The following is a 72089-nucleotide window of genomic DNA, read 5'->3' on the forward strand; positions in this document are numbered from 1 at the left end:
GTAAGATAATAGAAAGAACTTAGGCCAGCGAAAAACTCTTTCTAGATTTTATAGATCTAAGAGCAGCTTTTGAAATTGTAAATAGGACAGACATATAGAGTTACTTAGAGAAGATACAAGTAGCAGGAAAACTAATATCATCAAAAGATAATATGAGAAAAGGAAGCCAATCTTGATATAATTATAAAGTATAGGAACCTACATCCGGTCAAAAGTTGCGATCTTCTCAATGCAGACGATGTGGCTCTTATGGCAAATTCAATAAATAATATGCAAAAATTGATTAACATATGGATGGAGGAAATAGAAAAGGTAAAAATGGAAATATAGAAAAAGGTAATATTAGTTAATTAGAAACAAATAAGTGTTAACAAATGACGGAAAATGGATGCCCTCATGGCAAACAGGGAAAACAAAGCAACTAAAATATATTATAACAAATAAATTGGTTCGCCCACGTGGTACGAATGATGCCGAGGATGAACTCATCTACAATGTGAGCTATTAGGACCACTACTTCTATCTCGACGTGTCCCAGTTCAATTTTTACACATCTCTTCCCACAAACAGTTATATTTTCGCCTGTCGCCGTCTCTAGTATGGGATGTTTCGATGTTGTGCTTATAAATGACTGGTCGAGAAAACGTTTACTCATCACTAATAGGTACTAGTAGGCCTAGTATCGATGGTAAAACTGCATCTGTGGCTATTGAGAAGTCTAGCCACAACTTAACTGTCGCTACTTCGTTTTATTGTGAATATTGTGAATCTGGGGGCTTGGGACAGGGCAGCCATGGTATGCCTCTTCACGTTGGCTTCTTTTAGTTTTCCGAATAGCGTTGTTGTTGTGAAGATTGCCTGCCGGTCGATTTTCTGTTCTCTGATCTTGTATGTTATCTGCAATCACGTAGAAGGTAGCCTACCGATCCACAATTATAACACTTTGGGCGCCCTTGACATTTTTGTTTCAAAGAATCAGCTATTGGGCCATATTGGGATATTTCTCGAATTGGGCGGCCAATACCTGGGGCAGTGTATTTAGATCGCCTTCTTCCAATTCGGCAACATCTCTTACTTGATGGACTTTGCGTTGATGACGAGACACATTCTTCACGGCTTCATACTCCAATGCTGCGACAACAGCGTCCTTCAATATTTGGTAGCGTCCTCTTCCTAGTCGTAATGTCTGCTGAATATCAACATCGAGCAAGCCATTAAGGAAACATTGGATGGCGAATTGGTGTAGGAAATCTTCCGAAGTTTCGGCACAAGCGAGTCGTGCCACCTTTTCTACTTTCGCTCCTATTCTTGCACAGATTCGTTGGAGTCTTGGATACGCACTTTAAGTTGACTCTGGTATACTTGCTTCAAATATTAGCTACCGTATTTTAGTTCTAGAGCCAATGCGATGGTCTCATAGTTCTTTTGCGCGTCCTTTGAGATGTTTTGGAGGATTTCGAGAGCCTTACCTCGAAGTGCTCATATGAAAGCTGTTGCCTTCTGTTCATATGTCCATCCATTATGCTATGTAGCGGTTTCGAATTGTCTTCTATACACTGGTCAGGAGGTCTCGCCGTCAAATGTAGGAGGCTTAATTATTCCGTTGACACGAGAACACATCGTTTCTGCTTTATCCTTAACTATGAGCTGCTTGGTCTTTTCAATTTCTAGGAGGATATTTTCAAGGGTTCTCATTATCTCATCATGTCTTTTACTACTAGACCTCTTGTTACTTGAACTTCTTTAATCATGTTTTCTCTTGTCTCTTCGATTTCTTTCTTCATATCTTCTTTTATCTCTTTAATTTCTCTTTTCATACCTTCTTTAGTCACTTTTGCGGCCCCTATTTTTGATACAAAAATTCATGAGCAACTCTCTGACTTCCTGACGACATTTCTCTTGAGCTTCTTGTCGACGTTTTTCTTTTTCTTCTTGCCGTTTTTCGTCAGTCTTTTTTTCTTCTTGGGGACGTCTCTCTTCAGCCTTTTTTTCTTTCTGACGACGTTTCTCTTCAGTTTCTCTTTCTTCCTGGTGACGTTTCTCTTCAGCCTCTTTTTCTTTCTGACGACCTTTCTCTTCAGCTTCTTTTTCTTCTTGAGGATGTTTCTCTTCAGCTTCCTCTTCTTCCTGATAACGTTTCTCTTCAGCTTCTTTTTCTTCTGACGCTGTTTCTCTTCAGCCTCTTTTTCTTCCTGACGACATCTCTCTTAACGATACGTGCGATATTAAATTGCTGATTATATCAAGAGCTTCTAATTTTGCTGATTATATAGTTAGCGTGGCGATCAAAATAACGAGACAGGGTTTCCCTATTGCCTACATGGCCAGTCCAAACCTGATTTCATTTTCCTAACCAACCTTAATACATATATAATTTTGTACAGTATATTACATTTTTATTTTTTCACGCTTGTGGTGTTTATTCATTTTAATACATATCAGGGGCACTGTAGATTCAGTTACCGAAACCTATGTTAAAACAAACTTACTTTTCAGAACATCCAAAAAGATAAAACATACAAAAAAAGGTAAAAACAAATAAATATATTTTAGGATTTGTAATTGAAAATTAAAATTGGGTGTAACAGATGGAATGATTTTGGTGTGTCTTTGACATTTAGGCGAAAAGTTCACACCGATATGGTAATATTATGTAAGATATTTAATCAACAATTACATCAGAAATATTTTCGTTGTCCTATAAAAATTCTACCTGAATATTAAAACGAAATATTCTAAAAATATTTCATCGTTACTAAGAAAAGAGAATATAAAGCCACTAAAAATGGAAATCAAATTTAAAATAAATCGGTCAAGAATACAGTCAAGATGAATTCACCTTATGTATCTTAAATGTGTCATATTTTATTATATTTTGCTATGTAACACTGTAAATTCCTAACATTTTACCTATTTAACAATTAACCACATGGAGTATATAAACGATTAAAAAAAATATTATAAGGTGTTTAACACGTTGAATAGTGAAAAATGCTAATCAACTAGTAAACCATAAGTATATAAAATGCACAGTTTACGAAAGGAATTTATTTCTGTTTATGTATCTACTCCACCACGAAAATACCTAGGCTGACTTTGCAAACAGCAATAAATTATCTTTATACATGCATCTCCACCATTGTTACAATAGTTTTTTCTTTTAGCATAATTCACGGAGTATGCCAGAGAATCTCATCCAAGAGATCTCGTGTTTTTTATACCCTAACTTACCTCCTCAACCTTATAAAACCATTATGATACTATAAATAATTTGCAAAATAATCATTTAAAGCACATAATATTAGAAATAAGCCAATTATGAAAAACGAAGATAATGACGTTAACGTTTTGGCATGTTTAACTGCATATCCCAATTCCTCTATAAGATATTTAATTCATCATTTGCGAGTGCCATTGTCAACAATTTAAAGAATTTTGTGCTTTATATATTTGACTGAAGCCTTCGATTACGTTAGTTTAGAAGCTGTGTTAACGATTATTAAGGGAGAAAAATCAGTCCAATAAGAAAACAACTCGGGAATCCATTAGGGTGATAGCTTGAGCCCATTATAATTTAATAATGGAAAAAAAATTATAGAAAAGATTAAAAGTACTGGAGAAGGATATTAAATGCGAGAAAAACAAATAAAAATTCTCAGCTATGCACCATGTTGTGATTGATATATTAAGCCTTTACATAACCAAGAGTTGCTTTGCTATAAGACAGTCGAAGAGCTTAGGGATTGCAGATTGTATACAAATGCTACGATAATTTTCAATATTGTCTTTCTGACCATTTTTAAATAAAGAAACAACATAACTTTTTTTCCATAAAAAAGGAAAAATAGAGGTTTCCAGAGATCAATTTAACAATATAACAAATGGCATTACACGGGTACACACACACACACACACTTTTTTAATTAAAAATTAGGCACACCATCTAGACCAGCAGTAAGCTTATTGGGCAGCTTATATGCATGTCATTAAAAATATCAGTCATAGTCATCTAAGAAGGACAAATATTTGTACTAAAGTTGCTATTTAATGAATGGATAGATAAGGTTTTTGTTATTTGGTGAATACACAGTTTGGAAGAAGTTCATAAATAAATTAGCTATATCTTGACCATTCATTGCAGATTAGACATGATAAAATAAGGAGTTAAGTAGGTTATGACTAGATCGCTTATCATTGATGTACTTCCAAAATGATTTTGGATCATTTCTTATGCCAGTATCTATACCTTTAATATAGTTGCTGAAGCAAATTTCAGAAAGTTGTTTACATTCAGATTTTAGATGGGAAAATCTAATATAGTCATCATCAGAAGGATTATTAACATAAATATAGTGAGCATATTTTTTCTCCAGAGTCAGTCTTCTAAGATCAGCAGAGAACCACTTGGGAAAAGTTGAAGTTCTATATTTCTTCAATGGCACAAAGTAAGCAATTCCTATAGAAAAAATTTCATAGAATAATTTTGTAGCATCAATATCATTAACCATACATATTTGCCAGTCTATTTAAGCAAGGAAGTTGTTAAGCGCAATGTAATCGTCTTTCCGAAAATCATAAAACCACTCATCATAAACCAACTTATTTTGTATTTGTTTCTTTCACATCGAGGTTTAAGCAACATTCATAACCCACATGATGGATGCTAGGATCTACAAGGGGATCACTTGCTTTTAAGACATTTAGCCCCTAACATTAAAAAAAACTAAATCCAAAAATACATTAGGATTATTGGAAATATTATTATGTTAATACAGTTTTAAAAAACCAATGGCTTGAGCAATATTCACAGCTGGATCATCTGCAGGACAATGCACCATTACACCAAACTCATCATTCTCCCATGACGCATTGGGAAGATTGTAATCGCCAAAAACATAGATCTCCTGTGCTGAATATTGCAGCATTTTTCACAGTTTGACAATGCCAGTTGTATACTTCGCGAGGTGATTGTGGAGGTATGTTAACACCACCGACTTCATTATATACGTTGAAATAAGATATATATTTGCTTAACCCGATCTTCACGAATAGTAATGGTGTGTGATTTTAGCTTGCTGTTAACAAACACTAGTCCACCACCACCACTCAACTTTGCACTGGTTCTCTGGGATCTATCACATCAGTAGATACTAAAACCATCACATTTAATTTTATAATCAGTTATGTTATCATTCAAGTTACTCTCCACTAAAATAATTATATTGTACAAGCAGCAGAAGATACTTTTCAGAATCTCGAAAATCTTTGTACGACTGCCTCCAACATTTTGATAAAAAGCTGTTAATGGAAAGGATACTAGTTTTTTTGTAGTTTAACTTCACAAATTGTAGTGTGTGAAATCATATCTAATGCATAAATTTTCATTGCCAGCAGATTTTCTTTCCTCTAGTTCCTTTTTAGCTGCCTTGTAAGAGTCTTATTCCATCTTAGTTTAATCCTTTGAGATTCTATAAACCAAGAATTATCTGAAAATCTATAGAGATTGAAAACGTCCAAATTGTCTCAATAAAAGAGATAACAGCACCCGGTTGCCTTGGACATAGACACCCTTCTTAAATAAAACATCGTCCGCTCCACTTATCAATCCTAATCCAGAATACTACAGTAGTGCAGTAGTTAGTAAACAGTACAGTGTCTGAGGGCTTCGATTGCGTTATGATTATTAGTTGAAGATAAAACAAAATGTGAAGATAAAAATATTATTTACTTTGATAAAACTGTCACATACATGAATTTTTAAGAAATGTAAGAGATACAACATCCTGAAAATAACTAGAGAGTTCTATAAAGATGTATAGACCAGTCAAAGACCACAAGACAATTTCCCAAAACGAGTAAGTACTCTCATAAATCAGGAATCTGAAGTACTTTTACTAATCACAGTGTCAAAAAAAAGAGCAGCTTTAAAGGAAATAAAGAACCATCAGTTACCGGAGGCGTAAATCTTCGATATAAATTGACAATCAAAAAGTTAATAGAATATGAGGAGGAATTCAATGCTGTATCACAAATACCCAATAGTAGAAGTAAAATAGAAACAATAAAAAAGCAATCATACACGTGCCAAAAAGTTATTAATGTAATCATATAAACTGAAAATAGAAGAAATTTTTAATTATCTTTAAAAGCAACTAATAATTACCAAATCGTATCAAAAACAAAGACTACTTCTTGACAGAAAAAATGTCCGACAGGTTCTTCGGTATTATTGATCAGAGAAAAGTTTATGACATCAGAAGATGAATGGAGGAGAATATGAAGGATACAGAAAAACAGAGCCGTTATTCGGCAGAGTACGTTAGAGTTGTTATTCGGTATTAATCATCAGAGAAAACGTATCATATAACATATGAAGTGGAAGAGCAGTGAAGGATGAATGTAACGACGTGGCAAAAATAGAAATGATATCTTGTCAAAAAGAAGCTACAGAGGAGGTTTGGTATTACAACGAAAGCGGGGGACCAGAAAACATAAAATATCTTTATCGAAAAATAAAAGATGTATGGACGTATATTTGGAAAAGCTATATTAGAAAGTTAGACGGGATGACTAAATAACACAAAAAAAGCATTCCTCACGAGTGGACCGTAAGAATAAAAAAAGCCCTCTTCTAATTAAAAACTCCGTCAAGATGAAATATGCTCCACAATTCGAGGTACCGCCGTTTACAACAGTCACCATCCTCCAGGTCACAGCCTGGACAATTTCAGTACTGACATTCAAAACACTGACACAACATACAATACACAAATTACTAACTACACATTACAAAGACACTCCACACATCAAAATACACACCAAAACTCATCATTTATAGCCACCCCACAAATCACAGAGCATTACCAAAAATGCAAATTTTACACACACATCTTAAACACCAGAAGCAATTCAAAATACAACATCGAACACATGACACTACATAATGTATAAACAACTTTATGTTACAAAACCCTCATCTCAACTTAGAGCCCATACAAATATTTACAGTCGTTGAACAGGAAGTTGATAATCAGTCGGTATGCATACGCTCATCCCGTTCGTCCCGAGTGTCCATTACTATAGAGGGATGCCCGATTCAAACAACTGAGATTCAAACACTCACACGACACAAAATACATGATAAACCACATTTCAACCAAATTCTGCAGCCAAACCCCACTCATCCTAATCATTCCGGTGACAAAAACTATTTCTTTGTAGTCTACGTGAACAAATCGGAAGAAATAGCCTACCTTTATACAAAAAATCCCATCAATGCCAAATCTCTGAATAAAAAATTCAAAGTTCTTACCGGAGCCAAATACCTTACCAACACAAACAGATCCAACCAAAAAACACCCACCTCATCCCCCACTTCAGTCCCAGGAAACATCACATAAACATACCTAAACAAACGCATTCCTTCACAATTCTGCAATCAACGCAGATTCAATCCATTTAAAACTCAAAATCTACCCGGTTCAAAATTCATGTCCCTTATAGTCAACTCTTCTGGCAAATCTGCCAAACTTACAACCAGATCTAAAATCAATATATCATCCCCACAAAAACACCTGACATCCCATACCGAAGACGATAACATTGCAGTTACACATAATACACAACATGAAACTGCAACAGAAAAAATACCTACTGAACCTTTACCCCCAATCTTACAACCAACACACTCAAAATGAAACACATACGACTTAATCTACAGAACGATCAATTCAAACAATCGAAACGAACCATAACCTACAGCCATTACACACAAGCAACACAAACACACAAAATAACTTAACAGGACAACACTACGCATATAAATATCTTATAGAACACATCTCACCAAACATTTGCCAACACAATCATCTCAACAATATTTTAAAATCAAATGAACCTCTTCTCAACAACATAGCCCAATTCAAAGTCTATTCATCAGACAACACATTCCAACCCCTAAATATCCACGAACACCCCACAAAAGTTAACAAAAATCTTTCACAAGAAAACATTGAATTAAGAATTCTATCATAAGAATACTTCCCTCACACTAAAATCATCAAAATAATCGCCCTCTAGAATTATATCCCTACGCACTTTGTTCGAGTCTTCGCAAATTCAAAACAAAAGTTTGCGGAAGCACTGAAGTACCGTATTAAGCTGGGAGGGCTTTATTAAAAAATAGTTCATTCATCACATAAAATCAACTTCAACTTCAGAATACCCATCAGAAATATCATAGCATGTAATTTGTCTTTAAAAAGACAACCACATAAAATTATGACAGTAAAATTCTCCTGTTCCATTAAATTATTTATAATATTATCAATGGTATTATGAATTGGAGGTGCTCAGCCAGAGTATTGTTTTGCAGACACGGCATGTTCTGGGCTATATAATATGGGCAATATTAAATTAATAAAATATTTATTGGTATCTCCTTAAATATAAAATTTTTAACCTTCTACCATATTTATAGAAAGAACTAAAAGTAAAAACTAGTAGCTGTCAACTTTTCCAGATTCCTCAAAGCGTTTTACAATTTTTTCTCCGTCGCCTTATGGATAGGAGGAAGATTTGGAAAAGTATCGTTAAACAAGTTGGCTACTTCACTATGAGATCTTTTCTTATAGCAGTAGTCCCTCATCATTCAAATTGTAATTAGCTCATTTTCATTAAAAACCGTCTTTATTGTAGAGTTTTTAAGAACACATAAAACAATTGTCAGCTTTAGACATCAATAAAATTTATTTTACGAAACAATTCAACAAACGTCAAGTTATTTACTGAATTACTTTAAAACTATTTGGCACTGAAAAGTTTTGTTTATTTAACACCTTCGTGACTTGATAAAATACCAAGTGTTACATATTATGGTTGAGCTCCTATTGAAGTGAGGATTCATGTTAATCGGGCCCTAAGCAACATTGTAATTTCGGGCCTATTTTTCAGTTATGACACATATTTTGCGCTTGGTAGTTTGGTTTTAAAGCATATAGTATTTAGTTCTATTTAATTATCGAATCCCAAGAAAAAATTGGAATGATTAAATAGAGTCTCAGAATTTTGTTTAAATTTGGGAGTGCAACAATATTTTTTTTCTTAATAAATGATCACATGGATACAGGCGAAATAATATTTTCTTTACTTATAATAGTCTTAGATTGTATTACTTCATTACAACATCACTGTAATGAAAATTGTTTTAAATTTAATGTTAATTACAGCAGATAATATGGTCAGTGGAGTTTCCATGTTCTGACAATTTTTTATGTATTTTTCCAATCATTCGTCCTTTTTGTCATTAGCGTTGTTTGCTTGGAAAATAATTTACAGACCTAATAGTACAGTACGCTGTTGATTTCAGTATAATCCAACCAATCTCATTTAACTTTTTCCCCGCTATTCATTGTTCTGAAGAAGGAGGCAATAGTTCATTTTCTTGTGATTTATTTTGACCCTACGTTACATCAGATAGAAGATGATTCCAAAGATTAATTTATTGATTTTAGTGTATTTTTTATATAATATTCTCGCATGGCATCTGTTAAGTATCTGACCATAATGGAATGTCGTTTACAAAACTCTTAGTTTCATTATTACTTTGAGATGATTTTAAATTTATATTTTCCTTTTTTATTTCATCTTCACAATCGTAATTGCTTGGTTTTTCCTGCTGATCTTTTTGCAGAGTAGTTTCGGACACAAAAGATGTTTCTGTAATTTAAACAGGTGAAATTACTAAAAATGATGAGAATTGTTGTAATTGTTATTCATCTTCAGTTTAAAAATTTTCCAACCTTCTTTTTATTTGTTTTGCCACTTTATCTCGATCTACTTTTGGTTTTATTTTTTAACTTAAATTTTTAAAGGAACTCATTTTAAAGACTACGTAATAAAAAGAAAGAAGAAAATAATCTTCAATTAAATTTATTTTACTCAATATCACAGTCACAATTTGGGATATATTTTATTTTAATTATATAATATAATGCTTTTATAAAAACTTAATTTTTTTAATAATTCCAAGATATTAATTAGTCCAATTACTTTTTCTCAGGAGCAGCAGCTTTTCTAGTCTTTTGGTGAACTTGCGGTAGCCTTGGCGGTCTTTGGCTTAGGTGCCTTTGGTTTTTTCGTAGGAATGCCTTTATGTTATTTCTTCGCTTTATTTGGTGCTTTTACTTTGGCCTCTGCGGAAGTCGGAACTGGGGATGAATATGGCGCAGCTTTAGGAGCTGACTTCCTTTTAACTTTCTTCGCCTTGGCCGGCTTTTTCTCTGTCTTTGGTGATGCTTCTTTAGCCTTAGTTAGTTTCTTTACATATTTTGCCTTTTCGTTGATAACAGAACGTTTGACGGCGTTGACAGTTTTTTTCAATTTAGTTGTTTCTCCAGCTTTCATTTTTCTCCTGAACTAGGCTTTGTAGATCCAGAACACAATGAGATAGACGCTAAATTGAAGATCCTGGCGCTCCTTTTCCATTTGTTTACACCAACGATCCAGTAGCAACTGCAGCTATAAAATATTTTTGACGAACTGTGTAACTTTTTCCGCATCTACTTTGTAATTTGCAGCGATATATTTCTCGAAAGCTTGAAGATCAGAACCACCTCTTTATGGATTTTTTGCCTTCTTTTTATTTTTGTATGGTAAAGGTGCTTGTGGCGTTTCAGATTCTGACTTAGCCGAAGTGGCTGACTATTGATTTCTTTTCTATATTTAGGAATTTTACAAAGTATTAACTATGAATCCAAAACAATCTATTTGCAATCAATTCTAGGACTTAAGTATTAATTGCACAATTTTTAATCGAAACTGACATACGATACAATACGTAACGTTCAGGAAACCAATTTAAATATCTACGTTTGACTTTTTAAACTCGATAAGCGCAAGATTCTATCACATCGACATCGACACTTTGCGGGTGTGGATGCATAAGCACGGGAACGCTCGTCCACACTTGTCGACTTTATCAAACAACGATTCGGCATAATTAATTATAAAAAATAGAAACCTAATTTTTGGGCCACAAAAATTACGGGCCCTAGGCACGTGCCTATGTTGCCTAGGCCTTAATCCGCCCCTGAATAGATATAATAATACAAAAATATTTGTCTGTTGTACGCATATTTTATTTTTACAATATTTACTGTTCGATAGATAAAACATGTTAAAATTCACTACAGACTAGTTATTTAATTAGTTTAAAATAAAGTTAGTTAGTAAATAAATAAGAAATTGCATTAGGTATGTCGAGCAATTCATCCGAAAAGGTATAAATTGACAATTAAGTTCTTGTTAAATTGGTAGTTGTAAAATTAACAACTGTTTAGAGACCGTTAGCAGAAAGGTGTCGGTTTTCATTCGTAATTAAATTTCGTTATTTGCACCGAACAAGATCATTTAGCATTTACAAGAAAATTTGGCAATACCACAGTAAAGAAACACACTGTCTAATTGTATAATACTTGTTTAAAATATGTAGAAAGGGGATTACTTCAGACTTTTTGTGATTTATAAAGTACTGCTTAGTTTCAGTATATTATTTATACTTTCGCACAATTTGTGCACACCTTTCTCGTGCCCTATTTTTGAAATTTTCTGCAATTTCTCCTGCCATATTTTCTGCAACGGCCAAAGTTTTCACCATTATCATCACGCACCTCATATTTTGCCATCCCCGAAATTAAAATCTGAAGCCTAGTAATGTTCTTAATCAATTCTAAAATTCCACATCTACACTCTTCATGAGATATTTGAATTACTTTATATATACAGGGTGGTCCTTATGTAATTGTACAAACAAAAATCGTAGATTCTGCACTTTAAAATATTAAGATTTAAGCCAACTTGCTTTAATAAAATGTTGATATTAAGAAAGATACAGGGTGTTAAAGTGGAAAATTAAAATTTTGTTTTTCGCTATAACTTTTATTTTTGTAAATATTTTTAAACAAAATTTTATAATTGGATGCCTTTAAGTAGGATAAATTATAATTTTACACATACTTTAATGTAACCGATAGAGGGCGCCACATATGCCACATGTGTGGCATAGAATTGCGCTTAACTTTTTTGTTCTTTAAGTCAGCTCTATTTGTGTTAAAAAATATTAAAGATACATTATTTTTACAAAGAAAAGGTATACTTGTTAGTAACCTCAAAATTTAACCGTTTTCGAGATAATCGCATTTTATATGTCAGCTGCATAACAATTCTTAGTTGTGATATTTGTGCGGTGAAGCACCGAATACCTGTAGATAAACATAATTCATACTTTATTCTTATTCTTAACTCAAAGATAATAATGTAACAAAATTTTTGTTATGGCTGCTAAATGTCTTATTGGAGAAAATATTCTTCATCTTCTTCTTTAGGTGCCGTGTCCGTATTCAGACGTTGGCCGTCATCATGTTTACAATTTCCCTTTTCTATCGTTTCTTAAGTTTCTATACCTACTGGCGTTGTATTACTTTTTCTCTATTGTAAAATGCTGAAAAACCAAAATATGTGGTTTATATAAGATGGTACCCTACCATATTCTAGAGAGAAGGCAGTGAGAACATAGTTAAATATACCTTTTCTAAACGTTGGATTGGTCGTGGCAGTCATATTCCTTGACAATGTTGTGAGATATTGATATAATTATTTAATTTATAAAAAATCCCAAAAGAATACTTATTATTCATTACGTAAATTGTTTACCCATTTTTATTAGGATAATTAGAAACTAAAGCACAGGTATTGAATAACACATGTGTCTTGTTTCATAATACTTTTGCTACAAATCTAACCTTAAAGACTCGGCATTTTTACAAAAACGTCCTCGTTGGACTAATAACCGATATCGGTATAATTATAGTAAACACACAGGCAATTTAGTTTAGCATATTATTAGTTCGTTAGTTAATCATAATAGTCCATTTGTTCAAGATGTAATTATAGTTACTCGTAAGCTGTAACGTAATCATATAAATAAGTAATGTCATCTATAGATTATTCCGTGTGTATATAAGTAACCAATGAATGAGATACATCATCGTTTGATACATTATTTAACCTCTGCGACAAATAAGATATAGTTCCATAATATACTATAGATTTGGATAAGTATACAAAAGAATATATTCATCCATTATACATTATAGCCACCACGTAGCCCAGAATTTAATCCGCTTGATTTTGGTGTATGGGGCGTATTAAAACAACGTGTCTATAAGAATCTCATAAGCCTTCGCAACCAACTATTGGAAGAAATAAATACTGCAGCAGTTTCTTTAGAACCAATAATGCTATTTAATATGAGACGATCTTTTATGGAATATATTGACAAAAAATTCAAGAAAATAGTGGATATATCGAACAATTACTTTGACAAAAAGTTATGTTATTTAGTTTAACTATTTTAGTTATTAGTACAATTACTGGTACTTAATGCTTGTAACCTAAGAAAGCGAGCTTCAACTTGACTTGTGGTTCTACGTCTACCTTGACCTGGCCTCCTGGTGTATTGTCCTGTTTCCCAAAATCTTTGTATTGCATCAATCACTGTACTTCGAGAAATTCCTTAAGCATTTGCGATATAATGAATACTCCTCCCATCTACTCTAAAGCACAGCTTGTGCTACTTCTTCTGGTGTCATTTTTTTAATACAAGTTTTAAACAGGATACAATACAAAAACCTACAGATATATATATATATATATATATATATATATATATATATATATATATATATATATATATATATATATATATATATATTGTTATGATGTGTTTTTTGTTTGAATGATGAGCAATGAGTATTTTTAATAATATAATATATAGGGTTTTTATCGCGGTTCTCAAAGAATTAGCTTGTAAGTACTTTTTTAAATTATCTTTATTATAACTATTATGAAACACACATATATATCTAACCTAGCCAATGTAAATTTAAAATAAACTATCTTTAAATTGATGTTCTTATAAAACTAATTAAATTCTATAGACAATGTTAAATTTAAACAAACTATCTTCAAAATTGAAATTGTTATAACACTAACTAAATTATATTAACAAAATTTTGTACCTTTCTTTCACTGAATGCCTAAATGAACTGTTTTCCACTATATATATTCTAATCACCACTGAATGTCTTCGTACTTCAGTTATCCTTGTTTTTGTGAAATTTCTTTTTCCAATTATCAGCTTCTACCAATTTAAGATATATTTTTCTTCACCATCATTTATACACCACCAAGCAAACCAGTAAACACCATTTATATTTATTCTTCTTTTCAATATACCAATATCCAATTATTATAAGTTGATTTATACTAATCTCCAACCATAATATAATTTAATTTCTTCCAATGTCCATCCAATATTCTTCTAATATACTTTTATAATCTTCAATAATTATTTGTGTATAATTATGAATGTGCATTAAATATATGCATAATTTTTAATCTTCATTTAACTCACTATATTAAACAATTGGACTATCTCCAACTAACTTTCATATTTCTTATTAAACTGCTTGACTGACTTACTAAAACTGTGAACAATTGACTTCACTAACTAATCTACTAACTTTCATAATAAACTGCTTGACTTCTGACTAAAAACTCTATCTTGAATCCAAATCACGGGTATTTATATCTTTTTGGATATTCTAGAACCATCTGGTAAGAGATCATATTCCATTCGTTCTATTAACTTCTATATAGATGTTCTCGAAAAAATATCTGTTCGATCCACCGCCATAATCATTATTCCAGAATGTCCGACCGTAAACAATGGTCACACTCTGCACTCTGGAGAATTCGTTAATGTTCCATTGATAATTTTGTTGACATTTAGGCTTTTCAGATCAGAATAAACATTCAAATTAGTAACTAACACTCTAATTTAATAAAATACACATTTCAAACAATATAACCCCACTTATATTCGTAAAAATTCTTAAACGTCACTTCAGAGTAAGTATATCTGTCACTCACATATGTATAGTTGGTTGCCTAGTCACGTGGCTCACTTAAATGTATCTACCACATTATAATTACTAAAATACAACTTTTTACAATTATTATATGCTAATTTCTTAAAATGCCCTCACATAAATATATTTTTATAAATTTCTCTAGTATATAACTTATTTAAAATAATCAAATACTTTTTTATATCTAATATTATGTAGTATATAACTTATAAATTATTTTCTATAAACCCCAATTGTCACAATACCCCAAAATAATATTTAAAATAAATAATTTACTTATTATTTTTTTAAATATTAATTTTCTCATACCTTATTAAATTTAATAAATCAATTTTTTTTTTATTTAAAATGTGTTAAATACATCCCTGTTCGCTGTCTATATCAAAGCACAGAACAACGGATCACAGTTCGGCTATTCTATGGTCAAACTGTCATGTCAAATGGAGAGAATAAAATATAACCTTAATTAAAAATATAATGGATATTGTGTTCTGTTTATTTATAGACAAAATCTAGGAATTATTTCCATTCAAAATAACTTTCATCAATATAAATTGGTAGGTTTTTTCACTTTATTATATTAGAAAGACATTTTTATAGAAATTATAGTATCAATTTTGTGTCTAACCCCAAATTATGATTTTTAGGGTACAAATTAATTTCCATATATACAAAATTCAACAAATATGATGTCAAATTGATTCAAAATAATGAAATCTACCATCTATTTAACAAATCAAGTCTATTGAATAAAATGGATATATCAGTAAGCTGTTAGTATTAAGTTTATAACCTAGATATATCACTACTTTTTGAAAAAATGTACATTTTTCTTGATTTATTTTAAGTCCAACTTTATCTAATCTGTTTATTATAATTTTTAGGTGTTTCTCATGATCTTCAGCCGTTTTAGAAACAATTAATATATCACCAATGTAGTGAATTACAAAATGTTCATATTGATCCAAAATATCATGAAGACATCTACATAGAACACTGCAAGATGATTGAAGTCCAAATGGTAGTACTTTGAATTGATATACTACTCCATCTATCTGAAATCCTGTATACTGTCTACTTTTTCTTTCTAGAGGTATTAACCAAAAACTATGCTGTAAATCGATTTTAGTGAAAAATGACATTTCTGTAATTCTTCCTAGTATTCCATCTTCTAACATATTATTAATCATTCTGTTTACTTCTTCTTTGTATTTATATGGTATTGTGTATGATTTTGTTTTAAAATCTTTTTCTTCTTTAACTTTTATACTATGGATATAATTTTGTGCAATTCTATTTTCTTTATTGACAAGTCCCTTGTGTTGCTGCAATATGGAAATGACTATTGATTTATATTCTTCAGGGCAATTTAAAACTTTTATCATATCTTCTTCTTTACAAATAAAATTATTCTTCATTATGTACTCATTATTCCTTGCTTCCAATTTTACGCACTCCGCCTCGTAGGCATCCATCTGCTTAAAATTTCCATTCCTTAAATATTCACTACAATAATTATTCTTTACATTCTTTTGGGACATATCCCTATCATCAAAATACATTTCTTCTTCATAAACATCATTATTTTCTTTTAATAATATCCTATCAACTCTTATTCCTTCTTCTACCTCATCTTTCTGCATAAATTTAATTATTTGCCCTTCCAAAGTTACCATTTTTTCTTCAAAATCTATCTTTACTTTCTTCTTTTCCAATTCATCATTTTCCATTAATATATCAACACATAAATCCTTGACAATAAATCCTTGCATATTAATTTCTTTATTAAGAATATTAATTTTAAAATTGGCTAGTTTATCAATTTCACCCAACTTCTTATTATTTGCACCAACAATTTTAATTTTTGGAATCTTTATTATATCTGATAGTTTTAATGTATTAAAAATAAAATTCTCCGAGACTAAAGTACTTTCTGAACCAGTATCTATCATAATTTTAATCATTTTATTTTTGGCCAAAGCATTTATATAAATTAAATTAATAGATTCAATAATTTTCTCTTCATCTAAAGAAATAAATTCAGAAGGTTTTTCATAATAGCAATGGCCTAACTTGTAATTCAGAAAGTTTACTGCACAAAATTTTGATTATTAGAATTGTCAGATTGTATCTGACCACTTGGATCTGATGTCCTATGTCTTTCCCTACTATGACTTCTACTCACATTTTCCTGCCTTGTACTACTTCGTTCTCTGTCTTCGCAGCTTCTATTCCTTCGAACACAATTTACCTGTCTGTTATAGTTAGGTCGCTCTGTATTTCTTCCATTGTTAAAATCTTGTCTATTATTATTAGTACTGTTATTAAAATGTTGTCTATTATAATTAGTATTATTATTAAAATTTTGTCAATTATAACTAGTATTATTATTAAAGTTCTGTCTATTTGGATTACTGTTAGTATTATTAAAATTTTGTAAACTATCACCATACCTAGTATTATTGTTATATGATTGTCTATATTGTTGATTATCATTTTTATTATATTGAAAGTTATTTTGTTTTTTCTGTTGTTATTATTACTTGTCATATTGCCTCTTTGTATTCTTTGAATAAAATTAATAAAACTATCTATTGTTTGAATATTTTGTACAGTTACGGTTTGCACAACATCAGCATCAAAATGTCTAGATACATTTAAGACTGTTTCATCCTCTCTAAGTGGTGGTTCTAAATATTTTGCAACTGTTATCAGTTTTAATGCATAATCTACCATATTTGATTTTAAATTGTGATTATACTTTCCAAAATATAGAATTTCTCTAAACTTGGCTTGCTCTAATTCACCCCAATAATAATTTAAAAATTTATTTTCAAATGTTTGAAAATTATCTAAATCATTCTCAATACTAGCAAACCAAGTTGCTGCATTGTCATTTAATGTCATTCTAATATAATCTTTAATATCATTAATATTATTCACAAATCTTAATTTATGTTTTAAACTATTTATGTATACTCTAGGATGCAAATTTTTTATATTACCAGAGAATTTAATCCCAGTCTCATTTGTTAAATTTAAGTAAGGTCTTCCTATGTCTCTCATTTGTGAAATATCATCTATTCTCTGTTCCACATTTCTTATTTGATTATTATTTATTTGGATATTTTGTTGTATATCATCTAATTTTTCTTCTGTGTTTCTCCTGTCTTCGTTAATTTTTACTTCTAAGTTACATTTCTGTAACTCTATTTTCTGTTCTATATCTATCTTATTATCTTGAATAATCCTCTTTACTTCTTTCCTCTCATTTTCTATCCTTTTCTTGTAGTCCTTCCGTATAATTTTTATTTCATTTCCTACTTTTTTCTCTGCAGCTTCAAGTTTTTTATCCATTTGTTTTTCTATTTGCTTTACAATTTTATTATTATTATCTTCTATTTTCTTTTCTAATTTTCTATAATTCTCTTCCATTTTTTTCGTGTTCTCTTCCATTTTTTTCGTATTCTCTTCCAGTTTCTTCGTATTCTCTTCCATTTTCTGTTCCATTTTTTTCATGTCTTCTTTGACTTCTTTTGAATTCTCTTCTATTGTCTTGTTCATCTGCATCATTAATGACATCAAAGCTGCCATATTGACATTTTCCTCTCTTTCTGGATTCATTTCTGCAGTATCTTGTGGAACTTGAACTAAACTCTCCTCTTGTATAGGTTGTGTTTCTACTTCCACATCTTCTTCATTCTTTTTGCTTCTTGTACCTTTCTTTCCTTGAGACATTTTGAGACTTTACTTGTTCAAATATAATTAAAATTAAAATCTATACTTTTTCTTTCTACTGATAATTAATTTAATTATATGAGAGCACTTATCTTCCCAAACTAATTCTTTTAAATAGAGAGCCCCACGTTGGGCGCCAAATTGTTATGATGTGTTTTTTGTTTGAATGATGAGCAATGAGTATTTTTAATAATATAATATATAGGGTTTTTATCGCGGTTCTCAAAGAATTAGCTTGTAAGTACTTTTTTAAATTATCTTTATTATAACTATTATGAAACACACATATATATCTAACCTAGCCAATGTAAATTTAAAATAAACTATCTTTAAATTGATGTTCTTATAAAACTAATTAAATTCTATAGACAATGTTAAATTTAAACAAACTATCTTCAAAATTGAAATTGTTATAACACTAACTAAATTATATTAACAAAATTTTGTACCTTTCTTTCACTGAATGCCTAAATGAACTGTTTTCCACTATATATATTCTAATCACCACTGAATGTCTTCGTACTTCAGTTATCCTTGTTTTTGTGAAATTTCTTTTTCCAATTATCAGCTTCTACCAATTTAAGATATATTTTTCTTCACCATCATTTATACACCACCAAGCAAACCAGTAAACACCATTTATATTTATTCTTCTTTTCAATATACCAATATCCAATTATTATAAGTTGATTTATACTAATCTCCAACCATAATATAATTTAATTTCTTCCAATGTCCATCCAATATTCTTCTAATATACTTTTATAATCTTCAATAATTATTTGTGTATAATTATGAATGTGCATTAAATATATGCATAATTTTTAATCTTCATTTAACTCACTATATTAAACAATTGGACTATCTCCAACTAACTTTCATATTTCTTATTAAACTGCTTGACTGACTTACTAAAACTGTGAACAATTGACTTCACTAACTAATCTACTAACTTTCATAATAAACTGCTTGACTTCTGACTAAAAACTCTATCTTGAATCCAAATCACGGGTATTTATATCTTTTTGGATATTCTAGAACCATCTGGTAAGAGATCATGTTCCATTCGTTCTATTAACTTCTATATAGATGTTCTCGAAAAAATATCTGTTCGATCCACCGCCATAATCATTATTCCAGAATGTTCGACCGTAAACAATGGTCACACTCTGCACTCTGGAGAATTCGTTAATGTTCCATTGATAATTTTGTTGACATTTAGGCTTTTCAGATCAGAATAAACATTCAAATTAGTAACTAACACTCTAATTTAATAAAATACACATTTCAAACAATATAACCCCACTTATATTCGTAAAAATTCTTAAACGTCACTTCAGAGTAAGTATATCTGTCACTCACATATGTATAGTTGGTTGCCTAGTCACATGGCTCACTTAAATGTATCTACCACATTATAATTACTAAAATACAACTTTTTACAATTATTATATGCTAATTTCTTAAAATGCACAAAATTCACATAAATATATTTTTATAAATTTCTCTAGTATATAACTTATTTAAAATAATCAAATACTTTTTTATATCTAATATTATGTAGTATATAACTTATAAATTATTTTCTATAAACCCCAATTGTCACAATATATATATATATATATATATATATATATATATATATATATATATATATATATATTCTCCAGGACATCTGAGAAAACAATCGTTGTATTAGTAAGTAAATACTTACTATGAATACAATTTATGCATCACTTTGGTTGTATTTAAGCTCCTAAGTACACATATTTTAGTAGTAATTTATTAAGTTATCATTGTTTACCTCTGTATGTGAATAGACATTTAGGTTACGTTATGATGTCGATGAACACGACAAGGAACGGGAGCAGAGATCAGGTGCTGGAGCTGATGGTGGAATAGAAGTATATGGGCTGGATGTGATGTAAGGTTTGGTGAAAGGAAGTGTGTTAGTATAAAGAGGTATGCGGTATGAGAGTGTATTTGATACATCTTATCGAGCTCCTGTCACCTATTGGGACTATTGGGACAGGAGCCCAGGAGACACGTAGAGCAACAAGAGAGACCTAGAGTCTTATGAGCACTTGTTATTTAGAACCATCTACTATATATGACGCTTGATGTGATAGTTTTGACAAAGGGTACTATAATATTTAACCCTATTTTACCTTATTATAATAACATTATTATATCCCTAAAAAACCCTTATTAAATTATTTAAACATAAACCTGCATCAATTTATTCGTATTGTTCCTAAATTTTAGTGAACCAGCATGGATTTATTCAAAATTAACCTTTAAGCCTTTAAGCTCTATTGGACATGATCCATTTTATTAAATTTTATTAGTTGAAGATGATCTATTTTCTTCGGAACCTTCTCGAAATTATCCTTGATTTTTCTCACTCATATTTTAAATATTTTAAGTTTGAATTTGTTCTTTTCTGTATTATTCGGAAACCAAATACAACTGTTTTGTGTATTTTGGTAATAAAGTGATAATATCCAACGCCGTTAAACAATTACAACGTTTATTTTTAGAAATAAATAGCGGACCAACACTTTTGAAGATGTGTGGATAATAAATGTGACTGTCTATTTCATATAATATGCTTTACGCATTAATCTATCAAAATATATTGTAACATACAATTTTTTATCTGTCTCACATATATTTACAAAATTATATAACACGGTCAAAGATGATTACACGGCAAATCTTTCGCTAAGTAGTCCAATTATTTTATTAGCCGCATTTGTTAATTTTAGTTGAAATCATCCTAATGAGTTTCATATTAAAAACGAGATAATTTTAGAAATTCAGCACCTAAGATTGAATAAATAATCATTTTATTTTGTAGCAATTAATCACTATGTAAGTTTTCTTCTGCAGTAAAATACCAATTTAATAATTTACTACAAACGCCATAGCATTAATTGTAGATTGTAAATTTTATAACATGTAATCAAATTTTACGGCCTTTCTTACAAAACTGTTTTATATATTACCACAGGATTATAATTTGTCTCCTCAAATAAGTATTTTTATTCTATGTCATTATATCTACAAAATTTTATAATCAAGTAAATTTTAAAAAGGAGCCAAGTTTAAGCAATAAATCTTCATACAAATATATTTTACACCACGATAGTTGGACATTATACCTTTGCTACTAAATATTTAATATTCAAAATTTAATATAAAATATTTTTTTTTATTTTTATATACCTTCATGATAAATTTATACAGTGGTGGAAACCACTTATGGAATAAAATTGTTTGTGTCCTTATTATAGAAAATAATAAAACAACTCTGGGACACGTTAACTTTTAAATTTATGTGCGCTTTTTAAACATAAATTTAAATGTACAGGGTGATCCACGCAAGTCCAGCATAGTCCATAATCCTTATTTTTAATGAAACACCCTGTATATTTTTATGTTTTTAAAAGATTCTTAACAACTTGATTTCAACGAACTATATCATGTACGGTATAGGTATAATGAATAATACAAGGTGAAATTTTGAAATTAATAATTTATCACGTGTTATGGTATTATTTTAAATTAGCTAAATACAGACAATACACTTCTACTTTAAGTGTCAGTATATTGGGGAAAATTTCTGTTTAGTAACCGTGTTAACATTTTTTGTCATGAATTGGTAAAAACTGTCTAGATAGTCTGCTAATTAAACTAAATAGGTAAATAATGCGGATTGTCATCAATCAGTTGTTGGTGTGTTGACATTTTACATTAAAATAATAAATTCCTAATTAAAAGCCAATTTCTTGCAGAAATAAAAATTAAATATTTAACTGAGACCCACCGAATTGAGATTTTAATGATGATCGGTTACGGGGAGAATCGTAGAAGTTAAGTTGAAATAGCAAACTTATTTAATCAGAGGTATCTTCAGTTGCCTAATATTTCACAAGGTACTGTGTCTAAAATTTATGTACAATTCAGAGAACTTGGACAAGTCAAACCATTAAAAAGAAAACCGAACTTCATTGAAGATGAGGTGAAAGTGGATATTTTGTTAAGTGTCACAGAGAATCCATCGTCAAGTTCACGTCAAATTGCACGTTAAAATAATGTGAGTCACACAACTGTCCTAAGGTGTCTTCATGAAGAAAAACTTCATCCATATAAATTGACTTTTGTGCAGGAGCTAACACAAGACGATCCAGATCGTAGAATATATTTCTGCGAAATAATGATGAATAAAATTAACACAAATGAAATAGCTCTTGACACAATTCTTTATTCTGATGAATCAACATTTACATTGAACGGAGAGGTAAACCGACAATACTGTAGATATTGGTCAGCGGAGAGTCCTCATTGGATGCGTGAGACACACACTCAGTATGCTCAAAAGTTGAATGTTTGGGCATGTATTATAGGAGATCATTTTATTGGTCCTATATTGGTAGATGGTAATTTGATGAAAAATATTTAAGCATGCTAAGAAACGATGTTCTTCCTCAGTTGGCTAAATTATATCCCAATCCAATAGATCCGACCCTACCGCATGAAACTGTCTGGTTCCAGCAGGACGGTACAACACCCCATTATGCTTTAATGATGAGAAATTACTTGAATGAAATCTTCTTCAATAAATGGAATGGACAAAGGGGTACTATTGAGTGGCCAGCTAGGTCACCAGATCTTACGCCTTTGGAATTTTTTCTGTGGGGTTATCTCAAGAAAAAAGTATATGCAACACAACCAACTATCATTGAAGACCTCAAAGAAAGGATAACTACAGAAATACGAAATATTTCACCTCAAACTTTAAACAAAGTTCGGGACGAGTTTTATAGGAGACTGTGTTATTGTCAACAACAAAGTGGAGAACATTTTGAGCATTTATTTTAATGTAATCCAATTAATTACCTCGGATATTCTATGAATTAATTGTCTTGAAGAAAATTGTCCTTAATTTCAAAATTTCACCTTGTATTATTCATAATAGACCCCACATGATATAGTTCGTTGAGATCAGGTTGTTATGGAGCTTTTAAAAACATAAAAATATACAGGGTGTTTCATTTAAAATACAGATTATGGACTATGCTAGACTTGCGTGGATCACCCTGTACATTCAAATTTATGTTTAAAAAGCGCACATTTAAATTAACAAGTTAAGATATCTTAACGTTTTTTATTATTTTCTAAAATAAGGACACAAAAAATTTTGTGTGGTTTCCACACTGTATATTTATATTCCAGTTGTCAGAGACGAAAATGCCACTGAAGTTCTAAAAATTATACGAACAAGCTAAATTTTACTGAAAATGTGAAGTTTGGAACTCCAAAAAAATATGCAAAAATGTTTACTACTCGTCTTCTCCGGCTTCCTACTAAAACCAACCCCCTTGTAGGGGAAGAAGATGGAAACAATCGATTTACCAAAAATCTGTACGTTATATAATAAAAAATATTTCAAATAAAAAATGTAACTGACATAATTTTGAATAAAAATGTGTATTAGCACTTTTTGTGTAAAATTAACCGTTCTCTCAAAAATAACGCTTGCAGCAACCGACGATTTTGAATGTCAGCTACGCGCGCGAAATCAATTTTAAATAAAATTTGTATCAATTCGACGGTAAAAATTAGATATCTTTTGATCAGTGTCCTATTGGCAAAAATCAAAAAGCATTTTTAAGGTGACGGGTGCAAATTTTGTACGCAAATTTTTGTATTTTGTCGCAATTAATGTCAGTTTATATAAAAGCGTTAAATAAATAAACTTTATATGCGCGATTTTTGGCAATTTTTGGAATAGATCACATGCATGTAGGTGGCGTTGGCGTCAGGGTTTGGTATTAAAACACAACATTATTTTATTCTGCCATTTATTTATATTTTGTGATACTCGTTTCCTAGTTGGTACGCAATTTTTTGAGTAATTTCAGTTTTAATAAGTTATTTAGGACATTTTAAGTGTTTGGACACTTTACTAAAACTTTACAGTATGCCTTACAATTGTTGTGTGCCACAATGCAATTCAGTTGTCAATAAAACTGACAATGTTAAGTTTCATAAATTCCCCTTGAATAAAGCTTTACAAAAACGATGGTTGATCGCTATCAGGTCTGAAAAAATTATCAGCAAGTACACAAAAATGTATCTGTATACATCTGTATACATACAGTATATATATATATATATATATATATATATATATATATATATATATATATATACTAGCGGGCCCGACAGACTTCGGTCTGTCAAATAGATTTGGAATGTGGCAGTTTATTTCTTTAATTCTCCTGAACAGAACCGTCACCATGATGATAGGGCGGTGTGTGAGGGTCATCTCGGGTGAATCATAATTATTTACAAAAATATGTTTAATTTTTATTGTAGTGCTTTATGATATACAATGTTTTTTGTTTGATTACCTGGTGAATATACAAACAAATCTGATGGTTCTTCAACACGGGAACAGGCAAAATACAATCGACCATGTGAGAAACATGGGTTTTCTAGATTAATACCACAAACACCTAATGATTGCCCCTGGGACTTATTTATGGCCATAGCAAAAGCAAGCCGCACTGGAAACTGTAGCCGTTTAAATTCAAATGGTACATTAGTCGGAATCATTGAAATGCGTCGTATCAAAACGCCTTCTCCTTTTTACTTTCCTTTCAGTATAGTTGCTTCTATCACGTTGTTTTTACATTTTTTTTTAATGCTAACCGTGTGCCGTTACAAAGACGCGATTGGTTGATATTTCTCAGCATTATAACTACCGATCCAACCTTTAATTGAAGATTGTGAGGTGGCAATCCTGGTAAATTCAGCGAGTTTAAAAAATCAGGCAGATAGTTGACGACATCATCTTGGTTAGTAGCCGAATCAACTGATTTATATATCCTCAATTCGCCTGTAATTTGTTCTTGAATTTTGAAATTTAATTCATTTACATCTATGTTTTTTGCAGCCAATATAACCCGTTCGCTAAACCAATTATGGTTTCTGTAATTTTGACAACATGTGCAAACACCTCTTGAATAAGTTCATCTTTTGATCGAGTTAACTGACAAAAACTTTGAGGAAAGTTAATGCAACCACTCAAGGTGTCTATAGGAAATTTGCCATTACCAATGTCAATGAGTTGTTTAGAGAACATGTCTCCAGATTGGTCATTTTGCAACTCGACACGCATATTCTTGCTTAAGTCTAATACGTTGACATATTTCCACAAATTGAAGAACTTTAAACATGCATTGAGTTCATCAGCTGGCGTTGATAGTGGAATCACTGACAATGTTTGACGAAAATCTCCTGCTAATAAAATCATTGCACCACCAATTGGGTTATGATTGCTCGGTAGATTTTGTAAGAAACTGTGAACTATCTAAAGCATCCAAATATTATTTATGTGCCATCGTGCATTCATCCCAAACAATCAATTCACATTGCTGCAAAACCTTTGCCATTCCAGAGTTCTTCGAAATGTTGCAGGTTGGAGTGTCGTTGCTTTGCATGTTTAGTGGCAATTTTAGTGCTGAGTGGGCTGTTCGGCCACCTTCAAGCAAAGTTGCTGCGATTCTCGACGAAGCTAGTGCAAGTGCAATTTTATTTTGTGAACGAATTGTTGCTAATATCAATGAAATCAAAAAAGTTTTTCCTGTACCACCAGGTGCATCTAAGAAGTAAATCCCTCCTGTTTTATCATTTGTTACTTTCATAAGTGTATCAAATACATACTTCTGTTTGATATATTGTTGGATATTTGACAAAAAGTGTATGGAATCTGGTCCTATTCCTGAAATGAATGAGTACAATAGGTCTGGTGGTGTCAATTTCACTTTCCTATTTGCGCAACACAATCCATTGGTTTTATATTTGTATTTCAATGCCTTAAAATGAGAGCAAACCAAGTTCATAGATCCAATAGTACCACATTGGTAATTGCTGTAGTCAATTGACGAATCGTAATTGAAAGCAGATCGATTTAAAGTTGCGCGATTATTAGTTGAGTCTCTCGCTCTCGCTTCCCGCGTTCGTCATATATGAATTCTTTCACGTTCATTTCGGTCGTCACGTTCTTGTGAAGTATGATTAGATCGGTAATTAGTTTCTACCTAAATTACTTCGTCTTATAGAAGAATATACTTAATAATTATTAATTATAGGTATTAAAACACTTTGCATATAACACGATATAAAACAATCAATCAAAAATAAATCGAAGAAAACTGGAGAATTTGTTTCGTTTATCAAGTTGACAAAAAAAACTGAGTAGATAAGGTAACAGAAAATCCAAGAAAAACAACACGTATGTGTACACCAATGTACACCGACCATGTGACAGGATGTTGTTGTCTGTGAAATCTCTACTTTGTCTGTGAAAGAAAATATAATCAAAGAGGATATAAGACTATGTTGGTTTTTTTTTTATTTTTTTTTAATTTGATATTACTTGGACTCAAGTCCTTTAAGCCAAAACAATGTTGTATGTGTATAGAATATATTAAATTAATAATAAATTAGTTATTAAAGATAATAAACGCTTTTTAATGCGGTTTGTTTGACAGATGCAACGACGTGAAAACTGATGCAATTTATGTCGCGTTCCGAAACTAAAACAAAAGAAAGAATATCAAATCAAATCTATAGCTCTTACATTTTTTGACTTTTCAATTTGGTCGGGTTCACGATATTATCACTTTTGTGTGAACGCATTAGATTCTCCAACGCGAACACGCACACACGAACGCGCGCACACATACATTTGATTGAATTTGAACTTTGTGCAGCGACAATAAAGCGCAAAATAACCCTTCGACGTTAGAAACACACCTACATTTATTAGACAACAGTGAGTGCTTGTAATTTAATATAAACTTTATTGAATAACAATAAAGTTCAAATTGACTCGAAATTATTTGAATTTTTCTCGCAGTAAAAACCATGTTTAGACTTCATATATGATGTTTGTGGAGGCAGTATTTCAGATAGAAAAATAACAGTAGAATATGGAATTTTAGGACTTATTAAAGAAGGAGAATTTATTTAAGAAATAAGGATAAATAAAATAAAAAGATCAATATTTTTGGTATGAAATTTTACAATTTAATAAAAAATTAATGAACAGAATAATACAGTTTCGTAGTTCCTATTTTTTACTTCTGGATTGACATATTGCTTGCTCTCTGCCTTTTTTTCACTGACCTAAAATATAAAGTAATTAATTGGTTTGTATTATGTAAAGCTTTTTCAATAAGGCTTGTAAGAACATTGATGCCAGAAATCTAGTAAGAATATTGAATAACAGCAAGACCTTACTGTTTTTTTATATTCTATTGCTTTACTTTTTAATCACGACTTATCTAAGCTTCACGTTTTTGCAATGTTAAAAAGAGAAAGGCTCTTTTGGAATAGCTAAAGAAAGTTCGATTAAAAGTTTTGAACTAAATTATAGAAATTGTGGAAACTAAGTTCACCTTGAATATGCCGTTTGAAGTGAATTAATAATCATCGGACGGCTGATGGACTTGAAAAGAACTGTAGGTGGTACACGGATGAATCCAACATAGATAAAAAGATTGGAGTAGAAATATTGGGGTTAAATTTCAGGCTTACAAAATATTTTAAAAACATCTTAACTATCTGACAGGTAAAAATACACGCCATATATATCATGACCCAGGAGTCGAGTGCTGCTTTGTGAGTGATAGGGATAAAGTGGGTCATAGGTCAAAAACGCATCAAGTAAAAATAAAGATAACAAACTCGTTAAGTAAGTTGCAAAGGATTTTGCTAGGTCCAGCACCCTCTTGTAAAGTAACCAAGAGTCATGAAAACTGGAAGTTTCCGGAAGGTATGGAGAGTAATATCACAATCAAATAGAATCGCACTGGATTAATATGACAGTACGGAAACATAAAAAACGGTTAGTAAAATCATCTCAAGAAACCTCAAACTGTAATAATAAGTCTTCTTCTTCTTCTTCTTCTTCTTCTTCTTCTTCCTCTTTATAAGCAATTCTGCAATCAAGCAATTCTGCTTGTTCATTGGCGGATCAATATCTCTATGGAAGGTTGTCACTCCATATTCTGCGCGGTCGTCCGATACTTCTTCTGCCGATTGATGACTTATCTTTTGCTATTTTGACACTCCGTCCGGCTCGCGGAGATAAGAATACGGCCGGGGTCAGAAAGCCCTGCCTGTCGTAAGAGGCGACTAATGGGTAGAAATAGGGAGGTGGAGAGCCGTCGCTTGAAGTGTCGGGTTGGTAGAAACGCACACGGTCGCTTCGGCGACACGGTCACCGGTCTACATTCCTAGTATCCGAGACGAGACTCTCGTGGGACCACTCTACTCCCATTCCAAAAGAGCCTGGTGAGGTTGAACGAGCTGGGCCCGTACATACCTCTCCTGACCTTGTGTCAGGCGTGGTGTGGGTGTCCCGGCACGTACCCACCGGGAGATCCAAGAGTGGTAGAGGAGAGATCCTCGGCGGCGACCTGTCTACGTGCGAGGTGGAAATTCCTCCGCCTGCCGAGTCTATCCGCCCGTGGTGTGTGAATAAGGGGTAGGTGAGGTACTCGCAACACAGGTACTACGGGGAGGGTGAAGCCCCCACGCGGTGTGACTTGCACACGCTGCGTGGCACTTTCACTTTGGTGTCGGACTCGTAGGGGCAGAGGTTTCACTATGGGCGTATGTCGAAAGATTGGTAGCCCAGGGTCCTGCCAGGTCTTTATACTTGGAGGGCACGCATCTCAGCAATGCTATTTTGACACCACGGGCCTCCTCTATTCTGTTTTTGTGGTTATTCCATTCTTTTTTCTATTTTGTGTCCATTCATTTATACATTGTACGTTACATTTTCTTCTGTCTCCACTTCTCTTTCGATCTCTCAGCGTATTTCCTGTAATTCTTCTTAGTACTCTCATCTCTGCCGTTTCCAGTAGCCTTTGCGTTGTGGCTGTGTCGGATCTTGTTTCTGAGGCATATGTCATTATTGGTCTTACACTGGCTTTATAAATTCTTGACTTCATCTCAGTGTTAATGTGTCTGTTTTGCCATATAGTGTTATTAAGGCATCCTGCCAGTCTATTTGCTTTTTGTACTTGATCTCTCACTTCTTTGTCCACAATAAGACACAAAAATGCTGGTCTATTATACTCTAGTGATTTCTCAGTAATTTGCTTTATAACGAATATTGCATCTGTACACGATATTCCACTACGAAAACCCTGTTGTTCATCTACTAAACTATCCTCTGATTTATTAGCACTTGTAAAATTTTAGTTGTAAGTTTTAGCATATTTAACAAGTTTATACCTCTGTAGTGTTCTTAGTAATAATAAGTAAAAATATTAAATTGGTAACAGGTGTTATTACCGCACACTGCCTTCTAAGACATCACCTCAATATGATGTGTAACTTAGAAATTGATAGCTGTGGTTTCTGAGACAATGGAAAACAAACGGCAGAATAGATGATATGTGACCAAATAGTATTGTTCTCTAAACGACTTAAATTTCTAGAAGAGAATGTACACTGTCAAATATATATGAAAAATGTCCTATACAAAGCTCATTAACTTTATCAAAAGCATTGGCGTCCTGAAAGTCAAATAAATTATAGATTAAGCACAAAAGCCCTCGGTAGGTCGAGGTGCGAAGACGCTAAATAGAATAAACGATCTTACACAATGCATGTATCGAAGAAATGAAAAATAGGGAAACTGTGTCAACACGTATTATATTGTTTATATCTTAGTAAATAGACATTATTAATTTTTGTTTCATCAAAAAGTTGTTGATCAATTTTACACTAGTTTCTTTATATATTGTTCATAATTATATAGGGGATAAAAATGCGAAAAATGAGTACAAGAAAGATGGTAATTTATATGGGTAAATTGTTGATGCATAGTGGAATATAAATATTCCCAGCATCGCTCTTAATGGCTTGATTAAGCGTGAGTATACAATTTACTTTAATTGCTATCGACACATTTAACTTCAATTACATAGGGACAAAAAAACAAAGGAAATATTTAATTTTCTTAAATAATCTGATTACTAGACACAGGTGTTAATTAAATTATCATTTTTAAAACGAAAAATAACTTTTTCACAACTAAATAAATATATAAAATAAATAAATAAATTACTTGCCACTGTATTTTAAATCTCTAAGGATAATCGGCAGCACCTAAAAAGTGTTATTGTTAGTAAAATGCCCTCAAATTCACAAAAAAATTAAATAAATAAATAAACGACTATATGGAATAAAAAACACAAACGTAGCCTAATTTTATAAAATAGCAAATTCTGTATAATTATAGCTATATATTTATACAGAAGAATTATACAGTATATTATGCTAAGAATCCCCACGACAAATGCTAGGAACCACCCGAAAGTGGAAAACAAAAACTACAAGTTAAAAATTGGAACCTGGAATGCAAAATCTCTCTTTATGCCAGGAAAATATCATAACATCGCGAGAGAAATGAAAAGAATGGGAGTCAACATGCTCGAAGTCAGTGAAGTTAGATGGCCTGGATCTGGACAGACAAACATCGATAACCATGTAATATACTATGCTGGTAATGACGATCCTCATCATTATAACGGAGTGGCATTTATAGTTGACCAGAAAAGCAGTAAATGTATAAAGAACTTTATACCTATATCTGATAGAGTAGCTATGCTGCAAATTAATATCACTTCTCCTAATATTAACTTTATTCAAGTATATGCTCCTACAGCAGAAAAACCAGAAAGAGAAGCACGAGAATTCTACCAAGAGATCAAACAGCTAATGAAGATCACAAAGAAAAATGCTGTAAACATTATTATGGGAGATTTTAATGCCAAAGTAGGTGACGGGCGGACCGAAGACGTAGTAGGAAACTTTGGTTTGGGCCAAAGAAATGATAGAGGAGAATTACTGGTCCAATTTTGCCAAGAAGAAAATCTAATGATCGCACACCTGGTTTAAATAACCAAAAAGAAGATTAAATACATGATAAACATCATAGAACGAGATACCTCTGGAGGATATTGACCACCTAATCAGAAGAGAGCTCAAGCGCATCCAAGAATATATGACTCACCGAGGTTTTGAGTAGATTTATCAAATTTACCTCTATAAGTTGTTCCAATCATATTGAAATTTTGACCGTCTATTTATTTTGCTACTGTGTATATTGGTACAAAATATCTTCAAAATATAATTATTTTTAATGGGTGTTCGGATTTCTATGCCCTTAAGTACATTTATAGTAAATCAATATTCGTCTAGCATTCAGGTGGATTAATTAATTTAAAGGAATTGATAGTGTTCCATGTCTTCTTGTTGTCTTCTTCCACTTATATTATTGAAAGAAATCATATCCTAATTCTTTCCAAATTAGTTCCAGTTTGCTGCATTCTATATTATACTCTGTATAATTAACTTGTTAATCCGCTCAAAAGCATAAAGTTTCCACTACAGCAATTTAGAAATATACTACTTTAAGAAGGTAGAGTTTAAATTTCACAGAAACCAAAAATCTAATTTTGTGAGAAGATTTTATGGATAATTATTTTTATTATCTTACACAACTAATTTGGGACATTTCATGTGTTTTTCAACAACAAAACTTCTGAAAAGATTTGGCTATCTTTTAAAAATATCTTGATACAGATCATGAATAACTGCTAGGCATAGTCTAATGCCGACTCAATCCGACCAAAAAAAGTGTAGAGGTCTGCATATAGATATACTTTTGACCTTGTTGAAGAAGGCAGAAAACTCAAAATTGCTGGAATTGAGAAACCTCTTAGGAATTCCCAGTACCGACAGCTATCTAGAGCTATTCAGGTTCAAAGAACTCTTCGATAAAGTGTATTAAAGATGATGAAGCCAATGTATAGACGGTAAGCCAATGTAAGTCTTTATATGCCGATACGGATCAGATGCCCTCGGAGACCCCGTATGTACCTGAATGTCAGACCTTCACTGTTCACTTTCCTTCAACGGACACACCCACATTAGCTTTAAAGCTGAACTTAACATACTTTACATTTCATTACTGCTGATGTCTTGAATCATCTTCCGGTGTTTAGAGTGAGAATATTACATCAATTGTGTAGTGGAATCTGGCACACAGGCGTCTTGCCTGAGGATTGGATAAATACCATAATCGTCCTCTACATAAGAAAGGCCCAATAAATATTTAGTAGGTAGAGTGATCCTCACATCCGGTAACGTCGTTTAGAAAACTTAGTAAGTTGGCAAATAGCACCTGAGCAGGCTGGATTTGTGAATGGCAGAGGTACTAGAGAACAAATTCTTAATGTAAGAAACATCATTTAAAAAGTTAGAGAATATCAGATCCCGATATTTATATGTTTTATAGATTATACAGAGGCATTTGATAATGTTCGATGGGACAAACTATGGAACATATTGACGACAATGGGTGTACCTAAACACTTGACTAACCTTATTAGCAAACTGTAGCAAGATAGGCTGGCATATAATCAAATGCACAAATAACTATTTGTCCATTTATTTTATTTAACATCTATTCAGAATTCATACTACTATATCAAGATATCTAACTTGCATTACGCAGACGACATTCTAGCCTTCAGAAGAAATTACGAAAGAAGAATTAAGACGAAAGTGCTAAATTTGGACTCAAAGTTAACTACAACAAAACCAAAATCATGATTGTTGATCGCGAACAACAGTTTCCTTACACCCAAGGTATTAGGGGATGCGTAGTTGTCTCCTCTATGACATATCTTGGAGCTCTAGTTAAAAATACAGTTGTGAATCCGAAATTCGAACACGCATTCAACTAGGAAGAGTAGCCATGAGTGATTTAAACGAGGCCTGGCGTGATCGTTATATTACTATGACAAACAAGAAAAGACTCTTTTGAACTCTCATATTTTACTATGTATGCGAGACATGGATAGTCAAAGAATCAGACAGATGGCGCCTAGACGCTTTTAAAATGTGGACATGGAGACCACTGCTTCGAATTTCATAATATTTCGGTTCTAGATAAAATTAACCCAATTAGCGTCTCTCTAGTACTGTTTTCTCTAGAAATTTAAAGTTCTTTGTTCATACTGATCGAAGTAATCACAAAATGGAGCACTTGGTAGACCAAGGAAAGCCTAAGAATCAACGCCAATGCGGCAGATCTCCACACCTATGGGCAGACGAAAAATGATTCTGAAAACTCCAGAACCATAGCTCCCATCCGCTTCTATAAACCAATAATCATCCGAGAAGCCATAGAAAATAAAAAAAGGCCGAACTGTCTGAATAAAAGAAAATGACGGCAACCGGTTACCTTCGACATGGAGACTTCTCATAAAGAAAATATCGTCCGCTCGATCGTCCAATCAAAATCTTGCAGTCAAAAATGTTCGCGCCAACCCTCGCGTCAACCTCACGTCAACCTTTATTCAAATCACGTCACGATGGATGGTATAAATGAATCGTCCCCTGTTCCCACTAGCAGTGATGCATTGATTAGGAATCACCTCGGAATTTCTGAAGAAGAAATAATATAAAGAAAAAATATTAAGAATTATATATATATATATATATATATATATATATATATATATATATATATATATATATATATATATATATATATAATTCTTAATATCATGGGCCTATTAAGTTTTATTTGAAAAATTATAGCCCTATAAACCTATTATCTATTTATTATACGTCGTCTTCATATATTATCAGCTTCTTATATCTTTTCTTAGTTTTTTCTTACGTAAATGGCGAAGGAATTTCCTGTGTATGATATTTATTATTGAATAAAGCACAAATTCTAATGTTTTGTCGTAGGATCTAATCGATATGAGAATTTTAATTCTTTGTCTCTCAGCAAGACTTATTTAAATAAAACGACTTATTAAATATAATCTAACAGATTGTTAATACGATTTACATTTGGCATAAATGGAACTGTCCCCTACAAATTCGCTTTTGATCTTTTATAGAAAGCCGGAAATACCCAAAGACAGATAAGTCTGTAGATATAGTAGTTTCATAAATGTTCTTTGGCACAGTAATTACCTGAATTCCTTAGAACTATTATCAAAAGACTTTTTTCAAACGATGTATAATCTATATTTTTATTAAAAACATTGAAGATATCTTCACTCTCACACGTGATGTACCGAAGAAAAATCTGAGAGAAGAATCGTTTAAATTTAAAAATAGATGAGTCTTTGTAATATTATCATTATTTTAATTGTGTACTCAGTTTATTTAAACTGTTTTTAAAGAAATTCTTCTATTGACTCATATTACTCCACCTTTTATAGCATTTTAAAATAATTCTGATTGTGCTTTATACTATGTCACTCTCACTCGCTTCTGCTTCAATTGTGCCTATATGACTGTCTAGATTCAGCCTAGTATTCCTATTTCCAAAATTTTAGATTGTAGATTAAAACTATTTTTCTATTTATTTGGTTATATTGTATTCCTATTTATAATTTTTATTATTATATATCATATAATATATTACCATATATATGATCAAGCAACAACATCCATCAAAATAGTTGAACAAATGGAGTCCATTAAGATACGGCGAGGAGTCAGACAGGATGACACCATATCACCCAAACTACTCAATTAAGCTTTGGAAGACGTTATGAGGAAATTACAATGGGAAAAAACGGGGTATTAACATAAATGGCCAATACTTGAATCACTTGAGATATGCAGACGACATTGTATTAATAACATGATGGATGAATTAAATAGCGAATCAACAAAAATAGGTCTACAACTGAATTATAATAAAACGAAAATTATGACCAACCAACCAAAAGAATTAATAATTACAATTGCACAAACAACTATAGAACAAGTAAAAAAATACGTATATTTGGGACAACTAATTAAATTAAATAAAGAAAATCAGACCGGAGAAATAAAGAGAAGGATACGGTTGGCTTGGGTATTTTTCGGAAAACCCAATATTTAAAAACAAGAATCTTCAACCAATGTATACTTCCTGTTCTCACCTACGATTCTCAAACTTGGACGTTTACAAAGGAAAACATGGAAAAAATAGCAAAGATCCAAAGAGCCATGGAAAGGCAAATGCTGAACATCAGGCTATCAGACAAGAAAAGAAATACTTGGATCCGCAACAAAACAAAAGTGACCGATGTATTAACGCAGATAGCAAAACTTAAGTGGAAGTTCGCTGGACATACCATAAGACAGAAAGACGGCAGATGGAATAAGATGATTATACACTGGAGATCATATAGTTACAAACGAAAAAGAGGAAGGCCACAAATGCGATGGTCAGATGACTTGAAGAAACACGCAGGCCCGAAGTGGATACAAACTGCCTACAATAGAGAGACGTAACAGAAGGAAAAGGAGGCCTATGTCCAAAATTGGACAGCAAGGGCTGTATAGATAGATAGATATAATTTTTATTATTATTAATTTAGTAAGGTATATCAAATTAAAATTAGTGATACTCACTTGGTCCGATTAGTAAATTCGATATTAAACCACCCAACATGGGAGTATCTGCCATTAATGTTCCAATACCACCGGCAATTGGAGCCAGGTATGCCCCAACGAATGGAACTTTTGACAGTAAATTTTCCAAATTTATGAATTTTTCAACAGCATAAAACAGTTTTTGAATTGCTGCCGTTAGATCATCGACTTTTCCAGTTCCTTCAATTAAAGCTATTATACTCTTTAATATATCGGAAAATCCTTTTAATATATCCATGACTCCTAAAAAACCAGATTACTTATTTGTTTTTTTATATATTTTATACAATCATATACGAGAGAATGATTTTTAATATAAAAAAATTAAATAAAAAAAGTAAAAAAGTAAGTCATATAATTTAATTTCATTTTGATCTATTTTTTTAAGCTACTTTTTATCGTCTAATGTGGAATATATATTTGAAACTATTTTAAATGAATTATTTGCTAAAATATCTATTGTATGTTTTATTTTTCGTAAAACAGATTAATGAATTTTTCTAATTCATTCAAAGGCAACGCATGAAAAAATTTAGCTTTGCCTTGATAATAAAAGGCAGATGTGTCACACATCCATTGAAAATATGACAAAATTTTACATAATCTATTTTGCCTCCGGTTTAAAATCACTATAATTATAAAATTCTGAAATAATATTTATATTTTCTTCTTCTTCAGCATTAAGTAATCCAATATTCGACATAGTCCTCCCCCAAATCAATCCAGTGTTTTCTATTTTGCGCCACTTCCTTCCAATTGTGTCCTCCGATCTTCCTAATGTCATCAGCCCATAGAATTTGTGGTCTTCCTCTGCTTCTCTTTCCTAACCATGGTCTCCTATGTTGTATTTCGTGGGTCCATCTTTTATCTTTCAGTCGGGCATTGTATCCTGCGAAGCTCCATTTTAATTTGGCAGTATGTTCTCCTGCATCTTTTACTTTGGTTTTGCTTCTAATCCATTTGTTTGTTTTTTTGTCTATAAGATTCACCCCGAGCATTGATCTTTCCATCGCTCTTTGTGCCTTTACTATTTTATCCATATTAGACTTGGTGAGTGTTCACGTCTGTGAGCCATACGTGAGTATAGGGAGGATATACTGATCGTAAATTCAGGTTTTTAAATATTGTTCCATTTTAGTGCTTTTTAAGATGCAACTAAGTTTTCCAAATCCTGCCTACGCTAACCTTATTCTTCTGGTAATTTAGGCAGTTTAATTTTCTTTGGTGACTTTCATTGTCTGTCCCAGGTAGATGTATTCGCTTACTGTTTCTAAATTTATGTTGTTCAACGTTATTTTTTTAATGTTCGGTATATTTGTCATTATTTTTTTTTCCAAGATCATCTTAACACCTACTTTTTCCGAAGCTTGAAATAGTTGCGTCATCATGATCTGTAGTTCTTCGAAACTTGTAGCGAATATTAAAATGTTATCAGCGTACCTCAAATGACTCAGTTTTCTTCCATTAACATTTATTCCTTTATCTGCCCAGTTAATGTCTTTGAACACGTCTTCCAGTCCAAGTGTGAATAGCTTTGGTGAGATAACATCTCCCTCACGAAGTCCTCTGTTGATTGGTATAGCTTTGGTTTTCGCATATATTTGTATTTTGATTCTAGCTTTCTTGTAAATATTATGTATAAACATTCTGTATCGGGAGTCTATCCTGCAGTTGTTCATAGCTTTCTCTATTGCACAAAGTTCTATGGAGTCGAATGCATTTTCATAATCAACGAAGCCAATGTATAAGTTCAAGTGATATGCATTGGCTTTTTCTATTAGCGTTCTGGCTGTAAGAGGACGATCCGCTGTACTGTAACCCTTTCGGAATCCTGCCTGCTCTACCGGTTGATAGCTATCGAGCTTCGACGTGAACCTGTTAGTTATTACTCTCATAACAAGTTTGTACATTTGGGACAGCAGGGAGATTGGCCTATAGTTCTTCAGATCTCCCCTGCCTCATTTTTTGAAGAGAAGTGTTGTCAAACTTTCATTCCATTTATCTGGGACTTCTCCTCTGTGAAGACATTCATTGAAAACATTTTTCAATTCTTCGAGAATAATTTGACTCCCCTCTTCAACATTTCTACAAGTATTCCTTTTGGGCCCGGAGCCTTATTGTTATTTAGTTGTACCATAGCTTGTTTTATTTCGAAGGATTCTATGTTAGGAAGTATTTCTGAGTTGACATTCGTTATCTTTCTCTTAAGATCTTCCTTTGCAGTGTTATCTGGTTTCTTGTTTGAGGTTTTTAGGTTAATGTTTGAGTAACTTTTAGGATTTTGCTTTTTTCTGTTATTTTTTTCCATCTTTATCCTTCAATGGAGCAGCATTTCAGGCAACGGTTCTTTTCTATTATTTTTTCTACCTTGTTTTCATTGTAGATCCTTAAATCTTCCATTACTCCCTTCTTTATTTGTTTATTCAATTCTTTGAAACTATCGATGTTTCGCTTTCCTTCGCTTAGAAATCTGCGTCTCTTTTCCATCAACTGTTTTGTTCTATCACATATTCTGTCTTCTTTATTTTTTGTTTTCTTTGCAACAGTTAATCCTGCTGTCAAGAGCTTTTGTTGCATTTCTTTATTAATTGTGTTCATCTCGGAATATTCTTGTTGATAATGTTCTACAAATTATTTTCTTAAGACTTTTCTGTACTCATCTCCCTTCTATCGCATTTTAGTTTGATCTATCTGATTACAATAATTATGTGGCCTGTTTCTATTGGTTTTCGTCTGTTTAACAAGAATCCTTGTTCTTGAAAGACGATGATCTCTGCCAGTTGTGAATCGAGTGAGATCAGTTATATCTTCAAAAATGTCTTTGTTCCCACACAAGAAGTAACCGATCTCGTTTTTCGTCTTTTGATCGGAAGATATCCACGTCCATTTTCAGTTTGCTGGTTTCTTGAAGTGTGTGTTCATGGCATATAAATTTTGTTGTTCTAAGAAGTTATATAATTTTTCTCCCCTTTCATTTTGTGTGCCATAACCATGCATCCCTATTTTAGTTTCAGTATTTTCTTTTTTTTTACCTAATTTTGTATTGAAATCCCCCATAATGATGGTGTACTTTGTATAATTTTCTTCTAATGCTGTTATCAAATCTTCGTAGAACATTTCAACTACCTCTTCCTGATGTGTTGTTGTCGAAGCATACACTTGTATAACCTTGATCTTGGTTTTATTACCTAGGTTTATTACAATATAATCTACTCTACCAGAAACGCTTTTATATGTAGAAATGTATGGTGTAAGATACTCTTTGACAAGAAATCCTACTCCACCATATGTTTTGTCTATTTTCTCTGTATAGTATAGGCGATTTCCAGAGTTTAGATGCATGCATGCATCTTTTCACTTCTTTTCACTTTTGACAGTCCTACAATATCCCACTTTATCTTGGATAGTTCTTCTTCTAATTCGTAGACCTTTTCATCTTTAGCCATCGATTGGATGTTGTATGTGGCTAGTAGTTACTGTTTTTGTTTGTTCGTATCTATTTTGGTGCGTTTTGTTGAGCTTTTGCCTCCCCCGGAATCCATGAGGCTGATTAAACATTTAATATTTACATACATAATAATGTATTAGAAATTACATACTTAATTTCACTATTTTTATTCATAATTATACAAACTTTATAACAATTATATTGTTTAAAATATATGTGTAATGTTTTTGACTCTGTCATAGTAATTGTAAACCAATAAGTATAATTCACGAAAAATTAACACGTATAGATTTGATTTTCAAATAAAAAATGAATTTTTTTGTAAAATTTATTGTTAAAAGATATTATTTATAAATATAATAAAGAAATATTAAGTTCTTCTTCTTTAGATGCAAATCCACTAATGGATGTTAGCGATCACATTTTCCATTAATTCTCTATTTCTTGCAATATGTATCAGAGATTGTATGTCGTTAATCCCTGTCCATTGCCTTATGTTTCGGAGCCAGGACATTTTCTTGCGTCCCATTCCTCTCTTGCCTTCAATTTTACCCTCGATTATAAGTTGGAGGAACTGGTATTTTTCATTTCGCATGATGTGACCTAGATACGCCGTTTTCCTTTTCTTGATGGTTTCGAAAAGTTGGCGTTCTTGGTTTATTCTTTTAAGGACATCTATATTTGTGATTTTCGCTGTCCATGGTATTTTTAGGATACGGCGATAGAGCCACATTTCGAAAGCTTCAAATCTGTTTATATCCCTCGTTTTGAGTGTCCAGCACTCTACGCCATATAGCAGAACTGACCACACGTAGCACTTAGTAAACCTTAGTCTCAGTTGAAGATCGAACTCTGAACAAGTCAGTACCTTCTTGAATTTTACGAAAGCTTGTCGAGCTTGCTCAATGCGACATTTTACTTCCCTATCCGATGCCCAGTCTTCAAAAAGCCACGATCCCAGGTATTTAAATTTACTCACTCTTTCAATGGACTTAGTATTTAGTGTTATGGTGGAGTTTTCAAGTGCATCCAAGTTTCTGGAGATGATCATAAATTTGGTTTTTTTGGTATTAATCTCTAATCCCATTCGCTTACTGTATTCTCCGATTATAGTGACAAGTTGTTGAAGATCGACTATGTTGTCACAAATTAAGACACCATCATCAGCATATCGTATGTTGTTGATCAGTACTTCATTTACTTTGATTCCCATCTTTGCATCCTCCAGAGACTCTTGAAATATGTTGAAATATGGCTTCCGAATAAATGTTAAATAAAAGAGGGGAAAGCACACATCCCTGTCGAACGCCCCTTCTTATATGTATGGGTTTGGATATAGAATTGTCTATTTTTAACTGTGCCGTTTGATGCCAGTACAAGTTTTCAATGCATCTTATGTCTTTTTGGTCTATATCAACTTTCTTGAGGATCTGCATTAACTTGTGGTGTTGGACACGATCAAACGCTTTTTGGTAATCTAAAAAGCATAGGAACACATCCTTCTTCTGATCGTAACAATTTTGGACCAGCACCTGTGTTGCTACTATTGCTTCTCGTGTTCCTAAACCTTGCCTAAACCCGAACTGGGAGTCACTGATGTCCCATTCACATTTTTTGTATACTCTTTGATATAGTATTTTTAAGAATATCTTTAAAGTGTGACTCATCAGGCTAATGAGTCTGTGATCCTCACATCTTTTTGCATTGACTTTCTTGGGCAGGGGAATAAAGGTAGAGCGTAACCACTGTTGAGGATAGCAGCCAGTTTCATAAATTAAGTTAAATATTTTGTGTAGTGCTGAAATTCCCCTTTCATCCAGTAATTTGAGTATTTCTGACGGGATTTCATCTGGTCCAGGTGCCTTATTGTTTTTTGAATTGAATATTGCCTTTTCTATCTCCTCTTTGGTAATTGAAGGGCCAGTCAGCTGGTCGTCTGTATAAACTTCACTCATGGGTCTTTCGTCATGGAAGAGCTCCTGGATATAATTTTCCCATATATCAATTTTTTCCTTTTCACCCAGCACTATCTGGTTATCCTGATTAACTATGGTGGTTGGTCTTCGTTTTCTGTATATTTCAGCAGTCTCCTTAAGCTTTTTATGTAAATTACGGTCGTCGTGCTGTCGTTGTAAATGTTCTAGATCGATACATTGTTGCTTAAGCCATTCATTTTTTGCTATTCTTATTTTTGCTTTTATTTGCCTGTTAATGTTTTCATACATATTGCTGCCATCTTGTTTATTCTTGTGTCTTCGTCGTTCTTCCATTAGTAATAGTATTTCGTCTGTCATCCATTTTTGCCTCTTGTTATTTTGTTTGTACCCTAAGTTGTTTTTCATGATGTCTGTTACAGCACTTGTAATCGTATTCCATGTTGGTGTTAGATCTTCGGCAATGTTTGTCGTCAATATTTGAATTTGTGCGTTTATTTCATTGCTTATTTCTGCTTGTATCATTGGGTCTTTCAGTTTGTCCAGTGCTATATGTTGTTGAGTTTCAGGCTTGTTCTTGCATGAAAGAGCGATCTTTATGACGGCCACTAATAGTACGTGGTCAGAAGGGACATCTGCTCCAGGGTATGTGCAAGCTCTTTTGACAGTTGTGCTGAATCTACCGTTGATAAGAATGAAGTCTATTTGATTTCTTATTATGTTCTGAGCTCTATCGGCTGGAGATTTCCAAGTATAAAGGCGACGGGGGTGGAGTTGGAACCATGTGTTGGTAACTCTCATGTTTTCTTCTTGACAAAATTGTATAAGTCGGTCGCCCCTTTCGTTCCTTGTTCCAAGACCATAGGGTCCAACTACGTCTTTAAAGCTGCCCTTCCCTATTTTGGAATTAAAATCTCCCATAATTATGTTGACATCATGTTTCTTTGTGAATTTAAGTAGTTCTTTGATTTCACTATAAAAGTTTTTCACTACTTCATCTGATGCGTCTGTAGTTGGTGCATAAACCTGTATGATGTTGAGATTATTTGGCTTCGCTTCAAGTTTTACTAAGGCTGTGCGGTCGGAATATGGTACAAACTCTGTGACAGCTCTCACCAATCTTTTAGTTATCATAATCCCGACGCCTTTTCTATGATCGCGGTCATCATTGCCTGAGTAAAAGAATGTTCCGCTTTCTGTAGTGCATTTACCGGATCCAGGCCACCAGGTTTCTGAGATCCCAAGGATATCTAGATCACGTCTGCTCATTTCTTAAGTTAGGTTAGCCAGCTTCCCGGCTTCAAATAAGCTGCGTGTATTCCAGGTGCCTATCTTTAATGTCTTTCTTAAGTTTGCTCGTACGTTTGAAACATTCAAGACCGCTCCCCCCGGAGATCCGATTGGGGAACTATTTATACCTCCGGATAATTTTGAGTTGAATGTATTCATGTGATTGTATTGGGAAATTTAATGAAGGTGGTATCCCGTTGCCTTCCTTCATGCCGCTTCAGGGCTTAGTTTTCAGCCGCCCACTATGGAACAGACGCCGTTTGCAACCGCCCATTCTGGGTACAGACGTTGCTATTTTCACCATATCTGGCTAATATTAAGTTACATATCATTTAATAACCTTTTCTACTACTAATAATATAAGACAAGTAAAATTTTACAAAATAAATATATATTTTAAATTATTTAAACAATTTACTTGGTTAAATAAACAATTCCAAAATTAATTATGTAATTGCATTTTTATAATCTATGCAATGAGGTTGCCCAATTTAAAAAGAATACTATAATATTTGAACCGGAGATATTGAGAATACAGTTTTTGAAAAGGTAAAATGGGGAAGGTGCAAATTGCTTTGCTTTTACACCCTTCATTTTTGGCGTATCATAGAGGGTTAATTAAAAAAAAATCGTTTTGAATTTTTTTGTCAGAAGTTGAACTTTTAATCTTTCAAATAGTGGTTTTTAAATTGCTTAATGTCTATAAACAAAGCCCCGTTGAATATTTGAAAAAAAAGTTCTCGGGTTCTAAGGGTCGCAGGAGATTGTATTGCATTTTTTTTAATTCCTGTAAGAATGCCAAAATTTTGAATAAAAAAAATAACTTCCTTCATATTGACACGTCTGAGTTATTTTAAATATTTAAAATCACAGTACTTTTGAAAACCTATTTTACAATATTTAATATAAACTTTTTAATCGTTAAATAATTTTTCCGTCGACCGTCCATTTATGATCAATTTTAACACCCTCAAAATCATTGATTAATGACCCCTATTAATGAATGATTTTCTATTAATGAACTATTTCATTATAGGCAACACAACATACATTGCTTGCATAAATTAATTAAACGCTCTGTGATTGGCAGTGACCTGTGGTGTAGGCAACCAAACATATACCTATTTATATTCCCACTAAAAAATTAATTTAAAATGAAGTAGCCGCTGTTAGTACTATCTGTCATTATATGTCATTATTTACTTTATTGTTTAAAATTCTGTGTATTTGAAAAATCAAAGGATGGATATTGACGAAGAGTTTAATTTAACTCCACCAGAATTTAACTTCTTCTACCACAGAATTTACAGAGATCCAAGAAGACTTAAATATAAATTTGTCAAAATGCTATACAGCAGATAATCATTTATCAATAGCTTCCTTTAATTTCAGTAATTGTACCATTTCGAATATTAATGTTTACTCTAATAAAACTACCACTAAGGAAACTTTGAATAAAGCCAATGAAAGCTGAAAAAATTGTTGTTTATTGTTAAGTAAATAAATATTTAAACTAAGATATCTTTATTTCTGAAAATTACGGTCGATGGAAAAGTTTTGTAACGAACTCGTGAATTAAAATGGCGATTAACAATTTTGAACATTAACGCACTCGCTTCGCTCATGCGTTAAAATATCTTAATTGTTAATCGCCCTTATTAATAATACATTTGTTGGTTAAATAACTATAATTTACTAATATAAATCATTACTATTGAAGAAATTTCAAGAACTGATACTTCTTGAAATTTTTAAAAATGAATATTTGTTATATTGTCCCTATTTTTATGCAAAATTAAAGTTTTTGTACATATTTAGATAAGTTATTAATACTTTTAAGAAATGGAATTTGGAGCTATTTTTGCAATAATTAAGCAAAAAAATATCAAGAATCTTTTGTTTTATTATTGTTTTATACAGTAAAAAATGTTTTCTTAGTACAAAATAAAATACTTACTTAAGGGTTATTGATAGAAGCATATTATTAATAAACTTACCTCCATTATTTCTTTCCTCCATATCTTGTGAACCATAAGATAATGATACTAAAACAAATATAATTAGACAATAAATTGAAATAATAGAAATTCTGAGCCAACAACTCTAAACACCACTTTTAATTTTTTTTTAACCTTCCGCAGATAACGTGAAAAATTTTTAAATTTTTGATAACGTCGGTCTAACAAAACGACTTTTTGTAAAATTAAAAAAAAAATAGAAATTTAGCTGTAGGTGATAAATATTTGTAATAATATAATTGTGTATATTATTCTCTATACAAATATATGATATTTATAATTTTTTTGTTATTTTAATAATTTTAAGGGGGTATTAAAAAAGTGTCATTTTTATGAACAGGCTTTTAATAGAATCAAAATAATTATTACAAAAAAAAATAAAACTGGTTCCACTAAAACATAAATCAGTTAGTTGTATGTTAATAAGCAGGGAAAATAAAATTTTACTCTCAAACTTTACACAGATTACTGAAACTATTCCAAATTTTGGGCACCATAATTTTCAAAACAATGCCTACATAATCCCGTCAGATGTTCTAGACATAAATATTTTTTAAAGTTTGCACAAGAATATCTTGTTCTTCGACTTTTTATAGTGCTGCAGTACGTACATCGTCCATGAGTTTGATTCTGGGAAGCAATATTCTCAGTTTCTATACCACATATTTCAGAAAGATGTAAACGGATTATCCTGGGAATGTTTTGCTGATGTGTTCGTCGACGAATATGTGGGCTAAGTAACTGAAATCCTAAATTTTCTAAGAATTTTCTTCTATCGATTTTTGTTTGGATATTCGAGGTGTAAATGATGTAACTATTTATTCCAGCAACGTTCATGGCACTATAAAAAATAACCATTGGCCAACGAAGAGTTGCACGAGCGCAATTGTAGGCTTCGCACATTTTGTCAACACCACCTTTTGTTTTGTTGTAGTCCATGATTATTTCCGGTTTGCCAGTTTCCTCGTCAACAGCATCATCATAATGCATAGTCGATACTAACAGGATATTTCTTTTTCGTTTTGAAGAATACGAAACGAGCGTACACTTATCTTTAAAAGCAAACATAATGGATTTTTCTGGTCTTGCTAGTAACATTTGAGGAGGTATCTCACGTTTATTTTGACGTAATAATCCCAACTGTAGTAAGACGGTGTTGCCTTAATATCTTCGTCAGAGATAAGCTGGTAAAAAAGTTGTCAAGCGTGATATTTCTATTTGATCCCAAGATAGGTGAACAAAGACGAGGCACTAGCTAAATTCGAAGTATCGAAGTTTTTTCCCTATGTACACTTCCAAATTTGCAGTGTAAAACATTTTAGCGTCCACTAAGGCATATATTTTTATTCCGTAGCGATTCGGTTTTTTAGGCATATAAATTTTGAAAGGACATTTACCTCGAAATGCTGCGAGTTTTTCGTCAATCGTGGTGAAAGCTGACATATTGTAATGTTGGGACAAATTGGATACAAACTCGTCGTAAATTTCCCTAATTGGAGCTAATTTGTCGACTTGTACTCTTTCTTGCCTAGTAGCTTTATCGTCGAAACGAATATGTTTCAACAAAAACTGAAATCGTATCCGGGACATAGTAAGTCTGAATATGTCCATAGCCATTCCGTCTGTCCTAAATAAATCTTCAGCGTTTCTCTGGTTATTTTTACTAACACCAGAAATATATAAAATGCCCAATACTGCTTTTATTTCTAATAAATCAGTCGGTCTAAAAGAACGATTTTGTGGAACATCATAGGCTTGCATTTCTATAAATTTGTTGGTGTAAGTAACAATTTTTTCCAATATGTTTGGAGAAAAGAGGCATTCCATATTTCTGAAGCTTTATTTTTATGCCTTATATCTCCCTTAGGTCCAGATAAATGTGTGAAAATATTTTCAGCGCGTGTTCGAACATTTCGTGCTGATGCAGGATATTTTTGCCACCTGGTAGTTCCATCTTTACCGATAAGGTAGGGTATTCTTGAGGTACAAGGGGTTTCTTCAAGAATAGATAAGTTTTGTTGATTTTTAAACTCCTCTTTCGAGTCTATATCCTCAATAGTTTCTATAATATGGTCGTCTATCAAACTCACATCATCATCATCATCTTGTTCTGCATCTGAATCATTTAAAACTTCCCCATGAAGCCGCAACAGCCATTCTTGTTCCCTCTCGTAATTTATTATAAATGTATGCCCTAAAATATAATATAAATTAGTACCGCAAACAAAAAATCAAACAAATTAGTCTTACCTCAAAATGTAACGGTAACTATAACGTCGGTTTGTGGGACCGAATCGTGTATAATATTCAAAACTCTTATTAAATTTCTCTTTTTTTTTGTTTTTTCTCCTTTTCATGAATTTTTGGATACAACAACTGCAATTACATTTCTGTGGTGAGTTTTAATATTGTCAGAGAAATATATCTTACAGTTTAGTTAGTGTTAAATTAACTAGAATTTGGCTGTCTGTTTTCGCTGATACCCATGATGTCTTCATTTAATTGTTGCTTGTTTTGTATTATATTTTGTAGTTTCCCCGACTTTCCATATTTGTACATACTCCTGATATTCCATGTTCCGATTTTCCACACATTATTATTTTTATCACAAGAATTTCGCTTACTAACGACATAAGAGGTCCTGTGATCTAACTAAAAATTTCCGCTCCTGTCGGATCTTGGCATCCAATGTCCATGATCAGTAAGCTTTTTCTTTTGTGTCATCACCATGAAGACTGGTAGGGATATCCATTGGGATCTTTAACGTAGTGGTTCTACTTGCCTTCTACATCCTTAAGCCTTTGACCAAGTTTTTGCCGATTTCTCTATCCCAGGACAAAAGAGTGCCCTTCCACTTATCAACTCGTCCTCAAGAAACCATTGTTCGGTAAATACGTGATTACTTATACCGGCAACCACTAGTGTAATATATAATTGTAATTGATTTGATACATTTATTCGATATAAAAAAAACTATGTATAGTTCTGCTACTTGAGAAGCCTCCACACTTTTTTGACGGTATAACATCAGCACATTTATTTTCCAACGAAGTTGCTGAGCTACAGCGAAAACAGTGACCAGGACATTTTAGTAAAAATCTTGTGATTGTAAACTATTTTAGTTTGTTAGTTACTGATTTATTCTTTGAACTTTTATTGACTGTTCACTTTTGGATGTAAGCCTCTCCTTGGCGTTTCCATTTTAATTTGGTTCTTCCTACCTGATGCTATTGTCTTCCCGCCTTTTCTTTGACATCGTCCAGCCATCTTTTTGTAGGTCGACACACGACCTTTTTTATGTAACCTAACTCTCCACTGTACGATGAGTTTAGTCCAACTGATCTTATCTTTTCTAGTAGTATATCCTATCCAAGACTACTTCAGTGAAGCAGTGCGTTAAATTACGTCCTCTCATTTTGTTCCTCCACGTATTTCTTTATTGTGGATGCGATCTGTTAAAGATATTATTAGCATATCTTTCCACTGAACGCTGTGTTACTCTCATTTTGTTGGCAGCTTTTCTGGTCAATGTAATTGTCTTTAGACCGTATGTCATCACAAGAGGGATGTAAATATTAATAACTTTTGCCTTAAGATTTATATGAATATTATTGTCTTTGAAGATTATTCTAAGTTTGCCAATGGCAGCTCATGTTATAAGGATTTTTCAGTCTACTTTCGTGTGTTACTTTTCTTTGGTCAACGTTATTAGATGACCCAAGTTAATCTATTCTCTCACCCTTTCTATTACTTTCTCCCCCACAATAACTTGTATTTCATCCAAAGTAAAAATCTTGGTCGTTGTTAAATTTATTTTCAGTTCCAAATATTTGTATTTTTCTTCTTTTTTATGTAGACATGGCTCTGTATGTTTTTGAATATGCCTCCAGTAAGTTGTCGTTCCATCGTTTACGTGGTCTTTCTACTGATCGTCTTCCTATTGGGAACCGTCTCTTGCTGTCTTTACTACTCTATTTGGTGTCATTCGGTTTATATGATCGTCTCATTCTACTCTTCTATTTCTTATGTTCCTTGATGTTCTTCACCTTGCATCTACGTCGTATATCTGTTCTTCTAGCGATGTCCCATAGTGTTCTACTATCAATTTTTCTAAGTGTTTTTCTAATCTCTGCTGTTTCTAACATCCTTTTTGGCCTCTCGGCGTCATGTCGTGTTTTGGCCGAGTATCTCATTATTGGTCTGATGACTGTTTTGTAAATTCTGCCTTTCATTTCTTTTCCGATATTTTTATTTCTCCATATTGTTTCATTCGGGAAACCTACGGCTCTTTTTGCTCTATTAACTTACTCTTCCACTTCCGTTTCGATTTTTTCATAGCTGGATAATGTGATGCCTAGATATTTAAACTCCATCACTTGTTCTATTATTTATCCAATTTACATCTTTGTTTTGCTGTTATAACCATGCATTTTGTCTTTTTTGGGGAAATTAACGGGGAAATTAATTAATTAATTAAAATGTTAAATTTTCTGGCGGTTATATTAAATTGGTGTAGCATACGTTGTAAATCATATTCACTTTAAGAGAGTAGTGTTGCGTAGTTTGCATAGCAGTTTATTTTAAGTTGTTTTTCTCCCATTTGGTATCCTTTTTTAGTTCTTATTTTTTTATTATTTCATCCATAATCGAATTGAACAATAGAGGACTCAGGGAATCTTCCTGTCTTATCCCATTGTCATCTACAATATGGTCATTTAGTTTTTCTTCTACTTTTACTTTTATTGTGTTATTTTGGTAGCTATTTTCGATTGTTTTGATCATTCCTGAAGGTATCTCTCTTGCGTACAATAAGTGGATAACGTCTTTTAATTTGAACCGGTCAAAGATATTGCGCTTTGTTGTAATCTAATACTTTCTCTTGCACTTGCCTCATAAACATTGCGTCGGTGCATGATCTTCCCGACCTAAAATCTTGTTGTTCCTCTGCTAGTGTTATAATTTTATTCAATTTATTTGTTAGTACTTTGGTTGTTAATTTCAGTGTTGTGTTTAATAAATTAATTCATCTGTAATTTTCCGGGTCCGATTTGTCTCCCTTTTTGAAGCGAGGTGTTAAGATTATTAATCTTCATTTTTTTTAAGGAATTCTGTATTGTTCTATTATTTTTTAGATTAGTTTTAATAGTTGTTTGGTCAGATCTGGTCCTTCGTACTTTAGGAGTTTGTTCAGTATTCTGTCATCTCCTGGTGATTTTCTATATTTTAATTATGCCTCCTTTATCTCTTCCTCCTCAACATTTATTTCTTCGTTTGTCATCACCTCTAGTGTTGGTGATTCACTATCGTCAGCTTTAGCAAATAGGGATCGAAAGTAGTCTACCCATGTTACCTCTCTCCAAGTGACTCTGTTGCTGCGTTAATTATGTTATTTTTGAGTTTTTCCCAGCTTTACCCGTTGAGGTATCTTAGGTCAATTATTTTTGGTGGATGTCTTTTTTTTATAACAAAATCTATCATAGATCTTTGTCCACGGGTGTTATTGAATGTATATTTGTATTAGTCTTTGTCGTCAAAAAATGTGTTGTTTATTCTGAGTTCGTTATGCGTAAATTTTTGTATAAGGAATTGTAATTAATATTGCCAATCACAAATTTTAAAGGTCGGAAATTTTAATGTTAGATAGCTTGTTCTTGTGACAAGCTACCAAACAACCAATGACTAAAACGGCATTAAAATAAAAACTTAATTTTATTATAATGGCTATTTAAAACACATTGGGCGCCAGCCTCATTTTACGCTTTTGTTACCAGATACAAGATGGGTACAAGTGTCGACAATATTTTTTCGGCCTATGTTCCATTTTTTTTTCATTAAAAATATCATCTACTTGCCTTCAGAGGTCATGATTATTTTTGTTTTACAAATATATCTGCTTTTGTTTAGAGTTATTCCTAATTTTCCTGTGATCTCCATGAGGGTCACGCGGTACCACAACTTAAATTTGAATTGATGTACCGCTTGACCCTCATGGAGATCACAGATATTTTTCGCTGAAATGAATATGTAGTGTCGCTTTTGGTGTCATTCTGTTTCTTTTGTTTCAGAGAGTTTCACTTTATTTAGATTAACTTAGATTAACTTTATTAAAAGCTATAGACATTTAAAGCATGGAAAAACACAACTGTGAGTGAAATAAAAACACTACTTGGACTTCTGATGTGGATGGGACTTTGTAAGTACAGTAAAATCAATTGGTACTGGTCAACAAACCGACTTTTCCAGAATCAAGTTTGCAAGGTTATGTCGAGAAATAAATTCGAAATTTTGATGAGAATGCTACATTTCGTGGATGACAACGACCAGCAGCCCAATAATTGTTTACATAAAATCTCATTTATTCTCAGTATCATAAAAAAGTTCTTCCAAAACGCGTATGTCCCTGGAAAACATGTCTGCATTGATGAGAGTAATATACCGTGGAGAGGCCGGCTTCAGTTACGCCAGTACATCCCAAATAAACGACATCGCTATGGGATCAAAGTGTTTAAACTTTGTGCGGCTGGTGGATACACATACGGTTATAAAGTCTACACTGGGAGAGATCTAGAAAGGACAGGAAACGTATCTAATAGTGTTGTTTTTGATTTGATGGCCCCTTTGCTTGATTCTGAAAGGTATTTGACAACTTATAATTGGTATACCAGTGTCAATCTGGCAGCCAGACTGCTCATGAGAAATACTCATCTTACGGGAGCATTGCGGTCTAACCGAAAGTCTAATCCTGCTGTAGTGGTGGGTTCTAGACTAAACAAAGGCGAGATCAAAGCTCAGCAGTCAAACCATGAAGTAACCGTTTGTAAATGAAAAGATAAGAGGGATGCTCAGGTGTTAGTGCTCAGCACATGTCACACAGATTCAATGATTGAAGTTACGCGACGACACGGAGCTGCAATCATGAAACCGGAAATCGTGGTAAGCTACAATAAATCAAAAGCGTTTATCGATCTTTCTGACCAGATGAATGCCTACTCTCCGTACTTGAGGAGAACTTTCAAATGGTTCCGCCGTCTCATTCTGGATTGCATACTAGGCACATCCATGGTAAATACATTTGTTATCTACAATGCAAACAATCCAAATGATAAGCTTAGTGTGACGGACTTCTGGCATAAGGTTGCTGAAGAACTTCTCTATCCTACCGAAGAAGCACCCCTGGCACTAGCCCCACCACCTGTCAGAGAAGACAGAGTGCAAGCTGTTGAGGGAGTTTATTAGAAAGTAAAGAGGAAGTGCACTGGTTGCTATGAACGTCTTAAGCGTGAACGAGATCGTAAATATGCTGCAGCTCACACCAAAACAGTCACCAACAAATGTCCATCTTGTGACAAATTCTTCTGCCTTTCTTGTTTCAACGAAAAACATCTTTAAATTAGGTCACATGCATAAGTTGAATGTGCTAAGACGTGTTTAGTTTTATTATAAGCATTGTATTGCTAGTTTTGTTAGTTCGATTTTCATAGTTTGTTTTTGTAAATTGTATGATTCTTTATTTTGTCCATAAAAAAAAACAATTAACTGTATTATCTTGACTAAATTATTCATATTTTCCTTTTAAAATTCTGTAGACCATTATATGCTTAATACACATGCTATTAAAAAACCAAGTAGACCAAGGTGTAACCTAGTACCACGGCAACATTTTCTCCAAAAGAAATACATTGAAACGTGATCCCAATAGGAGCCACACGTACAGAATTACAACAGTGTCGTATGGCCCCCATGGGGATCACATGTACCCAAGTTCAAATAGCAGTGTGATCCCCATAGGGGTTACATGCACCAGACTATAGGATACTATGATCCCCATAGGGGTCACGTGGCGTCGAATGTATATATATATATATATATATATATATATATATATATATATATATATATATATATATATATTCCGTCTAGAAAGTATCCGGAATTTTATATTTTTCCTAATTTTAATTGATTTCCTTTTTGTAACATTGTAAGACAAAAGTAATGCTTCAAGTAGATTGTGCCGATAGTAGGTTATGGACAAAATCGCATGACAACACCATCTGTCAAATATTGTTGTTTGTAAACAGACTTAAGATTTGTGAAATAATGTCGCATGTAGAAAAAAGAAAAGTGGTGGAATATTTATATAGAAAGTGTGTCCGAAACGTTAAAAAATTAGTGCAATTGACTGAACTCGGAAAAAGTGCAGTGTATGAGACAATAAAGAAGATAAAAAATGGCATAGATATGAGACATAGACCAGTTTCCGGTAGACAGCGTAAGATTCGCGGAAACAATTTAAATGCTTTAGTGGCTTTAGAACGACAAAATCCGCGCCTAGGGTTTAGAAAAAAGGGTTTCGAAAATTAGCGAACAGATAAGGAAATCAACGAAGAATAAAAGTGTGCCCAGAAGCTGTGCGCATGTCACTAAAAAAGCAAGGCTACATATCAAGGAATCCAAAAAAAAATCCCTACAATGACACCTCTGCAAAGGTAACGAAGAATAGATTTTTGTCAACGTTTCCGAGAAGATAATTTTAATAATGTATTTATATCTGATGAAAGTTACTTCCAGCTTGGTGCAAATCATCTAAAAGTCCTGTCAAAAGAAAATGTTACCGTTCAAATTTACAAATTTCCCACTAAAACAATGGTTTGGGGAGCAATATCTCAGCGTGGTGCTACATCTCTCTGTATAGTTAATTGTACTGTTGATAGTGCGAAATATTGTGACAACCTAAATGGTTTTCTTCTTGAAACAGCTCATGTTTTATATCCAGAGGGGTGGCGTTTTCAGCAAGATAATGCAAGATACTTCTGCTTATACTCAAGCTTGGATGCAAGAACACGAATTGACAACAATTCCGTGGCCAGCAGCATCTCCAGATCTTAGCCCCATTGAAAACATATGGGGACTGATGAAAATTGAAGTGGAACGGGCAGCGCCACAAGATAAAGAAGGTTTGATTCGGTCAGTTTTACAGGCACTGTTACCAAAAATTATGGCCTTGACCTAGTTTCGGGTGTACCTGGACGTTTAGTTAAGTGTTTGGATTTAAATGGAGGTCGTATAAGTAAATGAGATAAATTATTTGTTGAAATTTTATATTTCAAGTGATATAAATAAATACCGTAAAATTATAATTCTGCTTTCTTTTTTCCGGATACTTTCTAGACGGACTATAATTTCATTGTGGCTAAATTATGTTATGGTGACTAAATGTTTCTTGTTTGGAGCATTTTCTTAACATTTTCTGGTGTAAAAACATTCAATTTTTGAGCAAGATAGTTATTACATGAGCATTTTTAGAAAAGATTTTTTTTGTCTTAAAATGTTGATATCGTTCTTCACATTTTTCGTTGCTTTTAGGATTGAATAGATTTTCCAAAAATCGATATTTTCCATTTTTTAATACGTCAAAAAAAATGCATTTCCGGCAATTCCGACAGATGAGTCAGTAGTTGAATAATTTGTAATTTCAGGTAGAGTCTTATAAAAATTCCATGTCTGAATTTTTTGCTCATTTTATTTTAAAAGGTCGTACTTATTCATATTTGACACTTTATATATTTTGTTAGGGAATATTTATTTTGTAACTTGTTACAAAATGGATAATACATGCAAAGTATAAAAGTAGACAGTGTTTCAGAATAAAGATTCTAGATCAAGAGTAAGAATGTTTACTTTCGGTAGGCAACTTATATTACGTTTATAATGGTAAGATTTGGAATATGGAAAAGGAGAAAGAAAAATATAGATGATCAGTTTTAGATACATAAAATTGAATTTCCTGTGCAAGTAAAACTAAGTAGAGAGAACCTAGAAAACGTGCAAAAGAAAAAAAAAAGGTAAAATGTGTGTCATTCCTAAATATGACTGAGAACGTAGCAGAGAATCAGAGTTTCTCTTTAATACCAGAGGCTGTCAAAATAGAATATCAAAACTATTACAATTATTTAAAGATAACTTTCTTCTCATTGAAAATGTAAACTACTTAAGATACTTAAGATTAAGATGAGTTTTTTCTCATCGTCAGAGTGTAATTCAAACAATTGAGCAGTTCCTAGCGGAAGTAAAGTAAAGAGGTACGAAGTGAACACTATATCATGAAAGTCTGAAGTGAAATACAAAAATCATTTTTCAGATATAAGGATTTTTCAGCTAAGAAGACCGCTTTGGCATTAAATGCTGGTAACTTTATTACTATCGGACCAGATAAGCGGCAATATATTTTACACTACCTTTATGAATAACATTTTACTGCTCTGTTGTTTCAATCAGCACTGCTCAACAAGTTATCGTTTATTGGTTTATAATTTTATTGCAATGTTAATTTTTTTTAATTTCTTCTGACGTATCGTATAATGTAGGTTTACCCAATAATTAAAGTTATGCATTTACAAGAACATATTATTTGAAAAATAAGGAGTAAATACCATGTGTCATAATAATTGTAATCTCAGGAAAAAAGACAGTTAAGATTTTATACACACTTAAAAAATTTGTTAGTAATGTATTTCTTAAATCCACACAATCATTGAAAAATGATTCATGCTGTTTAAAATATCTTTCTGTTAACGACACTGTCATCGACAAAGTAGATCAAATTCAAACGTCATCATATTTCTCTTCTGTTTATCGTTAAAAATTAATTGATGGCCGTGGGATGTATTTTTGTGTTTTAATAATTTAACAAAATACATAATCAGCAAAAACCTTATTTAAAACATGCGAACGGTTTTGCAATCACAATCAATACAGTGTTTATGCTTGTTTAGCATTGGCTGTTAAATAATTTGTGTTCTATTGTACAACCCTCATCCTTTTTAGTATATAGGGTGTAGTAGTTGTATATAAGTACCTATTTTTTTATAGTAGTGTAGTGAAGCGGTACTTTAAAGCAACATGAGTAATTTGGAAGAAAATAAAATACAGTCGAAACGTATAGTGTTATCTCCAGAAGAACGGCGTTTAGTTCTAAAAGTCGAAAGTTATTTCAATTTGGAAAAAAATAATATGGGTCCATTGACATCTGTTATGGCAGTTCAGAAACGCACATGCGATGCTTGCGGTATCTCAGAGAGGACATTCCGAAGAATTAATAACATGAGTGAGGATGAAATAAATAAAGTAAGCAAGAGAAATCGCCAAAATCCAAAAACTTTAGATTTGCACCAGTCAATTAAACTTGCAATTAAAAATATTATATATAATATGTATAAAGCCAAAGAACATGTAACAGTTAATGCTGTGTTGCAAAAAATAAAAGACAAGGAACTGTGTGATATTAGAGTTAAACAAGTTTGTGGAGAGTGTTGAAACATTTAGGTTTTCGATATAAAAAGACAAATAATAGACAAGTATTATGTGAACTCTCTAATGTTGTTTCAAAACGGTGGCATTTTTTAAGAAAATTCATGAAAAATAAAATGTTTGATAGTCCGAGGCAAGTTGTATTTTTAGACGAAACTTGGATTTTCGCTAAAGGAAATATGTCAAAATCATCTTAGCAAGATGGCACCACGAAATGTTATTCTTCTAGTCGTTCCGGTAATGGTAAACGCTACATTATACTTCATGCTGGAAATGATGAGGGTTTTATTCCTGAGGCTAGTTTAACTTTTTCGTCCACAAAGAATACAGGTGATTACCATGGAAATATGGATGCAAATATTTTTGAAGAATGGTTTGAAGAAAATTTGTTAAAAAAATTGGAGCGACCATCCATAATAGTGTTGGATAATGCATCCTACCACTCAAGAGTAGAAGAGAGATTTCCTTCAAGCAGCTGGACAAAAGAAGAAATAAAGTTGTGGTTGACAGAAAAGAAAATTTATCACAGTGACATATTTTTAAAAGTCGATTTACTTCAAGGGTGTGGAGAGCAGGAAATTCAAAAAAATTTTGTTACTGGCCAAATGGCTCTTAAATATGGACATGAAGTTCTTCGACTTCCGCCCTACCATTACCACTATAATGCAATTGAGTTAGTTTGGGGTATAGCCAAAAATTTTTATGATAAACATGCACCCAAAACAAAAGATGACGCTAGCGTTCTTGGTTTATGGAAAGAATCGCTAGAACAAATAAAGGCAGAACAATGGCAAAATTGTATTAGACATACGGAAGACATAATCGTTCAGTCTTTTCAAACCGAACGAGTTATAGATGAGGTCCGGCCTCTAATTATTCGGATAGACAATTCAGATAGTGACGACTCTGCTAGTGAAATATCAGACAGTGAATAGGACAAATCGTTTGCTAAAAAGAAGAAACAAAAAAGTGTTTCGGAAATTCAATTCGGTTTTTGTGGCGTGTTTAAGTTAAACGATAAAGTACCTTCGGTCTAATTACTGGACTTCATACTCTCAATAGCTTTGGTATTAATTACTGGACTACACATGTTTAAACCTTTTGTTTTGCTGAAAACTCGGAAGTGATTTAGTGTCAATTTGTTTCAAGGTTATATTTAATACAGTGTCTGCAAAAAGTAAAGTCTTGGATGTATTTTATTCAAATTTGGAAATACCAGCAACTTGGCAAGTATTTTCCAATTTAACTGCATGCAAAACCATTAGTATAATTTTCACTCTATGCAAAATAGAGACTTATAGAGACCTTGATGAACATTTGATGTCGACAAATAATTTCGATTATTCGAAATATTCCGTCCCACTTCTTTTAACCGCCTTGTATATACATATTGTGTATATAATATTACAATATTATACATATTGTAAAATCCAATATTATTACTGAACATAAAATACAGGAAATTAAATATTTTTACTTTTCAAGCGATCGGAATTAAATATTAACGTCCCACTGTTTGAGGCCCACTGATCATATCTTAATTACATATCGGCCTTCATAGGGTAAAAGGAGTTATAATTCTTTATTTCTAAAGGGGTATTTAGCAAATGTGATGTTACAAAAAGAATTAAAATTATTTTTTTTCCAAAATCAACAAATATCCACATAAAATAATCTTAACAAATAATTACATAAAAGAGTGAACATAAATAAAGCATCAATAGAATATAACCAAAAGAATAATGTATATAGAAACAAGGACTTTAAAAAGTAGAACTGAGGGGTAGATTATTGATACAATATTTAGAAAAATTTTACTGAAACTATTATATAAAATTTGTACAATATTAGATAAATATCATAGAAATGACTCATTATTTACTTACATGAAGGAGAAACAAGAGCTAAAACGCAAAATAAAACAGCAACAGTAATTAAAGTCTTCATCGTGAAGATTTTACCTGTACCGTGTGGAACTCGAAAATACTGAACAAACGCTGTAGTAATTTCTTTATATAAATGATACTTAAAATAATCAATGAATTAATTGTAAGGTAAGTTTAATGAGCAAATTTAGAAATAACTGTGGCTATAGATAACCGTATATTCAAGGACATTAATAATATTAATGTTCTAATACACATAAACTGTATAAAAAAGTCATTATAGTATACACAAACATTTAAGAAAAAGACAGCCAAGCTAAGGGAATATTATTATTCCCTCATCTTCAACTTTAGTTTAACCGATTTTTTTTTCAATTTTTTTTTATACTTTAAAGTCATTCTACATTACATCCCAGCGAAAAAAATTATGCTATAAAAATAAACTACGAAAAGTTGGAAAAATACGGAAATGTTTTTTCTAACGATGCTATAAACAAAAATAAAATTGAAATTGGAAATGAAATAAATGCAACAGGAGAACAAGATAAAAAAATACAAAAGGCAAAAAAATTGCAGTAAAATGAAAATCAATTTTAAGAACTACAAGTCCTGGAATAACAAAGATACCAGCAGAAATAATAAAACATGAGAAGAATTTCTTCAATTGTGTGTAGGTATATAGTTATCGAAAAAAATCTTAAACATACCTAGCCATCAATTTGACATTTAAATAAAGAAGGCCAGCAATTTAGTCACGAACTTTTAAAGTTTAAACTTTTAAACACGCTAAGCCCCACAATAGGATCCAAAAATCTGGTTTTACCGGCCAAACTTATATTATTGACTTATTGAATTGTTTAGAGCCTCAGCTTAACAATTACATGTCACTTTAAAAAAAGGTATATTTTATGTTTTTTTTAGTTATTTTCTGAGGTACTCATTACATCTCGCGCGCGCGGCTTACTGAACCCAATTTGCATCCTATGACCACGAGAGACAATACCTGCAGCAAAGCAATTTGATTAAACCCAGACAGAGAGATGCACACCCTTTAGAATGTCATTCGGGTGAATTAATTGGAGCGAGGTGTATTGATTTGTCTTATCAGGAACCACTCCAGCGTGCTCCAATGCTCCTGACCTCTCCTCTCCACTCCTTTTCCCCCCTATATCCGCGATAGGGGCTTACTATCAGCCAAATGCTTTTCGTGTCGTAGTCCTGTGTGCAAGAACCCCAATACCATATCCTATCTCGATCAATGCAGGCTAGGGTGAGGCGCTCTTTTCCTACTTTCTCTAGTGACGTATCATCGAACTACAATCGCTTGCTAGGGCCTCGAGTCTTCGCTCCAGGTAGCGCCCAGTTCGGCAATTCATTGCCGAGGATGTGGGCCCATCGTGCCTAGATTTTGGGGTTTTGTTAATTTTTTGGACGGCTGCCGCCTTTTTGTTAGTATTTTTTAAATTTTTTTGGCAGCCGAAGCCTTTATTTATTTATTTTTGCAGGTTGTCCTAAAAATAAACATCAATTATTAAAATTGCCAGTGCTGCGTGCTGGGACTTCTTCTGTTGGCAGAGCTACGAATTATCTAGACTTTATGTGTTTGCCAGGATTTGCTGTTTTGGTATTTTATGCTCCCATCGATGGAACGCATCATATCTTATTATCTCTCGTAGGATCGGGCTTGGGTGATTCTCTAATACTGCAAACCTAATTCTAACTTTTTCTGCCATTTTATGTATCACCCTTACTTGTTGCAGTTCTCTAAACAAAAAGTGTTCAGCGACGTATCTGTGTACATTTGCCGCGTCTCTGAGGATATAATTATGGGCTGCTTGAATTTTCTTTTTATTTGAATTGCTTATGTATCTCCATGCGAGAGATGCATATATGATTATTGGAAGTATGATGCTGTTTATAAGTCTCATTTTCGTCTTCACGCACAGTTTGCTTTTTCTATCTGCGAGTCCTCTTATTGCTGTTCTGGCTGTTGCTGTTTTCTGGATGGTTGCGTCCACGTGTTGCGTGAATATTAAGCCTTGATCCATAATGACTCCTAGGTATCTCGCTTCTCTTTTCCATTAGATGAGATTATCTTGCACTAACAGCTGTTCCTACATATTGTTGACCGCTACTTCTAAGTTTCTGTGTTTAGCCGCAATCGCTGTGTCATCTGCATAGAGTCTGAGTAGTATTCCTGGTGTTCTTAGGACATCTGCAGTGTATATTGTATATAGTAGTGGTGACAGGACTGCTCACTGTGACACTCCAGCCTCCGGAGCTCCGTGTTCGGATAGTACTTGTCCTATCCGAACCCTGAAGCTTCGCTTCCTTAAGTAAGAAGAGATCAGTTTCGTTATGGCCTCACTGTATCTGTAGCCTCTCATATTGTATATTCGGCCTTTATGCCAGACTCTGTCGAAGGCTTTGCTTACATCCAGAAAAGCTGCAAGTTACAAACTTTAAAGTAATGCGAAGGATAGAAAAAGACCCAGAAATTTTGCCCAGAATCCAGGCCGTAGAAGAATGTCATGGTTGCGTAATTTGAGAGAGTGGTTTGGCTGTACCACTAATGAACTCTTTAGGTCAGCTGTAAACAAGGTCAGGATAGCCTTGATGATTTCCAATCTCCGATAGGAGTGGCACAAGAAGAAGAAGAAGAAGAAAAGCTGCGACTATGTACTGTTTGTCGTTAAATCCAGCTGTTATGTATTCTGTCAGTTTAAGTACTTGTAATTCTCTGAAGTGTTCTGCTCTAAATCCGAACTAAGCTTCTGGGATTAGTCCTATTTCGTAATCTTTTGTATATTTCAGCTTGTAGTCTGCTTAGTATTATTCTTTTTACGATCTAGCTGACTGCTGGCAGTAAGCTTATGGACCTGTAGTTTTGCAAAAACATGGTATTCTTTCCTGGCTTCGGAATCGTGATAACGTGGGCTTCCTACCATTGACTTGGGAAGAGCCTGTATCTAAGGATTACGTTCGTTATGTTGGTTAAAGATACTATTGCTTTTACTGGTAGATACTTCAGAGCTCTATTTGAAATTTCATCCAGGTCAGGTGCCTTTCTCGATGAGCTATTTTTAATTAGTTCGTTTATTTCTTGAAGAGATGTAGGTGTAATTATCTCTTCTGGTTTTTCGGACATTTTTGGTTGTTCTTCGACTTGATCGATGAAGTCTAGATCTCCGTCTTGGTGATAATTTAATGTACACTCTCTCTCGAGAGTCCTTCTCATGGCTTCGGCTTTTTCATCTATGGAGTAAACAATTCGGTTTCGCTAGGTAGAAATCGATTTCTCTTTTTGTTTAATTCCATTTTCACTGTGTAGTGGAGGTATGGGTTTTCTATCATTTCTTAGTATTTTTTGTAGTTTCCATATGTTTTGCATGTTTGGACCTTGTTCCTCCATTATTTGAACGTAGTTATCCCACCTTCAGCTTCAATCTTATGCTAGTGCTGTTTTCACCTTTCTGTTTAGCCGATTTGTCCTCCTGGTTGCTTGTTCTTCTAGCTCTCTTTTTGACTCTATTTTTTTCTTTTATTACGTCCTTTATTTCCTGGTTCATGTCTCTAAACCTTTCCATGTATATGTTAATTTCTTCTTTAGTAGTGCTCTTTCTGAGTGCTTCTTGTACAATATTTTCGAACTCTAGGACTCTTTTTTCTATTTCTTGTGGATTGTTTATCACTGGGATGTTGTTGTTACTAATACTCACAAGTCTTTTCTAATCTGCCCACTTTGTTTTCTTTATTTTTCTTGTTGTTGTGTTGTTTTCTTCCCTATTGTGTTCCTATTTCTAGTAGTAAAAATGTAAAATGTTCCTATTTCTAGTAGTATGGGGTTGTGGTCTTCTGATCTTTCGTTTAATGTTCTGATCTCGGTCTGTCGTCCTAGATTTTTAGCTACTACTATGCCCAGATCAGAGATGCAAAGGAAAGATGGTATAGTGACAGATGCGAAGAGATTGAACAGTTGGTAGAGAAACATGATAACTTAAACCTTCATAAAAAATTAGGGAAATAACAGGCACTAATATTAAGAAAAAATCAAATATACTGCTCAATAAAAACGGCAAAATAATTATAGACGTCGGTGACAGGCTTAGAAGATGGCAGGAATATATTCAAGAGCTTTTTAAAGACGAACGGACTGAGATAGTACTAGAGCAGGAAAAGTTCGACAACGGCCCAGACATAACAGAAGATGAGGCATTAGAGGCGATAAAGCGAACAAAGAACAACAAGGCAATAGATCCTAATGAAATACCTGTAGACATAATACGGTTAATAGAAGAACAGCAAATTGGAATATTGGTCGACTTATTCAATACAATATACAGTACAGGAATCATTCCCAGAGATTGGCTGATGTCATGATTTATAACATTACCAAAAAAACGAAATGCAAAAGAATGCCAAGACCAACGGATAAGTTTAATGAGTCATACGCTTAAAATATTTTTAAAAATTATACACAGGAGAATACACAACAAACTTGAGCAGGACATAAGTGACACACAATTTGGATTTAGAAATGCACTGGGAACGAGGGAAGCCCTGTTCGCTGTGAATGTATTTGTGTAAAGGTGCATGGATGTTAATCAGCAAGTATATATGTGTTTCTTGGATTACAACAAAGCCTTCGATAAGGTTAGACATAACTGACATCGAATTACTTGAAAAGAAAAACTTAGATATGAGAGACATCAGGATCATTAGCGCTATCTATTATAATCAGATCGCTGTGGTAAAAGAGAACAACGTCTTTTCAAATGAAATACAGATTGAGAGGGGCGTCAGGCAGGGCTGTGTCCTGTCTCCTACTTTGTTCAATTTGTATTTAGAGAAAATAATCCAAGAAGCACTAGAAGAACTAACTATAATAATAATGGTAATGGAATAAAAGTAAATGGCCGACCAATCAATAATATACGGTTTGCCGACGACACTATTTTATTAGCGGAATGTCTTGAGGATTTACAACAAATGGTTGACAGAGTGGTAGAGGTCAGTGAAGAAAACGGACTGTCCCTAAATACAAAACAGACACAATTTATGGTAATTACAAAAGCCCAACAGCGCCAAGAAAACATAACAAAACATAGAAAACAAATTAAAAAAGTTGAAAAATATAAATATCTGGGTACAATAATTAACGAAAATAATGAGTACACAGAAGAGATTAAGGCAAGAATAGGACAGGTAAGAAATTCTTTCAACAAACTGAAAAAAGTACTCTGCAGCAGGGACATTTCATTTTCTTTAAAGATAAGACTTCTGGGGATAGAAGGATATTAATAATAAGTTGGATAGAGTCACTAATGTCGAGGCGTTGAAAAGGATGGGAAAAGACAAAGAGGTTTTAAATACAATTAAAGCCAGAAAACTGCAATATCTGGGACAGGTCATTAGGGGCGAGCATTATAACTTGCTGCAATTAATAATATAAGGAAGAATACAGGGTAGAAGGAGTCGCGGAAGAAGACGCATTTCCTGGTTAAACAATTTGAGAGCTTGGTTGAACTGCACTTCTGCTGACCTCTTTAGAGCAGCGGTATCGAAAGTGCGAATTGCCATGATGGTTGCCAACCTTCTTAGATGAGATGGCACATGAAGAAGAAGATGTCCAGATAGGTGAGTTGGGCCATTTCTGGGAAATGTGTGGGTTCGATGGGCACTATTACCATTGTGTCTTTATTGTGTGCTAGATAGTTGTTCAGTAATCTTCCGTTTCTAATCGTAGTTCTACTGTTCCAGTTTAGGGATCTCGCATTTAGACCCCTAATATTATGGATGGCTCTTCTATATTTCGGAACGCGTTCAGGTCGTCGTCTATCATAGGATCTCGTGGTATTACGTATGCAGAGGTGATTATAATTTCTTCTTGCCTCATTTTTACTTTAATTGTAGTTGTTTCCATAGTGTTTAGATGTGGTATTAGTATTCTGGTGTGTGGAATTCCTTTTATTACTGGGATAGCAGTGCCCCCCGAATTTGCTCTATGATCATTCCTGTAGATGTCGTAGCCAAGAAACTTTATGTTGTTCATCAATTTGGTTTCCTATATTGCTACGACGTCCACGTCTGTTGATTAAAACTTCCAAAACGTTTTCATTTACTCTTATACCGCCTGGATTCCAGGAGCCTATCTTTAAATATACCCTTTTTTTGTATCTTATTTCAGTGCTATCTTTATCCCCCCTATTGCTTCATACACTACCTTAGTGACTATTTCTCTTACCATATGGGTTAGTTCGTCTTGTTCTTTGAAAAATAGGTTGGTTAATTTCTGTTGCTGGTACTTTTTGTTGCTTGAGCATATGACTGCCCATTTGTTCTTGTTGGATGTTGCACCATATTGTTGGCTGGTGCTACTTGTACTCTGGGTTGTGGCAGACATGAGAGTACTGAGAAGAATTAGAGGAAATACGCTGAGAGATCGTAAGAGAAGTGAAGAGATCAGAAGAAAATGTAACGTACAGTGTATAAATGAAAGAGAGTGTATAAATGTACAGTGTATAAATAAAGGGAGGAGACAATCTTCCATAGAGGTATTAATACGCCAATGAACAAGCAGAATTACTTATAAAGAAGAAGAAGAAGAAGACATTGAAGGTAAGTAGTTATGTGATGATCCTTACAAACCAATTGATTGCTCTTCTGACATCTCCAACATCTATCACATTTTAATTTTCCAGGTTTTTCTGATAATCTGATGTAGAATCTTCATTTGCACTTGTTTCAATAGTAACTAATTATTTTTCTAATCGATATTTAGATGACACCATACAATACAATTTAGATGACACCGTATAATATAAGAGTTCAATGCGTTAATGTGAACAATAATATAAAAAAGCAATCTTCTTTTTTGCCTTTTGACTGTGTAGGTTCGGAGAAGCTTGTGCATAGTGTCTACACCTGACGTTTTATTGTAAGCTTTTGTTTTTTATATTCAGAGATTTCACCACTAATATGCACAATTGATGGCAAACTAAAAATTTTTCGAGCAGTAGAAGGCTAATATAACTTTATGTTGATAACTAAATTTTGTCGAATATACATTCCTACTACATGCATTTACTAATTTTTAAGGAAGTTCTGGTTTATTGTTTCGAATTGTTCCAAGCAATGTTAAATTTTGCTTGTACAGCCCTCTTTCAAGATCAAGACTTGTAAAAAATTTTCGGTAGTCACATTTCTTCCTGATCTTTCCAGTTCATTTGTCATCTCTAAGACAACTCGCTTGCCTTGTTTGCCTTGTCTCCGCTTTTACCACCATATATTTGGCAATTGTACACATATTTATGAAGTTTGTCTGTCGCATGCTGCCCAGATCTTTATCCCGTACTTTCCTGATGTTGAAGGTATATATTGCTTGGATGCGACGGTCAAATTTTCGTAGTTTATGTATAAAATTCTAATCCGTGATCATTTATCTAAATCTGAATTTCTTATTCTGGCCTCCGCAATAGCAAACTGCAGATATTGGGAAATTGTGGTAAATCTGTTTCTGCTCAGATTTTATTGAATATTGGGCGTCCATCCCAATATTTCACAAATTCGTAATTATATTGGTATGAGATTTGTAAACTCCTGCTAATATCAACAAACCAACAAAACGTATAAACTCCATCCATATTTTTCCACAAATCTCCATGCTTTAATTGACCGTCTGCATTAGTCCATATAGGCAAAAACTACTGAAAATTGTGTCAACATTTCGTTTAGCATGTCTTGTGGGTCCTTCTTTTTGATGCAAAACACTTCGTTGTGCTTGGCGATCAGTTCCTAGTGTTTGTGGCTCAAAGTACCACTTTTTAATATTATTTTTCGACGTGCAGTATAATACAAATATTTTATATCTTACTATTAAAATATGAATAGAAATTTACATATAGAAATTATTTTGTTGGTCCTCATTCTGTGTGTACTTCAGTAAAATCCTCTTTATAACAATCGTCTGAATAAACGGTATCATCCTCGTGAAATTCACTATTACTATCACATTCTTTCAACCACTACAGCCAAATATTTTCTGCACCTTCAACACCTAAGTAAAGCGAACTCCTTCCAGCCATAATTACTTTCCAGACTTTCAATATTTAGATATAATTAGGGAAAGCACCGGACAGGCAGGGAGAAGTAAAGAAAAGGACGATTTCCATTAAAAAACACCTGTGTTTCTAGGACCCACACGGGAATCAGAGAAGCACCTTACTATAGTGTATTTTTATGTATGAGAGAGTAATAAAACAATAAATTATGTATGCAAATCCCTAAACTGTTGATACGGGTGACTCAATGAAAAACAGATATTTGTCAACAAGTTTACAGAAGTATATAGGAAAACAATTTTAAATTGAGTATGACCACCAGGTATAAAGGTTGGAGCAGAATAGAATACAATAGTTGTGAGGTTTACTAATCCCTAAATAAGGTTGCCAGTGTCGGAGTGATGGAGGTTAACAGGTACTAATGAATTTGCAAGAAATGTAAGATGTTTATTTTATTGGTTATATATAACCAATAAAAGTTTAATAAGTACCTACCTATTTGCAAAATAAAGTTTAATTCTTTAGATAAAATAAAACGTTTTATTTTATCTGAAATGAGTGCATTCCACGAAGTAAGGGTTTCAACAATCAAACATTTAATTCTTTAATTCCAGGAATCTACGACAGTAATTGACTAGATAATTACCTTCTAAACTTATTCCACAGAAAATGTGATAGTGGGTTTTTCCATTTTGTAGGAAGGTCCAAGTGGCGTATTCAAAATTCTTAACAGTTCACTAAAAGTAGGTACTTCAGTTGCAAGGTGCAGTTTATTGTGTATACTAGTGTTATGGAAAATTTGGAAGTGCCGTGTAAACGCCGAAAAATTGGTCCTCTAACAGTTAATGAAAAAACATTAATATTTAATTGTTTTAAATCATTTACAGACAAACGTTTATGTGAAGGTGTTGATGAGACCGTTGAGTTAGTTAGCAGTACACTTGGTGTTGGGAAATCTACGATTTACAGAGTTGTTAAAGAAGAGAAATGTGGTAGTTTTCAAATGCCACGTAATGCTCCAGGGAAACCAAAATTTTAAATAGAATATCATTTTAAAGAAGGACTTCGACGGAAAGTGCATGAATTCTTCTTTAGACAAGAATTTCCAACATTGGATAAAGTTCTTGTCTCAGTTCGAGATGATAAGGATTACCCAGTAATGAGTCGAAGTACGTTATGGAAACTTTTAAAAGAAATAGGCTTCCGCTGGAAAAAGAATCCCAGAAAGTCTATTTTATTAGAAAGAAGCGATATTGTCATATGGAGAAGACATTTTCTAAGAACCATAAAGGAAATGAGAAACCAAAAAAGAAAAATATTTTATCTTGATGAAACATGGATCAACGAGGGTCTTACACCAAATAAATTTTGGCAGGATGAAACTGTTACAAGTCAAAGGTACGCTTTTGTAAATAACTTATCTACTGGTTTAAACCCACCATCAGGAAAGGGACGCAGGCTGATAATAGTACACATTGGCGGTTCAGACGGTTTTGTTGAAGGTGGTTTATTAACTTTTGAATCAACTCGTACCGGTGACTACCATGAAGACATGAACGCTGATGTCTTTCAAGAATGGTTCGAACAAATGATAGATCTTCTTCCTAAGAACTGTGTAATAGTAATGAATAATGCAAGTTATCACTCCAGACTTATAGAAGGACTGCCCACAACCAAGTGGTTAAAAAAAGACTTGCAGAATTGGCTGATTTCAAAAAATATTACGTACCATCCCGGATCTATAAGAAAGGAACTTTATTCGTTGTGTGCCCTTCATAAAGAAAAATTTAAAAAATACGAAATTGATAAAATTGCCGAAAATCGTGGAATGACAGTACTTAGATCCCCACCATATCATTGTGAATTAAACCCGATTGAACTGGTATGGGCACAGATAAAGAGTGAAGTTTCAAGAAAAAATACCACTTTTAAAATTCATGATGTTAAACAGTTGTTTTTGGAGGCCGTAAATAATGTAAAACCTGAAAACTGGGAAAAGGCAGTAAATCACACTATTAAAGAAGAGGAAAAAATGTGGAAGCTGGACAATATTACTGATAAAATGATCGAGCCAGTTATTATAAATCTTGGTTCTGAAAGTTCATCTTCTGAATCTGATTTGGATTTGTAACAAGTAGCTGTAAGTTTTATATTAATATTTTTATTCATCTATTTAACATACCTTAGACGGTTTTAAAAACTCTTTTTCTCTTTTGTAATTTTTAAAAATTAAAAAAAATGTGAATTTTTTAAAACCCTTTTTAATGTAGGCCAGTCAGTTCTAATATAGTGTGTGATAAAAGAGGTCACTTTTGTTTACATACACATAACACTTTATAACGCTGAAATAATTCATTTATTTTTTACAATTATTCAAAGTAATTTTTCAATTAATCTTGAGCACGCCCATGGAGTGGTCGGAGCTACCAGTTAAAATTATGCTAATTACTCTCTCGTTCATAAAAATAAACTATAACAGAGAATACGTTACAGAACACTTCACTCTCAAGAAACGTTTAAGCATTAAGAAAATATCAAAATAAACAACAGTAATGGAAAAGACATGCCAAAGTGGTGTATAAAAATTATTGTCACTGGTAATCTCCATGGTATTACGTGTGACTTTAAATTATTTTAGCAAAATTATGCAAGCTACAAAATATGTGCTCCAGCTGAACATAGAAAACAATTTTTTTAGAATTTTAAGTCAAATAATTTTAGGAGAAAAACACTTTCAAATTACTCATGCGGTCTCCAGTGACCCTGTGGTATCATGTGGGTTAAATACTATAATAGGAGAGCTGCTTCTTTAATATTTTTCTGTTCCATGCTTGTTTCTTTCAAGGTTATTAATGTGTCTGTTCATTGTACTCTGTGCTGGTTATCCCAGGCATGTTTGCATATCTGAGATTTGTCGAAGTCTCTGTTGTTGATGTATGTTTTATGGTTGTTTATCCTGACACTTAGTGATCTTTTTTTTTTATTTATTTTGCTTCAACCACTTAGGGTTATTAGCATAAGAAAAATACAAAAAGTGATAAAGACATACGTACACAATATGAATTACATAATAATGTATACAATATATATTTTAATTATTGATGAATTGTATTAAATTTTATTAAAAAATTTATAGATTTCAAGAATTCTATCAAGTCAGCTACGTATTTAGATTCTCCTAGAAGTTCTTTTAATGTTTTAGGAATGTGGTGATATAGTCTTAGTGATCTTGCATTTTCTTCTACATAGAAATTGTTGCATTCACAGGTCAATTTATAGATGCAGTTCTTTGATCTTTCTTGTTAGTTATTGGGTTTGGTTATGTAGAGGATATATCTCAGTGTGTTGATTGTTTTGAATATTGGTGTGATATTGTATTTATTTCCTACCCTTTTCAATTTTTCTGATATGCTTTTTACATATAGTCTTGTTTACATCTTTAACTACCTTCTTTTTGTGAGTGTTTCTATATTTGCTTCTTTCTTCACTCTTGTAAAATTTCTTGTTTATAAATGACAATGGGTAGTCATTTTTTGTCAAGACTTTAGTTAGCAGGTTTTATTTTTGCTTAAATGTATCTTATTTGGAACATATGTTTCGGGCTCTATCATATAATTTTGATAATTCCTTTTATTGATGTTAATGTTGTGGTTTAAATGGTAATTTAAATATCTGTCGGTATGGGTTGGTTTTCTGTAAACTTTGGTGACACATTCTGTGCCTTCTGTTATGATTAACACATCTACAAAAAAAGGGAATTGTTGTTTCCTTTTTCCATGAAAAATTTGATTGATTTTTCTTTGATGCTTTCAGTCCGTGAAGTCTAATGCATCTATATATCTTCACTATATTGTAGGTAGTTTGTCTAGTTTCTGTACAATGTTTTGTTCCTCAATGAATACATCTGCTAATAATGGAGATAAAGATGAGCTCATGGCTAATCCGAAATTTTGCTTGCCCAAAGCAAATTATCTAGTTGAAAAGAAGTGTTTTCAGGGCAAAGTGTTAGTAGCACCATGCTAGCTAATACATTCAGTTTGGATTTTGCTGTCAATGTATCTTCCATTTCTTATTTGCCTTTTATTATTTTTAAAGTTTTTACAAATTTTTCAATAATGTATTAGTGGAGAAAACTTAAGTTACTGAACAATTCTTAAAAATATTTCATATATATTTGTTTCATCTACACAGTCATTTATTTATATAACAGAAATCTTTTGACTTTTTAAAGTATTTGCTAAGTAATTTGTAGAAAATAGGAGTGGCCATTCTTGATTATATCATTATTCCAAGTTTCTTTTTAAAATTCCAAATTATTTTCTTTTCAAAATCAATAAGTTTTTTTACTGTTTTATTACAATTCCATTTTTTGGCCTTGGGTGTAAGTGGATAATTTTTCATTTTATTTTATCGATTGTAATATGTGTTTTTGTGAAATACCCAATTAAAATAAAGAAATATTGCCATATCCTGACGAGTATTTTTTTACGTTTTGCATAAAATATTTGTTTTTGTTACTAGTCTGAGTCAATTATAATATATAGTTGTTTATTTATAATTAGCGGCAGTACAATTATTATATGTCAGGCATGTGGCACAAAATTAAAATTTTTTTTAAAGAAGGAATTTTTATTCTTATCTCTTTTCCTAGTTTTAGGCAAATAGTTTAACACTTTTCTTATACTACCTCTCTCAGAGGATCTGAATCTCTTTTTTCACGAGATGTTTTTTATGTCATCATTTAATCATATCAGAGAGATATCAAATAATCATTTTACAATTTATCTTCCAGTGGCTTACGAGATATTTAAAAAAAACACGTAATTTTTTCTTCTCACTGTGCCTAATCTTGTAAGAACATTGAAGATCATTACAGCCAATTTTACTCTGTCTGCAGCAGTTCTGAAGAGCTCTATTGTTGTTTCTCCCCTCCACAGCTTTAAATTTTTTAATCAGGACGTGCTTCTTTTTAACTCAATCGCATTAACTCAATTTTCAAGTTTTTAGTATGTGACCAAAGTAGCTGCTTTTTCTTTCCTTCATAGTATCGAGTATTTCTTTTTCTTTTTAATCTTTCTTAAGATTCTACCTCGTCTCAAAGCTAGTCTAAGTCTTTTTCAGTCGCATCCGTAATTGTCCTGGCTTTATGTCCATATAACAGGAGAGAAAATATGTCGCGTCAATATTCTAGTTCGCATCAGTAGAAATAGGAAGCGATCATAAATTGATATTGTACAAAATCCGAATGAAAATACACACACACACACACACACACACACATATATATATATATATATATATATATATATATATATATATATATATATATATATATATATATAATTGTATGTTTTGAAAAAAAAAACAAACAAAATTTAAATGATTAACAATTTATTATTATTACTTATAATATGTATTATAAATATATTTTTTAAATTTGTACAGATATAGGAACTAATACTTAATATGCCGTATTTCTATCTCTTGCATCAATGCAAGACTGAATGCGATGTCCAATGGTTCTTATAAGTGTATTAATGTAGTTCTGGTCCATGGTGCCCCATTCTTCAATCGCCGCTATTCTAAGAGCTTGTAGTGTCCTTGGAGGTGGCTGTCGGGACTGAATTTTTCTTTTGAGCATATCCCATCCGTGCTCAATGGGATTGAAGTCAGGTGAGCAAGGTGGCCATTGTAATCTGACGATATCTTCTGCTTCTAAAAATCTGCAACACGTCTCGTACGATGGGTAGGTGCATTGACGTCCATAAAAATAAATTCTGGACCAACAGCTCCTCGCCACAAGCGTACAGTAGGCCTAAAAATGGTATCAATATAAATTTGTCCATTCATGTTACCAAGAATAGAATTTAA

The 72089-nt window shown here is 32.8% G+C and overlaps 1 protein-coding gene across 1 annotated transcript; it reads right to left on the reverse strand.

The window, feature by feature from the left end:
- Positions 1–27748: 27748 nt before the first annotated feature.
- Positions 27749–58302, reverse strand: LOC140448531 (uncharacterized). The gene is made up of 5 exons (XM_072541613.1): positions 58159–58302; positions 44945–44992; positions 36255–36518; positions 30890–30926; positions 27749–27929 (listed from the first exon to the last, which is right to left on the reverse strand). Exons 1-4 carry the CDS (start codon positions 58217–58219, stop codon positions 30907–30909), a joined length of 393 nt encoding a protein of 130 aa, XP_072397714.1. The 5' UTR covers positions 58220–58302; the 3' UTR covers positions 27749–27929; positions 30890–30906.
- Between the last annotated feature and the right edge of the window lie 13787 nt (positions 58303–72089).

Source organism: Diabrotica undecimpunctata, chromosome 8 (assembly GCF_040954645.1).
Source record: "Diabrotica undecimpunctata isolate CICGRU chromosome 8, icDiaUnde3, whole genome shotgun sequence".
NCBI classification, from domain to species: domain Eukaryota; kingdom Metazoa; phylum Arthropoda; class Insecta; order Coleoptera; family Chrysomelidae; genus Diabrotica; species Diabrotica undecimpunctata.

Excerpts from the sequence above, each read along its gene's own strand:
- LOC140448531 (XM_072541613.1), bottom strand. The coding sequence starts at position 58,219 with ATGAAGACTTTAATTACTGTTGCTGTTTTATTTTGCGTTTTAGCTCTT. Across the intron at positions 44,993-58,158 it reads AGCTCTTGTTTCTCCTTCAT|TATCATTATCTTATGGTTCA; the intron begins GTAAGTAAATAA and ends TATTTGTTTTAG. Across the intron at positions 30,927-36,254 it reads GAATTTACTAATCGGACCAA|GTGCTGCCGATTATCCTTAG; the intron begins GTGAGTATCACT and ends AACACTTTTTAG.